The sequence below is a fragment of the Elaeis guineensis genome, chromosome 11 (assembly GCF_000442705.2).
Source record: "Elaeis guineensis isolate ETL-2024a chromosome 11, EG11, whole genome shotgun sequence".
Classification (NCBI taxonomy): domain Eukaryota; kingdom Viridiplantae; phylum Streptophyta; class Magnoliopsida; order Arecales; family Arecaceae; genus Elaeis; species Elaeis guineensis.
The window spans coordinates 109,024,128-109,096,216 of record NC_026003.2 but is presented as its reverse complement, the minus strand read 5'-3'; the positions used below and the strand labels follow the sequence as shown (position 1 = coordinate 109,096,216).

Sequence of the window (72,089 nt, the reverse complement as noted above, 5' to 3'; positions counted from 1 at the left end):
AAGCGACAAATCCTCTTTGTCGAGTCTAAATAGTCCTAAGGACTTCACCACAACACAGGAGTTCATTAGAAGATGAAACATTTGTGATGAAAAAATATCAAAATAACTTTTATTTATTTATAATTCATGTACTAATACAAGAGGAGCACAACCGTCAACAAGCTGACGATTGGCTTTGGGACACTATTTCCAACAAATATGCCCTTCGATTTAACTTCAAAGCTTCAAATAATCAAGTTAAATATGAAGCTCTTCTAGCCGGCTTGAAGATTACTAAAGAGCTTGATATTCATAACCTGAAGGTCTTTACCGACTCACAGTTGATTATCGGACAAATTAAGGATGAGTTTGAAGTTCAAGACCCCGTTATGATGAAGTATCTTCAGAAAGTAAAAGATCTGACATCAACTTTAAAATATTTTGAGATCTCTCACATTTCAAGAATAGAGATTGCTCGAGCTGATGCACTTTTTTGATTTGCGACCACTTCATTCAACTCGCTGGATCGCATGTTCATCGAATGTCTCGAACAGTCGAGCATTGACAAAATCAAAGAAGTGCTACAAGTCAATAATGAGCTAAGCTGGATGGATCCGATCATCCAATATCTGACTGATGAAACTCTACCTGCAGATCCTTCAGAAGTCAAATGACTAAGATGGATGGCCTCATAATATATTTTAATGAATGGACAACTCTATAAAAGGTCATTCTCTCTTCTCTTACTGAAATGTTTGAGACCAGCAGATGCCAACTATGCACTCCGAGAAGTTCATGAAGGAATTTGTGAAAATCACTTGGGAGACAAATCTTTGGTTTATAAAGTTTTACGACAAGGATATTATTAGCTCACTATGAAGAAAGATACAGCTGAATTTGTCCGAAGTTGTGAACCATGCTAGAAGTATGCTAATATACAACATCAATCGACCAGTTAGCTGACATCAATTGTTGCACTATGACCCTTCGCATAATAGAGAATCGACATACTCAATCCTTTCCCTCCAGCATCTGATTAGAGAAAATTCATTGTAGTTGCCATCGATTATTTCATCAATTAAGTAAAAGCTGAACCTTTAGCATAAATCACCGAAAGTAAGATGGAAGACTTCGTTCAAAAGTCAATCATATGCAGATTCGGTCTCCCATACACCATCATCATCGACAATAGTCGATAATTCGACAATTAAAACTTCAAAAAATTTTGTGTGAAAATTTTATATTACACAAACTTACATCAATCGGCCATCCACAATCCAACGGTGAGGTGGAGGTAACCAATCAAACAATCCTACATGATCTCAAGATCAGACTGAATGAAGCTAAAGGCCTCTGGGTAAAAGAGTTATATCCAATCCTGTGGGTATATCGGACAACTCCTCGAATACTGATGAGAGAATCACCATTCAACTTGACTTATGGGACAGAAGCGATGGTTTCACTTGAGATTGAATTACCATCAGCAAGAGTAGAATAGTATAATGAGCCGAGCAATTCAGAATATCGAAGAGTCAATTTAGATTTACTTCTAGAAATCCGACAGCAAGCTCAAATTCAGATGGCAGCATATTAGCAGAGAGTGGTCCGATATTATAATTCAAAAGTCAAGTCGAAGATCTTCCATCTAAGAGATCTGATCCTAAGAAAGACAAAAATTTTAAAGCCTCTGGATCAAAAAAAAATTATCTCCAAATTGAGAAAGATCCTACAAAATAATCGAGATATTTCGACCGGATGTATATCGGATAGAAACTCTTAATGAAGCAACTATTTATCGAACTTGAAATGTCGATAATTTGAAGATGTACTATCAATAAAATTATTTACATGTACAATGTTCAGAATGAAATATTGGAATTCAGAATCGTGAAAGCTTCAATCGACTACATCTACAAAATGATATTGGATCGATAAACAATCGATCAATTTTTATCGACTATATCTCAATTTTTCACTGTAAAAACTGACTTACGAACTATATCTCGATTTTTTACTACAAAAACTGACTTTCATCGAATGACTATTCAAGCCAACTTAGCTTTAGCTAAGCGAAACATTATGCCGACTCGACCCCGATCGAGTAAAAAATATACCGACTTGACTACGATCAGTCGAAGGATATTCGACTTACCACCATCTATCAAATATCTAAATATACCGACTTGACTATGGTCAGTTGAAGGATATTCGGCTTATCACCATCTATCAAATATCTAAATACCTAAAAGGTATACAAGATATGTCAACTGACATCTGACTAACGGATAAACCTACTACAGTTATTACTGGACATCCAACTCACGATGGATAATCGCTTGTCCGATTGTGCTTCCACGATATTGACAGAACAAGTGCAAAGAAAAGATTCCACACTTGAAAAGTTTCTTTCATTCATTGAAGAAAGAAAATTATAAAGTTGAACCCAAAGTCCGATTACATAATGGAACTTGATTACAAAAAGAAAAAAAAATGTTACACCGGTCATCAATCGGTTTCTTCATCTCCTTGCTCTAGCACAGCCTCGATGGTTGGAGCAGGTTCTGGTGCAGTCGATGTATTTCCTTCAATCGGCGCAGCGGTCTCCTCAGCATCCTCTTCTCCTTAATAAGAAGGGACGATGCTGCTCAGGTCTAAATCCAGATACAACCTCCCGACTGCATCTCTGCTGTCCTCGAATTCGATGCAGTAGGAGGCGAATCCGTTCTCGAGAATTTCATCCTTAAATTTTTGTGAATCCTTAAAATTCTCGACAGTCAGACTCAGGGTGCTTCTCGCCAACTCAGCTTCAGCCTTCGCAGAGGCCGATTCAGCATCAGCCAGTGCCAACCTCTCCATGGTGGCCTGATACCTTCCGCGCTCCACTTCCAGCTCTTCAATGCATCCGTCTCTTTCTCTCCGAAGCCAACTAATGGAATACTTCTTGCTCCTGATCTGAGACTCGAGAAACATGATGTTCTGATGAGCCGACTCAAGTTTGGCTCTAAAAGACTGTAGGTTGGCCATCATACGGGAGATCTCTTCTTGGAGCATCTTCTTCCGTTCAGTTACCGTCTGACGCTGTTCAATGACAGCAGTCTTTTCAGCATTGGCGGTCGCCACCTTGTCTATCCATGCCTGACGAAGATCGGTGATCTTTCGATATCTGCTCTTTAGAGTGTGCATATCGTGCATCCACTGAAAGAAAAAGACAAGTCAAGTCAGATCAAAAAAAAAAAGAGAAAGGAATGTCAGAAACTTACCCCAAGCATCTTCGGGTAAAATGAGGAAAATATTTCGGACACCATCCGTTTCTCCTGTTCTCCCTATCAATCAAGAGAAGCACAGCCTCAATGAGTCATCTGGCCAATGATGGATTGGCCAAGACCGACTCACCGATGGATATTCTAATGTCGAAGAGGATAGGGAGGCCCGTAGATGACCCATCATCGACGGAAGTAGCTGGCGCCTTTCTCCAATCCCCAGTCAGCGATCGTGTGCTTGAGACCACCATGAAGTTAGTGCTCGACTGCACCTGAGACACTCCATTGGAGGAATAGCTGGTACAGTAGCAGATTGTTCAAGTTCGACCACGACTTTGATTCGGCCCGAACCCCCATTGATGGGCTGCTGATGGTTCTGCCGTGACATCTTCGTCTTTTGTCGTCCTGACTTCAGCAAACGTCACTTCAGTTGGAGAAAGCATTGTCAGAGCCGACAACGCTATAATTGGCTCAGGAACTATCACCGACGGAATGTCGGGTTCCCTTGCCGGTACTGACTGGGGGTGAACCCAACTTTTTCTTGGTGGTCGGGAGAATCTAGCATTGGTTGCTGCCATCTTCTTGGCAGCATGTAAGCGAATGTCGGCAGCCAAAACACATCCCTCGTCACATAGCTACAATAAAAATAAAGATCAGTACAAAATTCAGAAACAAACAAAGAAAAAGGTGAAATAACCGACTATGTTATATCTAAAGAAGTTATCGAACTAAGTTCGACATCATAGAGAGCCTGTTTGGTCATCAACTCTCACTACGGTGGAACTTCTATATCTTTTAGTCGGAAGAAGTCTTCTCGATTGACAGTATCCACCCGACCATTCTCATTGGGATCAGTTCTCGGATCGTCCCAGCGTGAAGAAAAGTCCCAAGGAAATGAAGAAGAAGCAAAAAAAAATTGGTTCTTCCATCCATGAATGGACGATGGAAGATCGGAGATGAAAGAAAGATCCTTCCTCGGGTTGAAAAATCACCAACCCTTAGCCTTGGGGTGAGGACGAAGAACACAGAAAGTCTGAAAAAAGAACGGCAAGGATCAGTCAGGATAAGATGACATAACAAAGCAAAACTGATAATCCGTCGGATGAAGTTCGGAGCCAGCTGAGCAGGACAAAGACCATAATAGTCAAGAAGATTTTGGACGAACTCCGAAATTAAAAATTGAAGATTGGCCCATAGGTCCTCGACATAAAACGCAATCTGATCCGGAGGAGGAGAATTCATCCGATCATCCGGACTAAGAGCGACAAGCTGATATTGCTCCCGGATATAGTATTATTCCCGGAGCCATTCGACATTGAGCTCAGACAAGGAGGAGACTTCCGTCTCTGGACCCGAAGGAGAATCATCGATCGGATTCTCCGATCCACTATTTTGAGAACATGAAGCTTTTTTGCTTGTACTTGCCATTGAAAATGAGAACCAAAAAGAAAAAGAAAATCCTAAGAGAAGGGAATGAGAACTCGACCTGGAGCTAAAGATGATGCAAGGAACAAGAGAACTTGGAAAGCTCCTAACATTGGGGTAGAACCTTTTGTTGCAGAGGAGAATGATGAATGCAAAAGTAAAAAATCCAAATGAAAGTTACTTTATATATATATATGACTCTTCAACAGTCCGGATGAAGTCATTCAAATCAGAACCTCTCCAGATGTCGATACATGGCTATATTAAGACCGATCATTGATCGGACGGCTCGACGCACCTACTCCCAAATCACGCCACCTCATCATTATCTGCGTTAACAACATAGAGTCAATGACAATTGGACATGTGGCCCAAGTCTACTAGTTAGAATCAAATCATCTGGATTCTCCAGATGTCGAATTATCTTCCCAAAACAACATCCCAATGATGATCTCACAGATATCGAAACAACAAAATGGCTGGAGATATTTTGTATTTCAAAAAATCATTAATACCTGTAGTCAAATCGGAGCTCGAGATAATACGTGACAACTCTGTTCGTCCAACATGATAGATCACGTGACAATATGCATGTCGGACTACTTTAGATTTGGGAGTGGGAGGTAACTGTTGGGGCAATTCAGCCGACCCCCTGATTCCGACTTATGATAGGCCTGATAAGTATGATTTACCGACTATCAATCGGTTAGTCGACTAACAGTTGGCTTTCCGCAAATTTGATGGGCTCCAACTATGACGACTCGATTCATTTAGATCGATGACCATCGATATATCAGAGTTACCGACCGATGGTCATTCAGACGACTACTGACATACGATCGACGCACTATGATTATCGATATATAGTCGGCTTATCTGAAACTGCCAGTGCAGGAAGTGCATAATGGTCAGAATATGATCAGTGGCGGATATAATCATTCACTCCACGATCACATAATGTCGAATAAGCGGAACTCACGTGTCTAACTGTTACAGACGGTTACCAACCATTCATTTATAAAAGGAGGTAAATAAACACCATTTGGTAAGGCAATTCTGAGCTGATACTCTGCCATTCTAAATACTTATCTACTGTTCACCATTCCGCACTGACTTAAGTATCGAAGGATCCCGTCGGATATAATTTCGGTCAATATGGACTTCGTTTTGCAGGTGTTCTTCACCGACGACAGATGCAAAAGGATTGGCCGCAACATATACCATATTGAATCATATATTGATGCTATAATAAGATAATACTAATACAAAATCCAGTACCAAAAGCATAGAATCTCGATGAGAAGTGCTTGTTTAATGTAAATCACGGAAGTGCCAAGTGTTACACTGACTTCACCGAACAAAATCTTAAATTTGCACATCTATAACTATGCATGCTGAGACTCTTCTTCCCGCATCTACATAGATCATTGGTAACTCAATTTTAATTTATTTTTTGTTCATATTAAATTATTAACTGTTAGGGGAAAGTTTTGTGGATAGTGAGTAGATACTCTAACTGGTATGAATTTTTGATCCACCTTATTTTTGGTATATATATTTTCTAGTTGTGTCACGTTTCGGCAAGTATTCACCTGTAATTCCTGCTACTGCTGTTTGTATTACAATTTGCAACCAGCCTGTGACCTCGTTGATGAGTCATTTTCTTGAAATCCACATGTATTCCTCTGTTCTACCACAAGAAAAATTTATATATATACATATATATTTTTAAAACCTTCATCGATATGAAATAATTTCATGGTAGTTCAAAGAGGAATGCTTTGTTTTTGCATGCTTTCTGACAGCAATAATTATGTCCTATTTGCTACAATGTTGGTTTAATACTGATTTGCTTTTCTCTTTGTATTTACTTAGGATTTGTTTGGATGATTGGATCTAAAATCCAATAAAATTTATGAGCTAAACCAGTATAATCATCAAAAATATTAAATTATATTTATAGACTAGGCTAGTTTTTGTCTATAACTATCTTGAGATAGTGTTTGGTGCATTACTGGACCATCTTGGAATATAATGTAGATTGTCTTAAAGATAGATTACCACCATTAAATTACTTTTAATGTTGATTGTGTTTAGTACACGTAGGTAATATTGTAGTAAAATTATTGAAAATCTTGATATCAAGTAAGGAAGATGGTGGGCCTCATATGATTGGAGTGATACAGGAGCTTGTACGTACGTAACATTGTTGAAGAGAATGTAGGCAGCAATAACGGGACAAAGCGTGTATTGGAAGAGCCGTTCTCAAATTCGAGCCATCTTCACATCATATCGACATCTCCTGACTCTATACATCTCCCATGAGGTGACAAAATGTGGTTTGGTACTATTTTGAGGGTATCATAGGACGAAGGTACTTGCTAAAAGATTTTCATTTTTGAGTTGAATGTGTATCAATTTTATCGTACATATCGAGTCTAAAGAATGTGCTAAAATGAATAAATTCCATATTCTAGTGTGTGTGTGTGTTTTAAAGTTGTATCACTTTAGAGATTCTTTTTTTTTTTTTGAAAAAATATTGATTTTTATCTTTTTGTTAAGTACAAAATTATCCAATGCTGAACATAAGCACTGGTTTTTCTTTTTGTCCCTCTGACAGCATCTTTCTTATTATCCATTCTACACTTGCTATGCCTGTTTTTAATGGTTTTTCTCGTTTCTGGTGTAATTAAGGTCATGGTTCATATTATCGATGTAATAAAAAGGTTAAGATTTGTTCCATAGGATCTACCTAATTGCATGTGCGACATGGGGGCCTCAATTGCACAACTTGCAGCCGCGAAGCGTCATTGGCAAATCCTTTATCCTTTATCCTTTTCCTGCCTTCTCCCTTCCATGATCTGACGTATAACCGCCTACGCTCACTTTCCTTGCCAATGAAAAATTCTGGGGGTGCCATGGAGCGTAAGACTTAGAATAGGGCCTTATACTTGGCAAAAATCCGTTTGCGTGTGTGAGTGTGTGTGTGTGTCTCTCTCTCTCTCTCTATATATATATATACTAGCACAAGATATTATAATATAATACGCCTTATCAAAATATATTATATAGTATTACTATCACAAAATATTACTATTTTAGCACCATAATAAAATAATTTTATATATTATAATATATAATATCCAAATATATATATGCTATAATAAAATTAATAATTATTATTATGCAATAATACTATACATATTATAATAATATTAATATTTTGTTATATTAATATCAAATTTTTATTATAATATTATATTAATAAAATAATTTTAGTATTAAACTCATACTAGAGCATGATATGCGCGCACACATATACATACATATAAACATGTATACACATGTACATATACATACACACATATGTATTTGTGTACACGACGTAGGTTGAGCCCAAATTGGTTAGGTTGGCCTAAATTTGAGTTTGACTTACTGGCTCATATTTTTAAATTAGCCCGGTTCGTCAGGCTAAAAATCCAAACTCAAATCCATTTGAGATATTTTGAACTTTAGTAAGCTGGACAAGTCCTTTGACCCACCGATCTAGTCAAATCCTATTCATGCTAACCATAGCTAATCTATTTATATTCATGTTGGAAAATATACATCCACTCCCAACACCTTTATTTCATAGAAATCCATACCTACTTACTAATCCATATAAATTTTTGCTTATCAATCATAAAAATGATTAAAAAAATAAGATATATTATAGAAATTCATAAATAAATTTTTTTTTTTACTTAATCATAATAAACTTATATATTTAAGATATATGATAGTCATAAATTAGTTAAAAATAAAACTTCATAAAAAATAAACCTACATTCCAAAATCCTATGATCATCATATTCTCTCTTTATGGGACTATGATACCTTTTTTTCTCTTTTAATTAATCAAACAAACATATGAAAAAAAATTAATCACGATTGATTATGTTTATATACCAATTGGTCATCAATGGGTCACTCCAAGTGAAGCATATCCAGGGGCTAAACCCAAACATACCGATTTATAATTGGACACATTTCAGGTTGTTCTAGAATTAACTCGATGTTTTATGAAAAAACTATCTGAATCTATATATTGTGGGTCGGTTCATGTGGGTTAGCCATTGCTAGTTAGATTTTGCTACTTCTACTTCAATTTTTTATAGTGCAAGATGAGTACGATAGAGGATCTAGATTCATCGATCAAACCCCAACCTACCACCATCTTTGTAGGATTGCTCATCTTTCATTCTCATAGTGTCCAATTCAAGTTCTAGGTAGCGTAGTGCATGTAACCATCTGCATGCCGTAAAACCTCATCAAAAGACACCTGAAGCATGCATGACAAGCTTATTTTTAAGATTGGTATTGTCGTGGTATTACTCTACCTCGGTTTTTATCCTCAGACTTCATCTTTGAACATCGTCCTCAATCTATATTCGACAAGGTCGTCAGGCTCATACCGATTCTATGGTTGGATCCAAGCCGATGACTCGCGAAGTCCTAGAGATATTAAACCATTACATAAGAAATATGGATCGGTGCCATTTCTCTTAAATTCTAGATGGTTATAGCGAAACTCCAAACGATTACTAAAAAATGTGGCATGCATATGAATGCCATTTATTTTTACTAAAGAACAAGGTATGTAAGTTAATATCACTTATTATCCACCACCCATGAGAGCATCATGGACCATAATTCTCCATGATAGTTACTGGTTATTAAGATAATGTATTTTTCTCCTATAAAAGGGAAACATAGAGGATTCTTGGATAAATTTTTCTAAAAAAAATTAAAAAGTACTCTCTTGCTAATTCTCTCTCACTGTTTCTAAAGTTTCGACTAACTTAAGCATTAGAAGATCCTCCATTGGAGTATCTTGGATGACCGAATTTTCTTTTTAAGGCCTGAAAATATTCAGTCATCTTTAGATTTTTGCCGACTACTAAGCTCCACTTTAGACGAGTGCCGACCTCAGTTACTCCTAAGATCGAAGCTTTGCGATAATAAATTGGCGCTAGAGGAAGGCTTACCGACCCAAAGAAAGGGATGGCAAGAATAAGAGTATGCAACAACTCTGCCATGTCTTGTCGACAATCTTTTTGGCAAAGTTTGGGAAGTGTCGCACAGGCACACACTTCTCAAGAGCCTATGCAACGTCCTGTGATGATGGACCCATAGTAGTTTGAAGCCTTAGTTCGACAGATCTAAGTGTTAACCAACACCATGCAGCATCTTCAACAGACCATAGAGCAGCAATAACCTTAACAACCTGCTCCTCAACTTATGCCCTCTCGACACAACCACCAGAACCACCCTCAGGTCAATGCTCTCCAAAGTGCATGCCGACCTATCCCTTTCGAGTGACAATCACCATCCCACCAAGTTCCAGACATGAGAAATGACACTGGCATTCCCCGACCTCCTTCGACAGAGATTCAACATTGGGCTACTCTTCGCATCCTAAAAAATCTCGTCAGGAGGAAGACCTTGAACAAAAGGTCCAACAGATTGAATGCCGATTGGACGAAGTGCAGATGAGAAGCTAGAGGGACAATGACGTTCTCAATTTTAATTCTCAATCACCTTTTTCTCGCTCCATTCTCCAGGAACTAATTTTGGGTCGGTTCAAATTACCATATGTAGAGTCATAAGATGGCTTTATAGATCTTTAGATCATCTGGAGACTATAAGGCCCTCATGATGCTCCAAAGTGCTTCAGACACCCTCCTCTATCTTGTTTTTCCAGCTATCCTAAAAAAGGCAGTATGAGTATGGTACTCTGGACTTGAACCGAAGTCTATTTTTTCTTTCGAGCAGCTCAAAAGATTTTTTGTTGCCACATTTCAGCAACAATCAAGTTTAGCCTAGGAACTTAGGTAGGCTCTTTTCGATCCATGTTGGAGGTGCGTAATTTCAATGAATCAGTGGCGATGTCGTTGCTGAAGTGAGGCCTCCGCAATGAGCACCTCATCTTATCCTTCAATCAAATATTTTTGAGGGACTATGCGGATCTCTTAGCATGGGCTTGAAAATACACGCAAGCTGAAGAAGCCCAAACTGGATGCAAGCAAGTTGAGGGAGGGCGAGCTCCTAATAAAAAGCATGGGTGGAAGGACACGCGCTTGATCCGAGCTGAAGGAGAGTCTTCCCTATTGATGCATGTGTGGTGCTCCCAAGCCTTGGGAGACCACGAGAGGAACCATGGGCTTGTTTCCAAGATTCTAAGACTGGTTTGGTCTTAGGGCTAGGATCGGTTTGGTCCTAAGGTGGAGGTTCAGCCTCCATGGGCTCGAGGCCCGGGAGATTTGGGTCTTGAGGGGGGCTAATCCAGGTTTGGACCAGATTTGGATCCATGAGAGTGAGAGCACATCATGTACTTGAGTTTGGGTTGAGTGCTTTCAGGTATTGGATTAGCTTAGGAAGTTTTTTGGGCTAGGGTTTAGGTCATGTATACTAATATATATATGTAACTTGTAAACCCTAATTTATGTGGAATGAATTGAACCCTTTTATCCTACATCTCTTCCTCTCTCTGATTTTCCAACCGCCAAGAAGCCCTAAGGGGGTGCACCTCCTAGAAAGAGAAAGGAGGAGCGCTCCCTCATCACATCTCTCGATACATGCAGGACAAGGCAGCGCATGCTAGCAAGAAGTGAGACTCCCATCTGCCTGAGAGTCTCTCTCCTAGCAAGATCTCATGTCCAGGTCATCCATGGTAGAGGGAGAAGGGGGTGGGAGATATTTCTCAAGGAGAAAAATTAGGGAGGCACGTCCAGGAGGAAAGAAATCAGGGTTGCATGCAGATAAGCTGCAGATTTCTGTGCTGGGAGTCTCTATTGGACAGGGAGTTTCTCTTCATCTGGATCTCGATTTTTACTGGGAGTAAAATAGTAAGGAGGGCATGAAAAGAAGACCTTACTGTCCTAATGGTTTACCTAGATGAGATCTAGAAAGATGGAAGATCAGGTGTATAAGAAAGATGCATAGGCTGATATACTGCCAAGGAGTCCTAGTCCAACAAGGACTCTCCTCAAACCAATGGTTTCAGTCCATATCTGTGAGCCCTGAGGTACAACATTTCTAGCCCAGGTCCCAAGAGTATTAGGGGTAGAAGATCAGATCTGGAGGTACATCCCAAGTCCTGAAAAGTTAGGGGGCGCGGACTAGATCGCTGCTATAGGGTTCTTATTGCGTAGCAGCCTAAGACATGGCATTTACTGCCCTTAGAGAGTTTGGATCACCATGAACTCTTGTAGAGGGCTTTGTCGCAGATTTTCTCAGGTCCATATAGGTGCACAATGGTCTCAACAATTGGTATTAGAGCTTGGTGGAGTGTGGAAGCAAAGGAGGAGTCGGACAGGAGAAAGCTGAAATCTGCACCCTAGACCAAAGTACTCTCGGATCTACCTTCAATTTTTTGTTATGGTTTGGCCAACCAAGAGTAGCAGGATGAAGGTGGAGGTGGAGAGGTGTGATGAGAAGGGGAGCTTCTCATTTTAGATGGTACGAGTGCATGATTTGGTGGTCCAACTTTGGTTGGATCCGGTCTTAGAGGAAAGGCTGGGGTGTATGACAACAGGCGATGGAGTTCGCTAGTTAGGAGGGCAGCAAGGGGGGCTATTTGGTAGATGAAGAGAATTTAGCATGTATGGCACACTGGAGGAGAGGTTCTCCAAGAAATAATGATCGAGGTGGAGCTGAAAAAGCGACTATACAGTCTTTGGATGCAGAAAGACAGGGAAGTAGACAGGGTGCATTTAGTGGTTCGACCAGAGCATGAATTTGCGAAGTCTTGGGATGATGGAGAGGGTTCATTCCAGGAGTGTTGCTGTTGGTTCAAAGGAGGAGGAGGTCCTCTGATAGTTTTGGAGGGATTCGCAGAGTGTGAAGGGTCCAAAACGGGAGCAACAGTTATGGAGGTTCAATAGGAGGTCCATTGGGTAGTGCTAGGTGGCTGATCTTGGATTAAATTTTATCTTCTGCAGGGGCACCAGGAGAAGTCACGATTCAGGTGGAGCACTGATCAGAGATGCCTCTATATATGGAGGATGATTTGGCATAGGTTTAGAGTCAAGGGGTATAGGGATAGGTATCTGATTCCAGCACCAATGGTGGTGATGCATTACATGGATTTATGCGGGATTGCAGACATCGTGGATCGAGACTTTGAAGAGATCATGTTAGATGGATTTGTTTGCAACAAGAGAGGATCCGGATATCTATGAGGAAGCTGTGATGAGCATCGAATTAACATAGGTGGGTCTAAGCCCATGACAGGGTTTGAGCTATAGTTCCTCCAGGTGATGCTGAAATGACGGTTGCTGCAGGAACAAAAGAGGATAAAGTGCTAGGATGGAATTTTTTAGGTTCGGTCGTTGGGTTTAGAAGAGTTGGATGAATTCTTGAGTTTCAGAGGTACCCGTGGGGTGTGGAGGTATCCGAAATGGCTTCGAAGGTGCCCGTGAGGTGCGAAGTATTTGAAGGGATAGCGACATGATCGAGATGCAGCAGCAGGCTCAGTAGTGTAGCATTGAGTGGTTGGCCTCGGGTGACTCGATTATAGAGTCATCTTCTGCGACATCAGTGGACTTCAGGTTTAGATGGAGCATCGGATAGAGGTGGCTTCATAGATGGAGAAAAATTTGGCATGAGTTCACAGCGGAGTGCTCTGAGAAGACTGTGTCAGGGTTTACAGTGAGTGCCGGTTGAGAAATGCTGTAGATTTTTCTAGAAAACTCTAGGGCAAGTGATGCAACTACTTAGTAAAAGAAAGTCTACAATTTTTAGGATGGTATTGAGGAGCAAGTCAAGGTCTTCAACTGTGGAGGCGGTCAATCCAAAGATCTCCAAGGGTGGACAGCAGTTGAAGAGGATTGGCAGTGGCGATGTTTGCACAAGGGGCTGTCTGGGCACACAGTGATAGTGGGAGCATGCAGGAGAACATTATCGGATTTGTCAAGGTTTGGGGGCATCAAAGTAGAGATTGTTGATGCATGTATGGTACTCCCAAGCCTTGAGAGACCATGAGAGGAGCTATGGATTTGGCTCCAGAATTCTAGGACTGGTTTGGATCCTAAGGTTAGGATCGGTTTGGTCCTAGGATGGAAGTTCAGCCTCCACTGGCTCGAGATCCAAGAGATTTGGGTCTCGAGGGAGGCTTATCCAGATTTAGACCAGGTTTGGGTCTATGAGGGTGAGAGAACATCATGTACTCATATTTGGGTTGAGTGCTTTCACGTATTGGGTTAGCTTAGAGAGTTTTTGGGCTAGGGTTTAGGTCATGTATACTAATATATATACATGTAACTTGTAAATCCTAATTTGTGTGGAATGAATTGAACCCTTTTCTCCTACATCTCTCTCTCTCTCTCTCTCTCTGATTTTTCAGGTGCCAAAAAGCCCCCCTAGGGGGTGCACCTCCTAAAAAGAGAAAAGAGGCACGCACCCTCATCACATCTCTTGATACATGCGGGACAAGGCAGCGCACGTTGGCAAGAAGAGGGACTCCCATCTGTCTGGGAGTCTCTCTCCTAGTAGGATCTCCATGCCCAGGTCATCCACAGAAGAGAGAGAAGGGGACAAGAGAGATTTCTCACAGAGAGAAATTAGGGAGGTGCGTCCAAGAGGAAAGAAATTAGGGTTGCATGCAGACAGGCTGCAAATTTTCATGCTGAGAGTCTCTGTTGGATAGGGAGTTTCTCTTCACCTGGATCTTAATTTTTGCTGGGATTAAAACAGTAAGGAGGGCATGAAAAGAAGCCTTACCATCTTAATGGTTTGCCTAGATGACATCTAGAAAGGTGGAAGATCAGGTGCATAAGGAAGATGCATGCAGATTGAAATACTGCCAAGGAGTCCTGGTCTAATAAGGACTCTCCTCAAACCAATAGTTTTAGTCCAAATCTGTGAGCCCTGAGGTACCACGCCCCTAGTCCAGGTCTGAAGGATATTAGAGGTAAAAGATCAGATCTAGAGATGCATCTCAAATTTTGAGAAGTAAGGAGGACACGGACTAGGTCGCTGCTGTAGGGTTCTTATTGCGCAACTACCTAGGACATGACGTTTGCTATCCTTAGAGAATCTAGATAGCCATGGACTATTGTAAAGGACTTTGTTGCAGGTTTTTTCAGGTCCGCATAGGTGCACGGCGGTCCCGACAATCTCCCGACCTGTAAAAGCCTATCTATCGGAGAGTTTATCTCGGAGCTTCAACAACTATGCTCCCCTAACTACCCTCTGAGCCCCAATTTTGATGGAAATCAAAAGCCAGGGGTACCTTCATCGATCTCTATCGATGAAGTCTTCATCTATGAGGATGAATAAGCAAAAATACTACGACTTCTACTGGGATCATGGCCATGACACTGAGGGTCACCTCCAACCAAAGGATGAGATTGAAGCCCTCATCTGAAGAGGCTATCTCGATAAATATGTCCAAAAGAGATAGGATCGAGCTCTCGAAGAACCACCTTGGCACCAATCCGATGAGAAGAATAATAATAACCTACCTATAACTAGTGTAATCAACATGATCTCGGATCTCAGAGGCCGCAAGGGGATAGAAAATCAAGTTGAAGGCTCGAAGAAGTAGAAGACCGAGGGAATAATTTTTTTTTCTGATGATGATGTCCGAGGAGTTTGAAGTTCTCATGATGATGCTATCATCATATGATGATGCTATCATCATATCAATAATGATAGCTAATTATAATATAAAAAAAATCTTAGTTGATAATGAAAGCTTAGCATATATATTATTTTATAATATATTTCAATGAATGAAACTGCTAACTAATCGGCTAAAGAGGGTCAATACTCCTTTGGTTAGATTTTCGAGAGATTTCATAGCCGTTGAAGGAGAGATCACTCCACCAGTGATCGCTGGAGTAGAGCCTCGATAGAAAATTGTTCAACTTACTTTTCTCATTGTTCATGTACCTTTGGCTTACAATACATCCTCAGATAATCTGGACTGAACACACTCAGAGCAATCATTTTCACATATCATTTACTAATAAGATTCCTAAATCGAAATGGAATAGAAAAAAATCTGAGGAGACCAGATGCTCGCTCGGCAATGTTTCCTTGCAACCATAAAAGAGAAATGGCCAATGAATGCCCTGTCGATTGAGGACACAGAGAAGAATTGAAGAAATTTCAAGGAGAGCCAGCCAAGCAACTCGTCACAATCCCCTTAGAAAATAATCCAAATTGAAACATTCAGATCGGATCTTAGTTGACGCTTAACTACATAGATTAACTTGTGGCATTTCTACGAGCTAACGAGGATATTTTCTCCTAGTCAACATCAAACATGCTAGGTATCCTCTCTGACATAATTGTCCATAGGCTCAATATGAATCTGGAGCACCGACTAATCTGGCAAAAGAAGAGAAGCTTCGTCTCGGAGCGACAACGAGCTATACGGGAGGAAGTGGATAAGCTTATGATGGAGGGATTCATTCGAGAAGCTCACTATCCTGAGTGGATCTCTAACATCATCATGGTCAAAAAAGTCAATAACAAATAGAGGATCTGTATTGACATGTCGATCTCAACAAGGCATATCCAAAAGATAGCTTTCCACTCATGAGGATTGTTCAACTCATAGATGCCACTTCAGAAAATTAATTACTAAGCTTCATGAAAGCTTTCTCGATATACAATCAGATTCGAATGATACTTGAAGACAAGGAGAAGACCGCATTCATAATCAATAAAAATTTATACTGTTACAAAATGATGCTTTTCAGGTTAAAAAATATAGAAGCCATGCATCAATGCCTTGTCAGCAAGGTGTTCCAACATCGAATTGGCTACAATATAGAAGTTTATGTTGATGATATGCTCATCAAAAGTATCAAAGTAGATTGACATATTATCGATCTAGAGGAGGCATTTGATGAGCTAAGACAACATCAAATGAAGCTTAATTAGAACAGATGCATTTTCAAAGTCACCTCTAAAAAGTTTCTGCGATTCATGGTGACTCAGCGGGGAATAGAAACCAACCTGAAAAAGATTCGAGCATTGCTAGACATGAAGCACCTAAGTATCAAAAATGATGTTCAAAGCCTAGCAGGTAGGATAGTGGCTCTTAGTCGATTCATTTCTAGGTTAGCTGAGAAATGTCTCCTCTTTTTCAAGATCTTGAGGCAAATAAAGACTTTTGAATGGTCGGACGAGAGTCGAACCACATTCAAAGAGCTCAAGCAATACCTTGGTCCCCTCCACTCCTCTCCAAACCTATAGAAGGTGAGGAATTACTATGATACTTGGTTGTTTTACTTAATGCAATTAGCTCGATCTTGGTCCGAGAAGATGCAGCGACCCAGAAGCCAATCTACTATATGAGCAAAATTCTCTGATATGTAGAAACCATATATTCAAAAGCCAAGAAGATGCACTACATGCTGATTACCTCCTTGCGATGCCTCCGACCCTACTTCCAAGCACATTCGATGGTCATCTTAACTGATCAACCTATAAAGATAATTCTCTAAAGGCTAGACACCTCTGGATGTATGGTGAAGTAGAAAATCAAGCTTGAAGAGTTCGACATCGGCTTTCGGCCTCAATCCGCAATGAAAGATCAAGCTTTGGCCAATTTCCTCATGAGGTATATAATTCTCGCTGAGGAATCATCCTTGATGAGGTTTGAGGAGTCTGGAGAAGTTTTATAATAGGTTCTTCACATTGATGGAGCCTCAAATACATAAGGATATGGAGCCAGACTCATTCTAGCTGGTCCGAAAGGAGTCATTACAAAATACACTCTCCAATTTGACTTCAAAACTTTTAATAATGAGATTGAATATGAAGCCCTGATAGTCGGACTTTATCTTGTTAAAGGACTAGGAGTGAAGGATCTCAAGGTCTTCTCCGATTCATAACTTATCATCGGTCAGCTCTGAGGAGAGTACAAAGCCCAGATCTTATGATGGTAAAATATCTACAAAAGCTCAAAAAAATATCTGTGGCTTTTCAGACCTTGAAAGTCCAGCAAATACTAAGATCAAAAAATGCTCGAGCAGATGTCTTATCTCACCTTGCCACCTCAGGCTTGACCAACCATAATAAAAGGATTTTTATCGAGCATCTATGAGCACGAAGTATCAAAGAGCTTATAGTACTACATGTCAGACACGAGCTGAGCTGCATAGACCCCATCATCAACTATTTGATCAAAGGAGATCTGCCTACCGATCCCATTCAGGCTCATAAAGTCAAGCACCAAGCATCATGGTATATCCATTTGGAGGAAAAGCTTTACAAGAAGTCATTCTCACTCCCCTGCTACATTGCCTACGCCCATCTGAGGCAGATTATACTCTTCGGGAGGTGCACGAAGGAATTTGCGGCAATCACTTGGGAGAAAGATCATTGGTCTACAAAATCATTCGATAAGAATATTATTGGCCGACTTTACAATAAGAGCAGCTGAGCTTGTTAAAAGATGCGAGTAATGTTAGAAATATACCAACATCCAATACAGGCCGGTGACTGAGATCACGTTGATTGTTGCCCCCTTATCCCTTTTTTATGTGGGCAATTGACATCCTTGGACCATTCCTACAGGCAACCAATTAGAGAAAATTCTTAATTATGGCAATTGATTATTTTACCAATTAGATCAAAGTCGAGTCCTTGGCACAGATCACTGAAGCAAAGGCTCAAGACTTTATGTGGAATCAATCATTTGTCAATTCAGACTACCACGAGCCATCATCATCGATAATGGACATTAATTCAATAATAAAAAATTTAAAGATTTCTACTCAAAACTCCACATCGACCATAGACTTACGTTAGTAGGTCATCCATGACCCAACAGGGAAGTTGATGTGACAAATCATATGATTCTACAGGGACTAAAGACCAGGCTTGGCCAAGCAAAGAGAATGTGGGCAGAAGAGCTCTATAATGTTATGTGGGCATACTGAACAACTCCTTGGATACCAATCAGGGAGATACTCTTTAACCTTGCCTTCAGGGCCGAAGCAGTTATTCTAGTCGAAATCAAGATAGCATCGACCAAGATGGAAAACTACGATAAGCAAGAAAATTTAGATCGACTTCGAATGAATCTGAATTTACTGGAAGAAATAAGGAAGCAAGCTCGAATTAAAATGGCTTTATACCAACAACGGATAGCTCGTTACTACAATATCCAAGTCAAGACAAAAGTGCTCCAACCCGATGACCTTATCCTTCAATGAGCTGAATGCCCAAACCCATAAAGCAGGATAAATTAGCCCTAAATTGGGAAGGCCCTAAATTGGGAAGGACCATACAGGATTACTAAGGCCATCTAACCTAGGGCATATAGAATTGAAAACCTCGATGACACCCTTATTTCTCAGACTTGGAATGCTGAAAACCTTCAAATATACTATCAATAAGACCTGTAGTCATTCCTCTTTCCATTAATAAAGTTATTCTTTTTAAAGGTCATGCATGTTCCATGCAAAAAAGATCAAGTCTGGTGGGTCGGATCAAGATTGAGGCTCCATATCAGAAGCCTTGATCCTCGACCAAGCATCGAGCAGAAAATTGACCACGGGACATTCAGACATTAGTTTGAACCCTAATGACTTGGTTGGACAGGACTAATCTCTTGGAGATGTCTCGGCTCATGCCGAGCCCTCCAAATTTATATTCGGCAAAATGCTGATAATGAGGAGATATTTTGATTCAAGTCAGGACCTCCATGAAATTAAACCTCGAAAGCTTACCAACAAGACACAATTTGATCGGACATCGGGTGACGCTTTTGACTTGCCAAAATTTTCTGCTAAGAATCAACTTCGAATTAATCAACCTCGGCCAATGGACTACTTCGGGTTCATATTAGCACCAAAGATCTTTTCTTCAACATCAATTCAAAAAGTCAAAAAAAAAAACATCAAAATATGAAGAAGTTCATTTCATTACTTCAGAAGTTCATTACAAAAGATAAACAAAAATAAAATTACAAGGACTTCATACATCCTGGTGGCTTGGGTGCGGCGATTTGATCCGGATGATTAAATGCCAGACTTAAATGACTAGCGGCAATTTGATCCTGGTAGCCTGGGCATGGGATCTGAAAATAGTTTCTGGTCCGTTGTGTGCTGTGATGGGGCTGGGGGTGACGTACTCACTCGACTCGGGATCTCCCATCGAGCATGGTGAGGAGAGGATTGTGCTTATTGCTCTCCTCATCGAATATTCACCCAGTGGGGTGGGGGCTCTCATGATCATGCCTATAGGGGGTTGCTATGTCGGTCGCCCCTCTTCATCCCATTTCTCTTATAAAAAAAAAGAGACTTCATACATCCTTGGATGGGGCCTCGGTGATTGGCTCGGCCATGGCTTTGACTTCAGCTTCAGTAGTTGGTTGGATAGCAGTCGGCTTTGGAATGGACTCAATCACGGGAGTAGTGGGGACCTCGATGTTTGGGATGGGCTCGATGGTTTGATCTTCCTCCTCGGCCTTGTTCTCGCTAGCTTCAGGGTAAAGCCGATCGACATCGACTTCGAGAAACATTCGGATAACCTGAGTCTTGCAAGCCTCGCATCCATATCTATATGCGACCGTGGACCCCTCTGCAACCTCGGCCTTAAAGTCCAGTGAAACTCTGAACTCATCAATGGCCTTCATCTTTGCTTCAGCTATCATCTTTGACCTTTCGATGTCCACCCGTGCCTTAACCAGCTTCACCTTTGTTAGATGTGTGTCCTGAAAAGCCAATATAGCAAGATACATTGTAATAGTTTTAGAATATTTATTTGTACTTAAACATTGAATTATTGATAAAGGATGATTTTTCTTATCCATTCTTGTCTAATGTATCCAAAAATCATCCTAGAAAGGAATTAATAAATTAAAAGATACATATTCTCAAGACTTGAGACTTAGAGATATGTATGATTAATTTTTAAATTACTCTCGATTGATAGATCATCATAGAGATAGTGACTGATCCGGTTAGATCGATGCATGGATTGCTTTCTTAGGGATAGACGAGTCTCTAATTTACAATGTGGGGATACTGAGCGAGAGTGCGGATAGTTGTTAGAAAATATTGGTATCAAGCATGACCAAATGAGAGATCAAATAGATGTCTACTCACTCATCAGTAATCTTCTCGATGCTGTAGTAGTATAAGTAGTTCTTTAACCTACGGTGTCTCGATTGCTCACAGTAGGATTGCTATAGTTTGACTACATATAAACATAGTCTCCTAGCCATTTTGATTCTTATAGTGTATGTTGGCTATAATAGTTCATTATAAGAGTAGGATACACATTTAGATGGTATCTATCGACCTTAGTGGATAAGGAGTAGTCCTATGAGGTTTGAGAGACTGAGTCCTTAAGTCTGTAGCCACAGTAAGGTGATAGATGAAAAAAAATTTTCATTGATATCATGATTTAGACTTGAACTAATCGAATCTTTTATATGACAGATATTGAAGTTTGACGAGTTTTCATAACCTCCATCTTATCAGGACTCACAATAGAAAAATTGAATCACACAATAACTACACCTAGAGATTCTAATTATTCTATTCTATTGGATTACCACCACATACTGCTAAGCATCACTATAGATTGTGAGAGTTTACTTGGATCATTTTAGATCGATAATTCTTGATGGATGAGAATTGAAAATGTTCCAACCCATTGAAAGATGTTTTGATGATACTATGTAGAGATCATGGTATATCTTACTATCAGACAGAATAAAATTTATGGGATCATACACAAAAAAAATTTGATCAGATCAAATGATTGGATCATGATCAAATTATCAATATAATTGATAATTTGGATCAATTTGTAAAAGTTATAAATATTGGATCAGCTAATAATTAGCAAGGAGGACCTAATTACAATTGTTGCAATCCAATTTGATGAGATTAAGTTGGAAAACAAGTCTTAAATAATTAAATCATATTTTATTTATTTGAATGTAACTTAATTAAGTCTAATTAGGTATCTGGATTTTAAATTTGAGTCCTAAGTGAATTAGGACCAAGTCTAGGATGAATTGGATTCAAATTAGATTCAAATCGGATTCGAATCAGATTCAAATCAAACTCAGATTGAGCCCAAATTAAGTCTGATTGGATAAAGATGCAAGAGTTTCAATCTTATTGAGACTCTCTTTCCTCTCTCATGATAGAAAGGAGGGGTGCGCATGGGGATGTGTGCCCCCTTCTTTGGCGTGCGACAAAAAGAAAAGAAGGTGCCAAAGGTTGGTGCCTCTCTTCCCTAGAATTCTCTCTCTCCTTATCTGATTGGGTTGGATTGGTTCAAATTTAAGCTCAAGCTCTTATCAGATAAGAGTTTAAAATAACTGAACTCTATCCCATCCCTTGGCCGCCATCTACAAAAGGATGGGTTCTCTTAGGCATGTAGGAAAAATCAAGCTAGGGTTTCCACCTTGTGCCGCCCCCTTCTCCTTCCACCATCCACATGCCCAAAGTCCCCATCTGGTCGGCAACATAGAGAGAGAAATTAAAGAGAGAGAGAGAGAGATCAGAAAAGGGAGAGAAAAAAGCGGAGGAGTTCTCCTAATCTCTCTTGGTGTTCTTCCAGTGCTATGCATAGTTCCTACAGATCTTCTTCTACAACGGTCGAAGAAAGAGATCAGATCCAAACCAATGAAGTAGAGATCTGAAAGAGAGCTAGCATCTTAATGGTCTCTGATGCTTTCAATCTACTTCGGTCCCTATGGATACCTGTAGAGGCCAGACACATGTGCGACTTTCTACAGAACCTACAGACATCCTCAGATCTGATCTGAAGAAGAATTTTTACGATTCAGATAGGTGATCTGATCATCAGTTTTATAGATTATTTATTCATGAAATCATATGCATGTTCTCTTATTTTTCATCACATGAACTAGATTTATGGGTGTTAGATTAGATTTATGCATGCGTAGATTAAAAGTAGTTTTAATCTAACTTCCGCTGCATATTCAAAATAGTTTTGAAAAATTTTGCATGCATGACACCTTGAAACCCCAACAACCTTATCTTTGGTAACTTTGACCACTGCCTTGTCGAGTTCTAACGCTACCTCGAGCTTGGTGATCTTCAATTGTCATATCTCGGCAACACTATGTTCCACTGCCAAGAAACCTTTAAGCTGTCCGATCCTCTCCTGTGCCGCTAAGAGATCGGATTTTGCTTGAGACGCCTCCTCCTTGGCCTTCTTCTTGGCCTCCTTGGCTACTTCCTTGGTCTCTTCTATAGCCTTCTTTTGAACCTCAGTAGTCTGAAGCTCTCCTTCAAGCTTCCGCTTGACTCGATTGAAACCAACTAGTTCTTCATCGAAGACAGTGATATCATGAACCAATTGCAAAAAAGAGTAAGTCAAAAACCTTAAAAATTTATAGAGCAAAAAATCAAAGTGAGTTAGAGAGCTCACCCTGAGGAGACCGTAGTACGAGGTGGTCAGGACCTTATCCAAAGGTTGGGACTTCTTCTCCATCCAATCTAATAGAAGTAGCAACATCTTCATCAACTCCTGAGTGAGTTGATGATCGTAGAGAGCTGAGTCATCTCTTCAAACCCTTCTTGACAAAGTGATGAAGTCCTTTTCGGTCCCGAAAGAGGAGGGCCCCACTTCGAACTGGATTGATGGAGCCAGCACCATCGAGGAAAGAGGCAGTGACCCTGATCGAATTAGGGATAGGATCCGACAAAGAGGAGATAGAGTCAAAGCTTGGACTGACTCCAGAGTAGCATGAAGAACTGCCCTCAATGGTAGCATGATGATGACTTTTGGCATGTCATCAACCTCCATGGGATCAACACTGGAGGTCTCGGTTGATTGGGCAGGAGCTAGTGGGGCTATAGGAGCCGATGTAGTAGGGGTTGGGGTAGTCATTGGCCTAATCTTTTTCCTTGCTAAAGACCCTCCCTCCGAAGAGCTCGACCTCTTCTTCAAAGCCAATTTGATAGACTCCAAAGTTGTACTCATCGCTACAAAACCAAAGAAAAAGAGGTAGTACAAGACACTATATCTAAACTGATGAGAATAACTTAGCAGAAGAAGCAACCGCACCCTGAGGAAGCATCGGGCTAACACCGATGTCATAGAGTGGCTGTTTAGTCACCAGTTCCTTCAACTTTGGTGCTTGGACATCAAGCAGTTTATTATAACCCTCTTCATTCTCGAGAAAAATCGACTTTTTTTTATTTAGAGAAAGCCGAGGATTGTCCTAGACCTAGTTGAAACCCTAGGGAAGATCCGAAGAAACAAAAAAAATGGTTTTTCCAATCGTGGACCTAGAAAGAAAGCCCGATGATGAATTTGTAGCCATACCGAGGAGAAAAATACCACCACTCTTTTTAATGGGAGTGTTTCTTCAAACCGAATAATACTCTAATGAACAAAGTCCTCGGACGGATGTCGAGACATTCACACAGAATGATGAAAATAACGATCATCCGAATGGAGTTTGGAGTGATCTGAATAGGAAGGACTTGGTAGAGGTCTAAGATATTACTAGCGAATGGATGGAAGAAAAGATGAAGACCAACTCGGAGAGTCTCCTCGTACAAGGCAACTCGACCCTTCGGAGCGTTGGAGACACGACCATCTCAGCTTGGAACTTCTAGCTGGAAAGATAATGTGATGGAATACGAGGACCGAAGCCTTCTAAGGTCGACTTTGGTGATGGATGACTCTTCATTATCGGGGCTCCAACAGTCTCCGAACCCCTGCATAGGACTATTGATCTGCGAGGTTCAGAAGTTTGGTGCTTAGACAAGGGGCCGGCCTTGGTAGCAGCCCAAGGAACTTCCTTGGACCCGACTTGAGGAGGAGATGGCCAGGAACTCCGGCCGCTTCGATTGTTCTCACCCCTAACCTCAGTATCGAAAGACATTATGGGGTGAAATGGAAAAACATAGAGATCGAACAAGGATCAAAATAATGAAAAATTGGAAGGTAAATAAGAACCAATCGAAAAAGGGGCTCCAAGAGAAAAATGCTTGTCAGAGCCGGAGAAGATGATGGCATAGGCGATGGCAGAGAAAATCCTCTGATGGATCTGGTGACGGGACTATGGCAAAAATCAACTGACAAAAGAGTAGAAAAGGAAAAGTAATAGGCCTATTTATATTATAGCTTAACGATCGAGATTATGACCCCACGACCGTTGGATGCTACCATGTGGTGCAGATCAGAGTCGTTCAAAATGTGCCTCTTCATCGCACCACCATCAGATCCAGCCACATAAGCCAATTCATGAGAAACACTATCGGGCTAATTGACGTTCGATATATGGCAACTCGCGATAGGCCAGTCTGTAACCACTGAATCACATCTTTTCAAATCAAAATAATGTTCTATCTCAAGCTGCCCATTCCTCATAATTATGACGGGATTCACAAAGCACCGCATCCCTCATAATTAGGATGAGATTCGCGAAGTGACGCATCAATTCGGCTCCAAAATTTGTGAAGTGACATGATGGTTCATCTAAAATCTGTGCACCTTGGACTATCCATCAGAATAGATAAAAATCAAAGACTTGTCCCAAAGACTGCTACTTTCTTCACCCAAGGCAGCCATCTCAAACTCGGAAGTGGGGGGCCAAATATTATGGGATTACTCCACCTCGACTTCTATCCTCAGACTTCATCTTCGGACTTTATCCTCGATCCATTTTCGAGGAGGTCATCGGGCTCATACCGATCGTATGGCTAGATCTAAGCCATCAACTCCCGAAGTTCTGAAGATGTTAAATCGTTACATGAGAAACGTGAGCCGGTGCCACCTCTCTTAAATTCTAGATGGTTATAGTGAAAGTCCGGACGGTTACGACAGAATGTGGCAGGCAAGTTAATACCACTTATTGCCCATCATCCATGATAATATCATGGATCATAATTCTTCGTGGAAGTTACTAGTTATCAAGATAACATATTTTTCCTCCTCTATAGAAGAGAAATACAGAAGTTCCTTGGATAAGTTTTTTTTTGAAAAAACTAAAAAATACTCTCTTGCTAATTCTCTCTTATTATTTTTAAAATTTTAATTAATTTAAATATCGAAAGATTTTTATTAAAGAATCTTCGATGATCGAAATTTTTTTTTTAAACTTATAAGCATCCAGTCATCTTCAATTTTCATCGGCTATCGGGCCCCGTTTAGAACAAATGCCGACTTCAGCTATTTCTCCGCGGATCGGGTTCATATGGCAGAGGTATATTAAAAGGAAGACCGATTTTATGTGCCAACCCGATGCAATATTCAAAATAATCGTGTAACAGTGCCGGGAAAGCCTCTTCCCCCAAATCATCGTGTCGTGACACCCTAATCCTATCTAGCCATTTTGACCAATAGGACTCGACGACAGGTCCCAGAGCCCATCAATCCAACAGACATCTACGTTTTGGGGACCGTATCAGCTACTCTCTGCACGGCAATTGACGGCAATTCTCTCCCCGATAACATATCCCCATTAATTAATTTTTAGGACAGACGGTAGGCTTTATGAGGGCCCATCAGGCATTAAATTTTTCATGGTAATGAATGCTAGTGATGTTCTCTTACCATGTGGTATAAAGCAGTTGGTCTAATATGGGGAAAGTTTAATTTTGATTTGCGAAGCCACCGCTAATAGGCTCTAGAACCTTTTTAGTGCACGTAAGAGTCACCTCAGAACATATTTAAACTCTTAATTATAATCTTTTAGAATTAAAGTAACAATACATGTTATAGTTGTTATTGATCTATAATTATAAAAATAAACAAAGATATAGTTAGTTTTATTTGGACTTGCTAGCCGTAATTTACCATTTATAACCTTATTTATTTGCAACCATCCCTTCCATTTGAAATTGCTATGTCTCCGGACAAATTAAGCATCTCATGTTTATTGTTGATATTATTGATGTTATGCTATTTTACCTTCTACTTTTACAATTTTCAGGTGAGATGTTTAGGTGAGATTTAGCTAGATGACACATAGATAACTTTATCATGATACTTATACCTCATGTATTGTACTCATTTTAAAACAAGATGTCTATAATGTTGAAGTCAAAATGTAAGGTTTGAAAGGGGTATTAGCATCCAATCATGTTAGTCAAGTCACGTACAATCTATTTCTAATACAATTATTGGTGGTAGCGGTGTCAATCTTAATTTGAATTTTTTTTTTATCCAACTTGAATTTAGCTTATCAAATTTACATATTAAGTATGATTCCATTAATATTGACATTAGGGCAAGACCCCTAAACCTATTGGGTCTTGAGATATTACATATTATTTTCAAAATAATTTAAATAATGAATAATGAATTGGGGTTGATCGGTTATTTCTATAGTTATACGTCTTTGTCTAACAACTAGATGTTAGCATGTAATATTTTTCTATGAATATTTATTTTTTATAATTATATATTTTTATTTATTATATTATTATCTAATATATTTAGTTTTTAATTATAATATAATTTATTATAAAAAAATAATTTTTGCATACAATAAAAAGCTTTAAGATAAATAAACGTAAGCCAATGAAACAAGCAAGTGGGTCAGTTGCTCGTTGCAGGTCAATTTGGGCCAAGAATCTATCCCTTTTTTTCTGGATGGTGCAGGAGTAAGGATGCCGGATTAGATTGATGTCAAAGTCATGACACCATATTATATGAATTTGATAAAACTTAAATATGATATGATCCATAGATTACCATCTGTAGTTATCAATGAATTGGAATTTAATAATGATTTGTGATTACCGATCATTACTTGCTAAAATTCGTAAGTCTAAATATTTATCCTCATATTTTCATGGATATTTCAGATAACACAACCATTAAAACCTACTAAATCGATGGCTCATAATAAAATTAAAGCAAATTTTTTGAGGCACTAGTCATATATATTTATAAAAAAATATTTATACCCACTTATGTTTGATTGGCTACTAAATAATCCACTCTCCATGAGTGGCATGAAATTTAATCTTGGATACCAAATCTTCCGCGCCATGTGGAAAATAATATTTTAATTTGCATTTAACCAGCTCCCGTAGCATTATTCTAAAATTAAAATACTAAAGCAAGATTTAAATTTTAAATAAGAGCAAAGATTTCCATGTATCATACCACTATAATAAATAATAGTCAGACACTAATTTGTTATTTGAATGGTCAGTACTAAAGTATACAACGGTTCATCGTTGATACTATTATAACTACTCTATTTGAAACCATTTGCTGAGAAGGCAGCAGGAGAATCTTTTATGCACATTGAATTAGTACGGTTCAACTGGGCCAGCATCCAAACAGCAATAAATATCTTTGTATTTAATGTTATTAATCAGTAATCAGCAGAGTTAGAAAAGCAATGGAGACACATATTAAAATTTCTATCTTTTCTGAGACACCCGATAAAATAAATAATCTAATTCAGGAGCATACTTCTCATACGTACGTCTCCTATTAAAATATAAGTAAGAAAGTAATCCAGGATCACATTTCACATTCAGACCAAAAAAAAGTAAAAAAGAAAAAAAATCAGCATACCTAAAACACAAGAGTGTATATATCAATTCAATCCATCGCAGATTCCTGTAATAATGGCATCAGTTTCCCCAAATTGTACGATCCAGAATCAGATGCACCTGAACGATCCATGTAGCGCGATCAGAACCACCGACCATGGAAGTAAACTGAGCGACCGGTCCACCTCCCGGCAGTTGAACTGCTACTTCTCCCGCATGTGCACACGTGCGAAGTAAAACCGCCCTAAAGGCATAAACCTAACCGGCTTGCGGCTATACTCTCTTCGGCCCCCACTCTTAAAAGAATCTCTCCTCCGTCCCCTCTTTCCCTTCTCTTCGTCGTCGTCTCTCGCACCATGTAGTAGGACGCCCCCTCCGACCGCGCCGCGTCCTGTCCGAACACCGAAGAGTCAAAGAGAACAAAGGAATATAAAGAAGAGATAGAGAAAGAGAGAGAGAGTAGCGCTGATACACCGCCGAATCTCTCAACAGAACAAAAGCATCCCCTGCTCTCTCTCATTTGCGTGATTTGTACGGTATATCACCGCCTCTCACTCCCCCCCTCTCTCTCTTGTCTTGAAGTGGTTGGATCATAAAATTCTAGTGCTATTGGTGGTGGTTGTGGTGCTGAGGGAGTGAAGATGGGGGGCGAGCCCACATTGCCCGGGCCGGCGGGCGCTGGGAACGCCCTGGCCAACGGCGGCGGCGGCGGCGGCGATCCGGCATCCTACTGGTTCGATGCCTGCGAGGACGACAGCCTCGCCGGCATCGACTTCTCCGATTTCGACCCTTCGATGCTGCCATCCTTCGATCAGATGGGAAGCGAGGATGGTTTCCTTGGAGAGATAGATCGGATTCTCGAGAGCGTTAATGGCGATCCGAGTGCTCCGTCGCCTGCCGAGACGAAAATGGGCCAGAAGGAGGACTCAGTTACCGCCGAAGGCGGAGGGGGGGTGCCGGCACCGGTGGAGAACGGGTCCAAGAGCGGTAGGAGTGAGGAGCGAGTCGGAGCGGGGGAGGAGAAGAAGGGTGTGGATGGCGTGGCACCGAAGAGAGATGGAGGTGTGGTGAATGGCGACTGGAGGCACGGCAAGAGAGCCCGTTTTGGCGATCGGATGGTGGAGAGGGGGCGGTACAGGGATCCGGTGTGTCGGCGGCGGCCTCGTGATTGGGAGGATGGTGATCGGAGGAGGAGAGAGGGGGACTGGAGTAGGAAGAGGGAGCGGGATGGCTCTGAAAGGAGGGATAACAGAGATAGGGATTGGAGGGAGAGGGAGAGCAGAGGGTATTGGGAGAGGGACAAATCGGGGAAAGTGGTGTTCCGGGTGGGGCCATGGGAGGCGGAGTCGAACAGAGAGGCGAAGAAGGCCAAGCAGGATGGCTTGGAGGAGGCGAAGCGGAGCCCTGAGAAGAGACAGGAAGATAACAAGGAGAAGCCCGCAGAGGAGCTGGCAAGGCAGTACCAGCTTGATGTCCTGGAGCAGGCCAAAAGGAAGAACACGATAGCTTTTCTGGAAACCGGGGCAGGGAAGACGCTGATCGCAGTACTCCTCATCAAAAGCGTCTACACCGAGATGCTCAAAGAGAACAAAAAAATGCTGGCAATTTTCTTGGTGCCAAAGGTTCCCCTTGTTTACCAGGTGATGAAAGACTAACCTTTTTCATTTGTTTTGGAAGTAAGGAAAATGTCATAAAGGATTTTGAGCTTTAGTTTTTGAGATGATGCTGATGCTAATTAAGATTGTCATTACAGCAAGCAGAAGTTATTCGAGAGAGGACCAGGTATAGAGTTGGGCATTATTGTGGTGAGATGGGCCAAGATTTCTGGGATGCTCGGAGGTGGCAGCGTGAATTTGAATCCAAACAGGCAAGGCTGTCATCTTTGTCTACAATGTTGTTCTGTTAAAAAAAGTAGTTGCTGTCTTTTAGATAAAATTTTGTTATTCTGCATGAAATCCATTTAACCATTCACTAACACCTGAGCTTTGGGCAGTTTCCAGATGCTACCATGAAGTTTTTCAATAGAACGATTTGATAAACCATGGAATAGGGACTATCCTGTACTTCTGTTGCCATACTGCTCTTTTCCGTTACCTGCTTAATATTTTAGACTGCAAATCATCGTGTCTGTGGGGAACTTTGATCTCAACACAACTTTCTGCTTAATGTTACGATATTTGATTTCTCAGTCACGGAGTAATTGGTTGATTTTTTATAAAAAAAATTATCATTCAAGGACTTTTCTTTGTAAAGTAATTAGAGAGAGTTTTTTTTTTTTTTGCCTATATACACTTTATATCTTGTGGCACTGTTGCCTATTTCTCCATGCTGGTGCCAGCTGGTACTTGAGATGGTACCTCAGAGGCTTTGTATTATGCTAGCCCTTCACCCATATGGGTACAGTGTAGAATCTTAACTTCCTGGTTTGATCATCTCATGGTAGGATATGATTTCAACACTTGGTATGTAGAGGAAATGTACTTTTGTGGTCCTTCTGTAGTGTCATGTGCTTGCTGATGGCTTTTGTGAGCTGAGAGTGAAGTAGTGGGAAGCATACCATCAATCAGCACAAATTCATGCATAGGTGATGTAGGGAGTACTTGTGAGAGAATAAATAATAAGAGGATGAAAACTTCTCAAAGATCCAAAATGATGGGAGACTGTTTCTATCTCTCAAGAATATCCGGAAGGCATTCTTGATCTCTTATCCGTTTCTTTGCTCTCTTATTTCTCCTGCCTTTTCTCTTGTTTGATAAGAGAAAATAAGTTGTTCTCTAGGGTGGGCTAGTCCCCTAGTTTTGGCCAGCCTCCTAGCTAGTGTTACTCTGATTACAATCTCAAGAGACAAATGAGAGAGAGATGAACAGAAATTGGAGAGAGAGAGAGGTTTCTCAAGTTGACATGGGTTTATCTTTTGTCTTATCTTAATAGGTTACTTGAACCAGAGTTTAGCTACTTTGGACCAATAATAAAATAGAAAAGGTGTATAGTCATTATTAGGTCTGAATAAGGAAGGATGAAAAGAAAAGTCTAGTGCACAAGTTTTAATTCTACCATTCCAGCTTCCTTTATCCCTAATTATCATTGAGATATTATTATCTAGCTCAAAACCTTTAAATTTATTGGCTGCTAGGTAGTGGTATCAGATTATAGACCAGCAGAAACCAAATCAGTGCATGCTGATCTCTTGGACTGTCTTTATTGCCCTACATTTGGGGCCATACAACATTGGTAGCTTTATTGTTATTTTGTAAAATTTTCGTTAAAGCACCAAATGTGCATAGATCACATGATACTCTAGAAACACCTCTTTGTTTCATCCAACAAGATCTAATTTTATTAAATATATTCTCATATATCTATCCATTATTTTGTGTAATAGATTCAAGATAATAAAGCCTATCACTTCTTAGTGTCTCTTGTTCATGTTCATTTCTGTTTTCACTAAAATTGCATCCAATAGCACTAAAAATATTAATACAAATACATCAGCTATTTCTTCCAAGATTTGGATTTTTACCTTCTCATGGTCAAACTCTTGCAACATCTAACCCTGAAAAAAGGGTATAGGGTCGCATACTGCACAGATGTTTGACATAATGGTAGCACAAACTTGGAATAGTCTGTCTCCAAATTGGTTGACATTCAAGGTGGTGAACTTGCAAAACTGCTCTTTGATGGAGCCTTCTTAATATAGATGGATTTCAAAGTCAATTAAAGGTTTTTTTTTAGATAAAAAAGTGCAAAAAATGAAGCACCTAAAAACTTTGGAAAAAAGGATTGTAAATATATTAGTCATTATGCAGGTCACGTCACAATATATGTTGTAATGGTATAAAATGCCTTGTGTCCAGAAATTCAAAGGAAATCAACTGGTTTCATGCTGAGGATTCTGATAATCTCTTAATAGCTGCCAAGCCAGAAGGAAATCATTTTTACTTGAGACTGTTCAAGTGGGATCCTTTTAAGTGATAGACACCAAAGATCCTTTTAATTGATGCCTCTTAATTGTTCTGCTTTGGTGTTTAGGTTTTCGCAAACAAAATAGGACTTTTTTTTTTCCTTTTCTGTGGGGGTTGCTGGCGTGTGGGGAGGCAGGGGGTTCGCTTTGAGCTAATGTATTCTTCACGATGGAAAGTCATGTTATTTCAGATCAGTATCAATTACACTTTGATACACACACATCGGAGGGCAGCTATCGTACCATGCACACCTACGAGTTGGAAAGGGTTTGTGAGATTTTATATCTAGATCAGCCATCAGTGATTGTCCACATGTAATGATGGAAACTGTGAACAGTTTTATATTTAGATGTAAGCAGCTTGTGATCATTTAATGCATAAATAATGCAGCTGAATGTGCATATCATTTATATGTGAGGCTTACATGGGACTGCACAACAATTTCATATAGGCTGATGTCAATTGTTTATACTTAAGTGCATTTTCAGCTGTGGATACATGTTTGTAATCCGAGAAAAGAAAAGATATGAAAGATTCAAAATGTCAATTGCATGATCTGTATATATCTTGCATATTGTTTGTTGAGTAGCAAATACATTATTTCATTGGAGATATGGGATTTCATTTCCTTCCATTGTTTCTTCGGTTATAGTTTGTAAAACCTCCAAATGTTTCCATATTTTTTTTCCTGCCATTCCTTTGTTGAGCTTGCACATGCAATGTTTGAATGCCTTTTACTGAAATTGTTCATAATTGGTATTTAATGTGCAATGCGGACTATAATGAGGCAAGTGACTTTGTTTTTACATCTTCATTTAAGTGCCATAAAAATAATTAAATAATTTAAAATTCTGATGTCAAATAGACCATACTGTTAGCACCAGAATCTTCATGTTATATTAAAATTGAGTACTTCCATTGCAGGTACTGGTTATGACAGCTCAAATTTTGTTGAACATTCTCAGGCACAGCATAATTAAGATGGAAGCTATTCATCTTCTAATTTTGGATGAGTGCCATCATGCTGTAAAGAAACACCCATATTCTTTAGTTATGTCAGAATTCTATCATACTACTCTGAAGGATAAAAGGCCATCTGTCTTCGGTATGACAGCTTCTCCTGTCAACTTAAAGGGTATGATCTTTTTCTGGTTTGTTTTTTATATTTCAATTTTCTCTGTTTATCTTCTTCATTGTCAAGTATTTCTTCCTATCTGTCATTGCATCTCTATATATCCCATTACGTCTGACCTTTTTGAAATGTCACTAATTTTTCCATGCAGGTGTTTCTAGTCAGGAGGACTGTGCTATCAAGATTCGGAATCTTGAAAGCAAATTAGATTCCATCGTCTGTACAGTAAAAGATCGAAGGGAGCTGGAGAAGCATGTCCCAATGCCCTTGGAAATAGTGGTGCAATATGATAAAGCAGCTACCTTGTGGTCCCTTCATGAACAAATAAAACAGATGGAAGTTGCAGTTGAAGAAGCTGCACATTCCAGTTCTCGGAGAAGCAAGTGGCAGTTTATGGGAGCCAGGGATGCTGGATCAAAAGAAGAATTGCGCCTAGTCTATGGTGTTTCGGAAAGAACAGAGAGTGATGGTGCTGCCAATTTAATTCAGAAGTTGAGGGCTATAAATTATGCTTTAGGTGAACTGGGACAGTGGTGTGCATATAAGGTATTTTATTTGCAAAATAACCTACTACTTGTGCTTGCATATAATTTTAATGCAATCATGTTTAGCAGCTGGTTTTCCTTCTTTTCCCAGGTTGCCCTTTCCTTTTTGACGGCCTTGCAGAATGATGAAAGGGCAAACTACCAGCTTGATGTCAAGTTTCAAGAATCATATCTTAAGAAGGTTGTTGCTTTATTGCTATGCCAGTTGACTGAGGGAGCTGCCACCGACAGTGATACAAAAAGTGCAGATGCGCATAATAATGATGCTCAAAGCACAGATGAGATTGAGGAGGGAGAGTTGCCAAACAGTCATGGTCAGTACTGCCATATGCTTATATAAAGTTTAAGGCATACAGTTTGCCTAATTCCTTGGATTTAACTCTGCTGATTTTTTCTATTCAGTTAGAAAAGTTAATTTTTTAATGGTGGCTCTTGATCTTGTGACTTGTTGCAGAAAAAATATTATAGAAACGTTTAGTTTACTGCTCATACATCCATGGTATTGCCATGCATTGTATGTGTCTGTTTCGAGGATGTGCTTTATTCTAATTGAAAGTGTATAATATATTGTTGTTGCTTCCATCAGACAAATATTGTGTTAACTCCAACATTAACTCCAAAAATTTATGGTATCAGATTCTGTGTTCAAACTTCACCTTGAGTCTTTTATCAAATCCAAAACTTCTGTGTGCAATTCAGCACCACTGATCATTCTTGATAAATTGACTGCCTGTACAGTCTGCAGAGCGTACTGGAGAGCTTTTTAAGATTCCACCATCCATCATCAACCAACCTGTGTAATTGTTGGCAGAAGTGGACCAAGCTGTAGGATTTACTTTGCAAGTAAAATATTCTTTGCCTGTTCAGTAGGATGCCACAATCTGATCTGACCTCATACATTTCATTCTGCAGAGCCTTTATCTGATTTTGAGTTGCCTTTGTCTTTGAACTATGCATTACTGCCAAGCTTGTTGGTTACAGTCATTTGATCTTTTGTAACATCCTTCCTCACCATCTTGTGGATTTGTAAAGCAGTTCTACAGCATATGAGTTGCATGATGGTCAGTTTACGTTGTTAACAGCCCCTTCTTTCCACCAATCTGCTCCAGTTTACCTGTTTTATTCCAAATCACTGAAGGATAACTCATCTGCCATATTTATGATGAGCAATGTGGATTGATTATGCGCATCATGGTTGGTCTATCAGTTTTGTGATGAGCACTTGGTTTATCACTACCATCCACTTTTACTTGTAAGAGGGTCATGGAAGATCTCGTTGTAAAGTATAATGTTCTGCGTACTTTTACTCCTTGCTGATGTTTACATTTTATACCAGGTTCTCTATGCTTTGTGACACATAACAGATTATAATTGCCGACATCTGGTTGAAACACAAATTGGGGGAAAAAAGAATCTGTAATATAGCTACCGGACATAGTTTTGGGTCTTGGATGCATTTTTTTTTTCTTTTTCCGGAGCTCCTTTTAGTTAGGTTTGGTATGAAAATTCAGTAAATCAGATTTGATTGTTTGTAAGTTCCATTGTCATATTTTGCTTAAATAGTATTACTTGTTAACTTTTATTTCATATTCTTCCATCAGAGTTGGGACAGGTTCAATTTTCTTTCTTTTGAAATACTTATGGTTTACAATGATTAAAAATCTGACTTTGTTCGTATTATGATATACTATCTGTTGCACAGCTGTCTCTGGTGGCGAGCATGTAGATGTTATAATAGGAGCTGCTGTCGCAGATGGGAAAGTTACTCCTAAAGTGCAGGCATTGATTAAAATACTTCTGAAGTACCAACACACAGAGGATTTCCGTGCGATCATTTTTGTGGAGCGAGTTGTTGCTGCATTGGTTCTTCCCAAGGTCAATATTTATTTTCCATGCATTTATAGAATCTTTACAAAGGGAAAAAATAGAAAACTGAGATATTGCCTGACTTTTTTGATATAATTTACTGCACATATACAGGTGTTCTCGGAGCTTCCATCTCTCAGTTTTATCAAGTGCGCAAGCTTGATTGGACACAACAATAACCAGGAAATGCGCTCATGCCAAATGCAGGACACAATTGCGAAATTTCGCGATGGCCGAGTATGCTTGTCTTCCAGTATTTTATCTTAATCCCCCCTCCCCACCCCCAAAAAAAAAAACAAAAAAAAGTGCAAAATAAAACACCTAAAATTTAGTTGATGCAGAACATTCTTTCTTAGAAGCTGGATATGAGTTGATATGGTTATGTATCTGATTTGCAGGTCACTTTATTAGTAGCTACAAGTGTTGCTGAGGAAGGACTTGATATTCGGCAGTGCAATGTTGTCATTCGCTTTGACCTTGCAAAAACTGTTTTGGCCTATATCCAGTCTAGAGGTCGTGCAAGGAAGCCTGGATCTGACTACATATTGATGCTTGAGAGGTGCATAACATGGATTAAATCAAAGATACAATGACTTTTTTCTTATACGCACCTTGAGATTAGGTTAGGGCAGATTTTCTGAACCTTTATTAACTTTACGCCAGGGGGAATGTGTCACATGAAACATTTTTGAGGAATGCTCGCAATAGTGAAGAAACATTGAGAAAAGAAGCCATAGAACGAACTGATCTCAGTCATCTTAAGGGTACTCCAAGGTTAGCTACAGCCGATACATCAACCGGTTCCATGTACCAGGTGGAATCAACTGGTGCTGTTGTGAGCTTGAATTCTGCTGTTGGACTCATCCATTTTTATTGTTCTCAACTACCAAGCGACAGGTTCTAATTGTTTCTGTAGGATCCACTGATTTAGATTTTCTTCAATATATTTAGAGTTATAGCTTTTTTAATTATCAAACCTCTTGCATTTTCTTAAATTAGATATTCAATACTTCGTCCGGAGTTTATCATGGAACGGCATGAGAGGCCAGGTGGCTCGACTGAGTATTCCTGCAAGCTTCAGCTTCCTTGCAATGCTCCATTTGAAAAGCTTGAAGGTCCCATTTGCAGTTCCATGCGCCTTGCACAACAGGTCTTGCTTGGTGTAATTTATTTAATATATGGTTGTGTTATAATATATATAGGTTATATTCATATAAAGATATGAACTGTCATCATTTTCTATTGTGCAGGCTGTTTGTTTGGCTGCTTGTAAGAAATTACATGAGATGGGGGCCTTCACCGACATGCTTTTGCCGGACAAAGGAAGTGGGGATGAAAGTGAAAAAGTTGAGCAGAATGACGAGGGAGATCCTCTTCCTGGAACAGCACGACATAGAGAGTTCTATCCTGAAGGTGTAGCAGACATTCTCAGGGTGAGTTCCTTTTCCAATTTATAATGCTTTTTCATGGTAACTGTTGTGGCTCTGGCAGATATTAGCCATGAAGTATCATCTAAATCATTACTTTAGGAGGATTATTTGTTTATCAGACCAATAGATTTATACAAAGAAATATTTGTTTAGTAGAAATTACTTTGATTAAGTACCGTTGTGGACAGATATTTCCAAATATTGAGCAGAAAAATATGTTTCCATGACATTTTCTATAAGGCCATATATGACCAATATTTTTGTTATAAGAATGCGGTACACCTTTTTTTTTTTTAATTTGTTTATTTTCAAGAGCAAATTGTGTGGAAAGGATAATGTTTGACAACAAGGGGCATTTTTCTGATTGGTGCCTTTTGGCATTGAGAAATGCACTTTCAAGGTCTAATTAGGATGGGTTAGTCTTGACTTAGAGGTGCTTGAACAAGCAAGTATCTAATTGGGTAGAAGGTCTACCAAGACTAGCATTTTAAGGTCCATATTAAGAATAATTAAAAATTAGGATCAGTGTTGAATAGAATACAAATCCATTCTCACCCATTGTTTCAACGTGGAACTTTGTTCCATGGACATGTGGGATTACAATGGGCCTATTTTAGAAATTACAATAGAGTTTGAAGGAGTTTATTTTACTGATAGGTTGAAGAATGGACACATGTTTCTTTTGCTTATTTAATCAATTTAAACCTTCTATGCAGAAGTAATCAGCATTATTTGTGGAAAGCATTTATCACAACCATCTTCTCTTAGATTTGATAATGCCAACCTTTTATATTGCATAAATTTACTATTAATGTGGAATGGAGAAAAACCACCAAAACTTTTTGGCTGAGGATGAGATCAAACAGAGGTGGAGAAGTTATTTTGATAAGTTATTCAATGGAAGTTGTTGGGTATAAAATACCCCCCGGTCGAAGTTTGTAAAAGACCGACCCTTCCAGGACTTTTTCGGCTTCCGACCTTATGTGGCGTCTCTCTGAACCCCCTCGACCGTCTGAGCTTCCATAATATTGTCCGGACTTCTCCGACAATGAGCTTCTCCACCACCTACCGGGCCGCCCCAAAGGCTCTCCGGGCTTCATTATCAGCCGATCTTCTACAGCAATCAACTATTCTTCGAATCTCTTTCGGACTTCTGCCAGTCACGATCGACTTTACTCCGGACTCCTTTCGGGCTCCGTCGACGTCCGAGCTTCCCCAACAACAGGGCTTCTGTAGTAGCCAGGTTCCATCCAAGTTTTCACAGCGGTCGACTGCCTTTTGGATTTTATCCAGGCTCCTACGGGAGCCGGATCCCGGACGAATTTCTACCACAAGCAGTCTGCTCCGAACTTCTACCGCAGGCAGTCTACCCCGGATATCTGTTGTAAGCGAATTCCGTTCGAGCCTCTACTGTAAACAAATTTCTTTCGAACTTCTATTACAGGTAGACTTCAGCCGAGCTTCTTCGTGGCCGGATCCCAGACGAGCTTCTACAAGGGGACAGGATCCACCGGCAGGTCGTTACTCCGAGCTCCCACGACAACCGATCTTCGATCGAGCTTCTACAATAAGCGGTCCCCTTTCAGCCTTCCACAGTGTCCTTTAGACTCCTCCGACGGACGAACTTTCACAATGTCTTTTGGACTCTTCTATCGGTCAACCTTCTACAACACCTTCAAAATTTCACTATCGGCCGACCTTCCGCCAGATCCTTCATGAAACCGGATTTCTCCGGCGGATAACCTTCAGACGAGCTTCTACATCAGGCGAATCCCAGACGGACTTCTCTAGCAATCGAACCCCTACCGGATTGCACCAACAGAAAGTCTCCATCCGAGCTTCTACAGCAGATGACTCCCGTCTGTAGCACCAGCGCCTGAGACATCCGACAACGGTAGACTCGTCAGCAGCCTCGAAAATATTCGAGCTTCTCTCAGATCGACGGGACAGAGAGCCACTCCGCTCCATCAGATATCCCAGTCGAGCTTCAGCCGACAGGTCCGAACTCTCTAGCAAGTCACGATAATGGCCACTACCCTACTCCACTCTCCGCAACGGATTTCACGTGACTCCACCACTCTTTGGCAAGTCACGACGAAGGACACCACTCCACTCTCCGGGCTCTACCACTCTCTGGCAAGTTGCGACAACGGACACCACTCCACTCTCCTTAACAAACTCCACGTGGCCCTAAACGACCCCTGACGCCACTACTCTTCGTAACAAACTCCGCGCGGCTCAGAACAGTCCACTACCAGGCGGTTACAAACGTCGCTGTCAATCGGTTACGCTCTCCGTCTATAAAAAGGGGATCCCCAGATACGTTCTTCTTTAAGCTCTGAACTTTACCTCAAAACTCTGCTAAAATTTTTCCTCGAGCACTCCATTTCTGTTGAAGCAGAGTACTGACTTGAGCGTCGGAGGGTCTTGCCGGAGCACCTCCAACTCCGGTTTAGACTTCCCTTGCAGGTCCCGGTGGCGGTCGCGGTCATCCCGACTCCAGCTTCTTCGGCTTCGGCGGAATTCTGCACCAATAGAATTGGCGTTAGAGGAAGGGTTGTGTCTTCGCAGTATCCTTGTTCTTAAAGGAGTGCTCAACGGGACTGACTCCGGTCATCTTCTCTGGCACCCTCTTCTCCTTCTCCCTTCAGATCTCCACCTGATGCCTCCCCGAAAGGCATCTACCAGGCGATCCACGGTCTCCGCGGCCAGATCTCAGTGAGCTCCGCAAGATCCGGCCTCGTCTTCAGCTTCCCAAGCTCTTCCTCCGGCAACGACAGTCGGCATTGAGCAGTTCGACCTGCTGGTTCAGTAGGTCAGAGGCCTCACCGAAGCAGTGCAGGTCATGCAGCAGCAGCCACGACAGCCGCAGGCATCAGTGCGGCTGGAAAGAGCATCGTCGGAGTTCCAGAATCCGGCAATCGGGCGGGCCACTTGGGCAAGTTGCCCTGTCTTCCTCGGGAAAGGGAAGCAGAAGGTGGAGAGCTTACCATCCGACCACGATTCCACTCCCGGAGAGCCCCTACCACCGTTCCATCAGAAGATCCTCGAGACCCGCAGTCGAGAGGACCTCCTGGATCGAAGACTCCAGGAGATGAACCGGCGGATCGAAGAGCTCCGTCACGCTCTCCCTGCTTATGGTGAGGATATCTGTACTGATCCTTTTTTCTCTCAAATGATCATGCAGGAACCGATCCCGCCAAACTTCAAGCTCCCCCAATTCGAGAGCTACGACGGGACTTCGGATCCGGTCGACCACCTGGAGGCTTTTCGGACAATGATGCTGCTCCATGGCGTGCCAGACGCCATCCTATGCCGAGCTTTTCCGTCAACCTTGAAGGGAGCAGCGAGAAACTGGTACTCAGCACTGAAGTCGGGTACTATCTTCTCCTTTGACCAGATGAGCCATCAGTTCGTTGCTCATTTCGTCAGCAGCCGGTGTCTCCGGAGAGGTTCGGAGTCCCTCATTAACATCAAGCAAAAGGAGGAAGAATCCATTCGAGCTTACATCAACCGTTTCAACGTCGCCGCGTTGGAGGTCCGGAACTTAGACCAATCGATTGCGATGGCCGCCCTGAAGGGCGGCCTTCAAAAGAATGATTTCCTATTTTTCTTGGAAAAGAAGTATCCCAGGGACTTCGTCGATTTGCTGGCTCGGGCCGAAGGATATGCCCGCGCAGAAGAAGCCTTCAAGATGAAGGACAAGGAGACTGCGAAGGAGCGGCAGGCGGGAGGTTCCGGCAAGCCCGTAGTTGAAAAAGGGCTGAGTGAAGCTCGGCCACATTCTCGAACTCCCTCCGGACAAGCGTGTCCAGACTCCTCGAGTCCGTAGGCAGAGAAGCTCGGACTGCAGAGTTCGGTGGGGCTCTCCCCCAGGAAGATTTCACAGCTATATTCCTCTCAACGCATCGAAAACCCAAGTGCTGATGGAGATCAGGGAGCAGCTATCGAGGCCGGAAAGGATGCGTACACACCCCGAGAAGTGCAACCCTAACAAGTTCTGCCTCTACCACCGTGATCATGACCACGACACGGAGGAGTGCATTTAGCTCCGAGATGAGATCGAGGAGTTCATCAGGCGAGGTCGGCTCGACAGATTCATCCGACGCCGACCTGAGGGTAGGGAAGATCGATCAAGGGCCCTGCCACAACCGGAGCCGCCAAGGAGGGAGGACCAACCTGAAGATCAGCCTCCAATTGGGATCATCAACTCCATCTCTGAAGGACCCCGACGGGGGGCAGACCTTCCACGACCATGAGATTCGAAAAATCTACGAATGTACTACCAATAACTTTGCCTCAAATAAAAGTTTTTTCATATTTGTATATCTTCTTTTTGGCTTTAGCTCATAACGACAGGGAGCAGTTCCTTTCGACAATCGAAATTAAGCATATTAGGAACAGGAGGAGAACTTCGTCCTAACATGAGTAGAGTCAAAGGTCTGGTTATTTAAGACCGGATGGGGGGAGAGGCCTTTACAATGGCCTTTATGTGCCCCCACAGCTTTGTTAGGAACAGGAGGAGAACCTCGTCCTAACATGAGCAAAGTCGAAGGCCCGGTTATTTAAGACCGGACGGGGAGAGAGGTCCTTACAACGGCCCTTATGTGCCCCCACAGCCTTGTTAGGAATAAGAGGAGAACCTCGTCCTAACATGAGCAAAGTTGAAGGCCCGGTTATTTAAGTCCGGATGGGGGAAGATGCCCTTACAACGGCCCTTATGTGCCCCTACAGCCTTGTCGGGAACAGGAGGAGAACCTCGTCCTAACATGAGCAAAGTTGAAGGCCCGATTATTTAAGACCAGATGGGGAGAGAGGTTCTTACAACGGCCCTTATGTGCCCCCACAGCCTTGTTAGGAACAGGAGAACCTCGTCCTAACATGAGTTGAATTTGATTGTATTGGGAACAAGAGGAGAACCTCGTCTTGACACAAATAAAAATCCGGTTGATCAAGATCGGACGAGGAGGAAATCCTCCTCAACGGCTCCTTTACACTCTCACGACCTCGTTAAGAGCAGAGGAAAAACCCTCACTCGAACACAAAAAAAAAGAGATAGGGGAAGATGAAAAAGAAAAGCGACGAACTACACCAGCGATAAATGCAAAACAAACTATGTCAAAGACACAAGGGACCTCGCCTCAACGAGGAGGGATACTCCTATCAAAAAACCCTCAGTCACTAAAAGAGCACTCGACACAGGCCGAGAAGATATCGACTTCCTCAAAGTAACGAGAAGTTCGGATCTCCAAGCTCGAGCACCGGGAGGAAGCGTCAAACTCAAACGGCCTCGGAAAGAACTACGGTCGCGAACAAAAAAAGCAAATCAACACGGCAACGACCGAAAACCTTCAAACAACGTCGACGCAAACAAGACGGAAGACAAAAGGAGTTCGGTAAACAATAATTTAATACAAGAATGGACAAGGTAATGAAAAATTTTCGTTTTATTTCATTAGTGAAGTGTACATTACAAAGCCTTGAAGGCCAAAAAAGAGAAACAAAAAAAAAAAAGAAAGGAGCTCTAAGGAAGCCCAGCTTCTTCCGACTTCGAGCTCTCGGTTTCGGTCCTTATTAGGGATTGCCTTAAGTTTTCAACTTCTTCCTCTAGTTCATATTTCTTAGCAGCATATCCCGGTACATCTGGTGGAACCGTCGGCTCTCGCCCTCCGACTCCCGAAGCCTCTTCCTCAAGACCTCGGACTCCGCCTCGGCGTCTTTGACCGCCTGCTGCTCGTGGACAAGCTGAATCTTCAGCCGCTGCAGTTCGGCCTCCTTCCGCCAAGGACCGCAGACAGTTCTGTCATGGTTCCCTCAAGGAGCAGAGCTCGTCGGAACCTTGTGCAGAGGCAAGCTGGACTCTTTCGGACAACTGCCTCCGAAGGCGGGCAACTTCGTCGGTCACCGTCTGGAGCTTCCTTCGATAGCCTCTACTTGCCCGCTCCAGCCGACTCGGTAGGCATTGTAGTTCGCCTCTGCGTCCTGCAGCTGCTTCTGAAGGTCGGAGAATTTCTTTGACCAGTCTCGATCGCGGTCGGCTTGGACTGTGAGCCAGGACGAGCTTCCTTCCAGCTGGCCGATCTTCTCCCGTGCGGCCGCCAGCTCGACTTCAAGGGAGCTGATCTTGGAAGTCTGAGTCCAAGATCGGTCGTTGGCACGTTTCCGGAGTTCCTCAAGCTCCGTCACGAAGTCGGCCTTCCTCCAGGTATATTCCATGAGACCCTTCCTATGGAGGTTCTGAAAGCGAGTAGCCTCTGCAGTGACTTCCGAATGGCTCTTCCTCAGCCGGTGAAGTCATCTTCCAGCTTTTCGGACTTCTTCGTCAACTGACGAACTTCCTTCTGAGGTCTCGGATCATCGACTTCAGAGGAATCCCTTGTGGCAGGGGAAGAGCTTCGGCAGAGCACTGTCGTTGGGAGGCAAAGGCGCCACAACTCAAATTAGTACAAGAAGACAAAAGAGAAGGAAAAGAATTCAGAAAAAAAAAGGGGACCCTCTGTAAAGAAGAATCTGATTTCATTGATTAAATGATTTTCAAGTACAAGAGAACGAAAAAGAAAAGAGTCACCACAAAGGAAAAATACAAAGCTAAAGGTTTCGGACCTTTGGGACAGAAGTGGAGGGGCTCAGCGTCCTCGGAAGATCGGCAGCGGCGGCCGCAGCGATCGACGAGGTCCCGACTGGAGGAGGACCGGCAGCGGCTTCGGATGGTCCGGCTTCATCGTCGGACGTCTCATCCAGGAAACCAAGATCCAGTTCGGGAAACCTTCCAGCCACCTTCTCTTGGCAGAGTTCGAAACCCTTAATGAAGGCGTCTTGGCCGAACTAAACCTGTAGATCCTCCATCTCGGAGGAGGCCTTGAACTCCTCCACTGCTCGGGCCTCTGCCTTCGAGATCAGGGACGGGATCCACGCTTTCATCTCAAAAACCTGCGCCTTCAACTCGGAAGCCTGCGCCTTCAACTCGGAAGCCTGCGCCTTCAGTTCGGAGATCTCGGCCTCAGCCTTCTTTCTCTCCTTCTCCAAGGCGGTCCTCAGATCGGACGAGGTTTGTCCCTCCTTTTCCAGCGCTTCCTGGAGGCTTAGGACCTCGGCGATCTTCTCCTCGAGGCGGGCGGCCCCAGCCAGGTGACCTTCCTTCATCTGGGCGGCCTCCTTCATGGCATCGTTCATTGCCTCGATGTTGGCGATGAGCTGGTGTCCCACCTGCAAGAGCGGCCAGGGAGTCAATATAAAAGCCGAAAGGTAAGCAGAGTAAAGAGACAAGAAGAAGGAATGAATTGATCTACCTCGAAGAAGGACCCCAGAGAGTCCCAGGCCCGCTGCTCAGGGTCGGCGTGGACGATCTTGCAGATGATCTCGGGCAGGATGCACCCGTCGATCAATTCCTTTATTAAATCCCTATTATGGAAGGGATTTTCCCCTAGATCTTCCTCGGATCCGCCTGCCTCCTCGACGGCAGCCTTGCGGTTGCGGCTCTTGCAGGCCAGAGTCTTCTTTCTCCTCCTCGCGCCCTCGGGTGCCCCCTCGGGACGAGCCTCTGGAGCGGGATCCACGGCCGGAGGACTCATCGAAAGGGCTCGGGGGGCTTCGAGCTCGGCGTCGGAAGGGACGTCGACGGCAACGACCACCTGAGCAGGCACTGGACCGAGCTTGTCCCTTCTGTTCTGGCTTTCTTCGCCGACCTCGGAGCCGAGGCGCCTTTTCTCTTGTGGGTCTTGAGGCCCTGGGCTAACCTCCGAGCCATGCCTGCATCCATGTCTGCAATGCAAGAAGATCAACACGGCTTAGAGATGGAATAAGAAAAAGAGGAAGCAAAAAAAAAAAGAAAAAGAAGAAGAAAAAAAAAGAGAAAAAAAAAGAAAAAGAAAAAAGGAGAGAGATAATGGCCGTACCGGCAGGGTTAAGAGGACTCAGGCCGACGTTGAACAAGAGTTGTTCCTTCAGAAGTTCGGAAAGGAGGGGGGCTTGATAGGCCTCGAGCTTTTTGGAGGCTTCGAGGTTGTTCCTTTCCAGACTAGAGGCCCGGCGGATGGAATCCTTCAGAGAGCCCCAAGGGGTAATCCTAGCTCCAAGGTCGGGCATCGGACATAGAAGAACCTCTCCTTCCAGTTGTGGATAGAAGAGGAGGCGCCTTTCAGCAACCCCTTTCTACCGAACTGGGGAGAGAAGTACCACCAGTCCTTTGCCGAGGGATGACGCTTGAAGGTGTAGAAGTTCCTAAACAAAGAAAGTCGGCCGAACTTCAGCTAAACTACAAAGAGAAAGAAATCCTATCAAAAACCTAAAGGAGTTCGGCGCTATTGAGACTAGAGAAATATTCAGAAAACGAAAGAGAGCGACGACAAAAGACGGAAGTGGAAGCTGAAGTCCGGCACGGAAGGCCTCCTGGTACAGACAGAAGCGGCCGGGAGGAGGGGCGCTAGCTCGGTCAGTTGGTCCGGGAAGCTCCAGCTCGTACTCCGGAGGAACTCCATACTGAATTCTTATCAGTAAGAGTTCATCCGGAGTCAAGGAGCTGGGGATGGTGTCCGGTGCAAAGACCAGACGAGGTTCGGTTCTAACCATGGGTTCGTCTACGCTACAAGCACTTTGAGAAACTAGGGCTGACGAACTCCTAGAACCACTAGAGGAGGAGATATCGGAAGATATTTTGAATCAAATGGAAGCCACAAGAAATCTCGAAAAAAAAAATTGGAAAAAACAGCAAACAAGCTCTCGAGGAAGCTAAACGAACGGAATACGAAGAAGAAAGAATAGAAAAACGGCAAGAAGTTCCGAAACTAACCTAGGTTGGCCTGGGGAGTGCAGGAAGACGGTAAGGACGATGGAAGATCCGGAGGATGCCTAAGGCCGAGAAGGATGCTAAAAGAGGCTGGAGCTCTCGGGGAAGAAGAGGGGACCGAGGGACTCTCTCAGGCAAAGTGAAACCCCTGAAGGAGGAGGACATGTTTAAATAGACAACAGGGTCCGGAGTGGTTATGATCGTGGATCTCCTTTGGCCAACCTACACTTGCCGCGTGTCCCACTCACTATGACAGGCTGCTGAAAATGGCTGGCAGCTGACAAAATCATTATTGCGCCGTACCTAGAGCCACGTCCCAGCGAAAATTTTGAAAAAATCTTTTCGGATCGCTTTGATTTGAAAAGACTCCGGCATCAGCACGCCAAGCGCCAAAATATCTTGCAACCACCGAGTGCGGAAATCGAGGGGAGCAACTTCGGCCGTGAGAATTTCTCTGTACTCCATTCGGAATCCGAACTCGGGAGTAGTAGGGGACTGGTGTTGGGTATAAAATATCCTCCGGTCGAAGTTTGTAAAAGACCAACCCTTCTAGGACTTTTTCGGCTTTCGACCTTGTGTGGCGTCTCTCTGAACCCCCTCGACCGTCCGAGCTTCCATAATATCCGTCCGGACTTCTCCGACAATGAGCTTCTCCACCCACCTACCGGGCCGCCCCAAAGGCTCTCCGGGCTTCACTATTAGCCGATCTTCTACAGTAATCAACTATTCTCCGAATCTCTTCCGGACTTCTCCCAGCCACGATCGACTTTACTCCGGACTCCTTTCGGGCTCCGTCGACGTCCGAGCTTCTCCAACAACAGGGCTTCTGCAGTAGTCAGGTTCCATCCAAGTTTTCACGGCGGTCGACTGCCTTCCGGATTTTATCCGGGGTCCTACGGGAGTTGGATTCCGGACGAACTTCTACCACAAGCAGCCTACGAGCTTCTACCGCAGGCAGTCTGCTCCGAACTTTTACCGCAGGCAGTTTGCTCCAAACTTCTACCGCGGGCGGTCTACCCCGGATATCTGTTGTAAGCGAATTCCGTTCGAGCCTCTACTGTTAACAAATTTCTTTCGAACTTTTATTACAGGTAGACTTCAGTTGAGCTTCTTCATGGCCGGATCCCAGACGAGCTTCTACAAGGGGACAGGATCCACCGGTCAGGTCGCTACTCTGAGCTCCCACGACAACCGATCTTCGACCGAGCTTCTACAATAAGCGATCCCCTTTCAGCCTTCCACAGTGTCCTCCAGACTCCTCCGACGGACGAACTTTCACAATACCTTTCGGACTCTTCTATCGGTCAACTTTCTACAACACCTTCAAAATTTCACTATCGGCCGACCTTCCGCCAGATCCTTCATGAAACCGGACTTCTCCGGCGGATAACCTTCAGACGAGCTTCCACATCAGATGAATCCCAGACGGACTTCTCTAGCAATCGAACCCCTACCGGACTTCACCAACAGAAAGTCTCCATCCGAGCTTCTACAGCAGATGACTCCCGCTTGTAGCGCCAGCGCCTGAGGCATCCGACAACGGTAGACTCGTCAGCAGCCTCGAAAATATCCGAGCTTCTTCCAGATCGACGGGACAGAGAGCCACTCTGCTCCATCAGATATCCCAGCCGAGCTTCAGCCGACAGGTCCGAACTCTCTGGCAAGTCACGACAATGGCCACTACCCTACTCCACTCTCCGCAACGGATTCCACGTGGCTCCACGACTTTGGCAAGTCGCAACGGCGGACACCACTCTACTCTCCGGGCTCTACCACTCTCTGGCAAATCACGACAACGGACATCACTCCACTCTCCTTAACAAACTCCACGTGGCCCTGAACGACCCCTGACGCCACTACTCTCCATTAACAAACTCCGCGCGGCTCAGAATAGCCCACTACCAGGCGGTTACAGACGTCGCTGTCAATCGGTTACGCTCTCCGTCTATAAAAAGGGGATCCCCAGATACGTTCTTCTCTAAGCTATGAACTCTATCTTAAAACTCTGTTAAAATTTTTTCTCGAGCACTCCATTTCTGTTGAAGCATAGTACTGACTTGAGCGTCGGAGGGTCTTGCCGGAGCACCCCCAACTCCGGTTTAGACTTTCCTTGCAGGTCCCGGCGACGGCCGCGGTCATCTCGACTCCAGCTTCTCCGGCTTCGGCGGAATTCTGCACCAACAGAAGTTATGTGGAAGATCTATGATGCCTTGGTAGTTCCTTTGAGGATGAAAATGTTAAGTATACAAGTTGAATTAGAGTATTTGAGGTAAAAGGGGGCTATGAAAATGATGAAAAGGGGAAAAGTGGTTAGACCTACCAGAATTTTTATTGAGGTTTAAAGGTGCTCTAAGTGATGTGGGAGTAATTTGGTTGACTAATTCATTTAATAAGATTTTAAGGACTAAGAAAATATCTAATAAATGAAGTTAGTTTATCAATTTATAAGAATAATATTGCTATTCGAAATTGTTCTAACTATCGTGGTATCAAATTCATGAGCTATATTATGAAATCTTGTGAAAGGGTGATGGAGCATAGATTGAGGTATGACACGAAAGTATTAGGAACCAATTTGGTTTTATGCTAGAAAGGTTGATTATGGAAGCTGTTTTTCTTCTTCAGAGATTTATGGAGAAATATAGAGAAAAGAGACAAGATCTTAGTTTGGTTTTTATTGATTTAGAAAAGGTATATGAAAATTCCTTATAGAAGTCTTTGTGGTGGATGTTCGAAAAATAAGTAGTGTTTATTAGATATTGTTATACGATTAAGGATATAAAATAGAGCGGTTACTAGTATGAGAATTATTGATGGTGATACTAGCAAGTTTCCATTCATAATAGTTTATGTCAAGGATTCGTTCTAAATTTTTATCTTTTTGCATGAGTTATGGATGAGCTTACTAGGCATATTCAGAATGATATTTTTTAGAGCATGCTATTTGTTAATGATATAGTTTTAGTCAAGGTTTGTGGACTCGGTACCGATGCCTGTGCTGGTTGGCCAGTGGTATGGCTTGGTATGAGTCTGTACTGGATCGGACTGGTGCGAATCGATAGGGCAGAGAAGGGAGAGAGAGAAGAAAGAGAGGAAGAGAGGGGGAAGAAAGAGAGGAAGAGATGGAAAGGGAGAGAAAGGGGGAGGGAGAGGAGCCGGAGGCCATCTGGGATCTTATTGAGTGTCGGTACGCTTGGAGGGAGGGAAGGAGAGAGAGTGGGAGACCTCACCAGCTCACTGGAGGCTCTCAGAGGCCTTCGGATGGGTGGCGACGCTATCGCGAGCTCTTCGATGGCCGCCAAGGCAGCGTGGAGGGAGCGGAGGGCCGTCGAGGGCTGCAGAGGACGGCGGATACGAAATAGGGGTTCGCCCTTGTTTCTATTTTTATTCTTGATTTTTAACGGTACCCATTTTTTTAAAAAAATTAAGATACTGAAATTAAAAAAAAAAAAAATTTGCGAAATTGCTAGTTGCCGACTTCATGCGTTAAAATCCAAAAAAAATTCAAAACAGAGGCGAACCCCTGTTTTGAAAACGAAGAAGGGGGTGAAGGCTCTCCTCCAGCTCGGTCGCCCTCAGGCCCCTCGACATGGGCTCACGCTTGTCCGTTCGGAGGCCTCCGACGGCCTTTGGAGGCCTGGCAAGGATCTCCCACTCTATCTCCTTCCCCCGTGCGTACAGACCTTGGCATGACGTCGGATCGCCTCCGACGGCGGTCGGAGGCTCTCTCTTCCTCGCCGTCGGAGGCTCTCTCTTCCTCTCCTTCCCTCCCCTCTTATTCTTCCTCTCTTTCTTCTCCCTCCCTCTGAGAACCATTTTGGACATCGGAACCGACTTGGTTCCCCGCCGGTCCGGCTCCATACGGGGTGTATCGGCCGATTCGGGCCGGTATAGAATTTCTTGGTTTTAGTGGATAAAACCAAGGTTGGATTAATCATAAGTTGGAATTACGGAGAAGTGCTCTAGAATTTAAGGGTTTTGCATTAAGTAGGACCAAGATGGAATACATGGAATGTAGATTTAGGCAAATTAGAAATAAAAATGGAGTGAAGTTAGAGGATGATTGATCATTTTTGGTGTTTGGGATTGATTATTTCTAAGAATGAGATATCAAAGAGGTGTTATCCATAGGATTAAAACATGTTGGATGAAATGGAGAAGTGCAAGTAGGATATTATGTGATCGTAGGATATCTGTCAAGTTGAAGAAAAAAATTTATAAGATAGCCGTATGACCAGTTTTGCTCTGTGATGTAGAATGCTGGGCAGTTAGAAACCAATATGTGCACAAGATGAGTGTAGTAAGAATGAAAATGCTGAGTTGAATTTGTTGCAATATGAGAAATGATAGAGTAGAAAATGAAGTCATTCATAAAAAGCATAGGTAGAGAGAAGGGTGATTTAGATGGTTTGGACATGTACAACGTAGGCTAAAGGATAGAGTGATTTGATACATATAGAAGGAAAGAGGGATAGAGATAGACGAAAAATTATTTGGGTTGAAGTAGTAAGGGCTCGATATCTCAATATCTATTAGAAAGTATGGCCATAAATCAGGCAGAATGTTGGAAAAGGATTCATGTAGTTGACTAACTGATCTGGATTACAGCTTAGTTCAGTTTACTTGAGAGTTGACGTTTCTTAGCAGTTAGCAATATACAAGCCATCTACTCTAGGATTGCCAAAGGTGGTTGCCTAGGTGCATGCTTAACTAGTCTTGTCTAGGCGTCTACAGGCTACAGCTTTCTTGCTTTCAGGATAGGTAGCTGTTTGAGTGGGTACGCTACCACATATGTGACACCTTTTGGTTTGAATAGATGCCTTAACTGTTGGAGTACCTACATTAGGTGTTCCCCTCCTTTTCCTACTTCCTCAAGAATGACTAAAGTGCCAATTTTATTGGACCTTCCTTGGCTTTTCATTATACATTCCTATGCTATCATAATCAATTCACCATCAACTTTGTCCTTAATTAGTGCAGTTCACATGGCTTCTTTGCCATTGTAACTTCTCTCTTTGTATTTACTATTTTTATTGCACATTCATCTCAGTTGTTCTTATTTCCACTACATCCAACTTGTTTTCTTTGATCCTCTTTGTTTCCGAATGTCCTGCTACATATAACATTGCATGCATTATAGTTGTTCTATTATTTTTTTGATAAGTTGTCAAGGTTTGTCTAAATCGCATAATATCCCCTAGGCACCTCACCACTTCAACCAATCAGCTGTAATTGATGTGTGTTTCCATCTCTCTCTCTCTCTCTCTCTCTCTCTCTATCTGTTGTTTTGTAATAATCCTAGATGATAAAATGTATCACTTCATCGTCACTTTTGTCTGCTAGTCTTGACTCTAGTCTCATCTTTATTTTTATTTTAGCAAAATCACACCCACAGATGTGTGCACACACGCACACAAACATACAGGTTTTTTTTGTCTTGCTTTTTCCTCCATAAATCTGTCTATGCATCTAATCTTTTTTCCCCACATCAGTCAACTCTATATCATTGGCAAATAATGAACACCATGGTTCATCTTAAAAATAGCAATGAGTTCATCTGTGATCAGCATAAAAAGATAGTTTGCTGATCCATGGTGTAAGCCCATTGTGATATTTCATGATGTGCTAATAGGAGCTAGTAATTCTGTCATTGTAGTATCGATCATTTTTGTTATTCTCCAATTATGTTGTTTGTCATGCGACATACAATCTGTTAATGTTAAACATTGTCATAGACTAATTGCTTATCCTTAGAAAACACTCTGCATATGATTCAAGATGAGCTATAAGGAGGTTATTGGGCTTTTAGGTGCACATATATGCTGTATCTATGTATATTAGTTGTACATGCTGCACACTTTTTATAGTTTGGTTGAGATGCCAGCTAATGCAATGGCCAGACCACCATCATATCATGTACTATAATGGACCATTTCTCCTTTACTGCACACTTGCCTTATTTTATCTTTTTAACCCTCAGTTGTTAATTAATATATGTATCTTTTGGCTATTGAGCAATCTTCTTAACTTTTTGAGCTTATTTATTGACATAGGGGGAATGGATTTTGTCTGGGAGAGATGGCTGCCAAAACTCTGAAATGTTTCACTTGTATATGTATGCTGTTAAATGTGTTAATGTTGGGACTTCGAAGGACCCATTCCTAACACAAGTTTCAGACTTTGCAGTACTTTTTGGCAGTGAGCTGGATGCAGAGGCATGGTTCAATCACTGTTCTAGCTTATGTAGATGCACTTAAAATTGTATCTTACATCTCTCACATTTTTAATTTGATTTATAGGTTTTATCGACGACGATGGATCTCTTTGTTGCTAGAACAATGATAACAAAGGCATCTCTCGTCTTCCAGGGACCCATAAGGATTACAGAAACTCAGGTTGATTATTTGTTCAGCTATGCAGGAGAGCTTATGTTATAACCTTGGGATTTGTTTCTGATTGAACCGTTAATTCTTGTGTTCATGCAGCTGGTTTTAGTGAAGAGCTTTCATGTCAGACTTATGAGTATTGTGCTTGATGTTGATGTTGATCCCTCAACTACTCCATGGGATCCTGCAAAAGCATATCTCTTTGTCCCTGTGGTGGCTGAGGAGTTTCTTGATCCTGTTAAAAAGATTGACTGGGATCTGGTTGAGAAGATAGTAGATACTGACGCATGGAAAAATCCTCTTCAGAGGGCAAGGCCAGATGTATATCTTGGTACTAATGAACGAACACTTGGTGGGGACCGAAGGGAGTATGGATTTGGAAAATTACGTCATGGCATGGCTTTTGGTCAGAAAGCCCACCCTACATATGGAATTAGAGGGGCTGTGGCGCAATTTGATGTTGTGAAAGCTTCTGGATTGGTTCCTCATCGAGATACCATCGTGTGCATGGATGGTGTTTATTGGAGCCAAGGGAAATTGGTTATGGCAGATTCTTGTATTGACATTAAAGATCTTGTTGGGAAGATCGTAACTGCTGCACACTCAGGAAAAAGATTCTATGTTGATTCTGTGCAGTATGATATGAATGCAGAGAATTCATTCCCAAGGAAAGAGGGCTATCTAGGACCTTTAGAGTACAGCTCATATGCTGATTACTACAGGCAGAAGTAAGACTAAATATTTCATTTTTGGTTGCAAAAACAATCTTTTCAAAGCTTTATTTTCTCACTACTATATTGTGGCTTTCTAATCATGTCCGTGGCAGAAATGGACATCTAAGAATACACCTGAATTGTTGTGCTTGAAGTAATGAAAGGCTTTTCTTTCTTTTGAGGAATCAGTTAGCTACTGTCTAATGTGAAATATGAGGGCTTTGTCTAACCACTTCCATCATATTTTTTGTTGACGGTAGCTTGCTGTTTCTTTGAGCAGAAGGAAGTGCTTTTCATTTGTCATGCACAACAATGGGGTGTATTTTTTTTGTCCATTTCTGCTCATCTTTTGGCACTTAATAGGTATGGAGTCGAGTTGATTCACAAGAAACAACCTCTTATACGAGGACGTGGTGTTTCATATTGCAAGAATCTCCTTTCCCCTAGATTTGAACATTCTGAAGGTATACTATTGTTTTGCTTCTTTTCTTTCACCTTTAGATATTATTAGTGCCCATGATAACTCTGTTTTTGTAGCACGGGAAGGTGAATCTGAAGAGAATCTGGACAAAACATACTATGTATTTTTGCCTCCTGAACTCTGCCTTGTTCATCCACTTCCTGGAACCCTTGTTCGTGGTGCTCAGAGGTTGCCTTCAATAATGAGAAGGGTGGAGAGCATGCTGCTTGCTGTTCAGCTCAAGGATATGATCAATTATCCTGTTCCTGCTGCCAGGGTACTCTATTTTTGCCCATGCCATTTGTTCCTGGAAATAATATCGCTGCCATTTTACTTGACATAGTATTCAATCTTCTCACAGATATTGGAAGCTTTGACTGCTGCCTCGTGTCAGGAGACCTTCTGCTATGAAAGAGCAGAGCTGTTGGGTGATGCATACCTGAAATGGGTTGTTAGTAGATTTCTTTTCCTTAAATATCCTCAAAAGCATGAGGGTCAGCTTACCAGAATGAGGCAACAGATGGTGAGTAACATGGTGCTATACCAATATGCACTAAATAAACGACTTCAGTTCTATATCCAAGCCGATCGCTTTGCTCCATCCAGATGGGCTGCTCCTGGAGTTCTTCCAGTCTTTGATGAAGATACAAAGGAATCAGAATCCTCCATATTTGGTGAGGAATGTCCTGCTGCAGAGACTGAGCGACAAAAGGATTTCTATGATGATGATTATGAAGAGAACATACGGGAGGATGGTGAGATTGAGGGTGATTCCAGCTGCTATAGGGTTCTCTCTAGCAAAACCCTAGCAGATGTTGTTGAAGCGTTGATTGGGGTGTATTATGTTGAAGGTGGGAAGAATGCCGCAAACCACCTAATGAGATGGATTGGGATTCAGGTGGAGTTTGACCCTCAAGAGCTTCCATGTCCCAAGCCACACAACATACCAGAAAGCATAATGAGGAGTGTTGACTTTGATGCATTAGAAGCTGCATTGAATATTCAGTTTAAAGATAGAGGCCTGCTGGTGGAAGCCATTACACATGCTTCGAGGCCTTCATCTGGTGTTTCTTGTTATCAGCGACTTGAATTTGTTGGAGATGCTGTGTTGGATCATCTGATCACAAGGCACCTGTTCTTCACGTACACCGACTTGCCTCCTGGACGCCTGACCGACTTGCGAGCTGCTGCTGTGAATAATGAGAACTTTGCTCGTGTTGCTGTCAAGCACAAGCTGCATGTGCATCTTCGTCATGGATCAAGTGCCCTAGAGGCACAGGTTTGTCTATTTTTCTTTCCCTTTTTTCTGTTGATAGTTTTTGGCTAATGCAGACGTACAAAGGCATTAATTCATGAAATTGCTTGAATATTCCACCCCATAGTTCTTGGCCTCAGAATAACATTTTAATTTTTTATAGATACGGGACTTCGTGAAGGATGTTCACGATGAACTGTCAAAACCAGGCTTCAACTCATTTGGCCTTGGAGACTGCAAGGCTCCCAAGGTTCTTGGAGACATTGTTGAATCTATTGCAGGTGCTATTTTTCTTGACAATGGGCTCGACACTTCCATAGTCTGGGGGGTAATTCTTTATTCCTCTTTTTTTTTTTAAAAAAAAAAATACTTATGTGTTTGTGTATGTGTGCACATGTAACTATGTAAGTATATGCGTATGCATCTGCATGCATGCCTGTGTGCAGAAGATGAGTGATGAATGGTTGGACTGTGTCAGATACCAATGTTCTTTTTTTTTTTTTCTCTCCAAAAAAATGAAAAAGAAAAAAAAAAGCCTTGGTCTCCATCCCATATATTTCATCCATAACATTTTTGCCCTGGTGGGTCTCTCTCTCATTTATTAAATGTCCGGAACCTTGGGTTACTAATTAGTAGAATACCGGAAAATCCGAAACTTTTTTGAATGATATTCAAGAGAAAAACGTTCTAGAAAGATTCTTTTTTCCATCCTTTTCACCTGCAATTTAATTGTCTTTTTTTATCATCCATTTTCCAGGTCTTCCAGCCATTGCTACATCCAATGGTCACCCCAGAAACTCTCCCAATGCATCCAGTGAGGGAACTCCAAGAGCGTTGTCAACAACAGGCAGAGGGCTTAGAGTACAAAGCCACACGTACAGGCAACATAGCTACAGTTGAAGTCTTCATCGATGGGGTTCAGATGGGAGTAGCTCAGAACCCACAAAAGAAGATGGCACAAAAATTGGCTGCAAGAAATGCGCTTGTGATCTTGAAGGAAAAGGAAAAGGAAAAGGAGAATGCATCAAAGAAGGATACAGAGAAAAATGGAGAAAAGAAGAATGGTGTTCAGATCTTCACGAGGCAAACCCTTAATGACATCTGCTTAAGAAGGCAGTGGCCAATGCCCCAATATCGATGCGTTTATGAAGGTGGCCCTGCTCATGCCAAAAGATTTGTCTATGCAGTCCGTGTAAATACGTCAGATCGTGGCTGGACTGATGAGTGCATTGGGGAGCCTATGCCAAGCGTGAAGAAGGCAAAGGACTCTGCTGCTGTTCTCCTCCTTGAGCTTCTCAACCGGTGTTATCCTGATAGTAAATAAATGCATTTATTGTTTATTTAAGTGCCATTCCTGGTGGATTTTTATACAGTGCTGAGTTGTATGAACATGCCTTGATATTTATTTAAGGTTAATATGTCATGGTTCATTTCTTCATGATAGATTTTTCTTGGATCATCTCATCTCCACTGGAGCTTTAAATGAAGGAAATGTAGATATTTGATCGTCATGCATGGTAGGTTTGTCTTGGACTCATGCTGCATCTTGCGCTTCATTGCGGTGAAATGAAATTTATTCAGTTTGTGATACTGTTTCCAAGAATATGGTGATATAGATACGTTATTATCATGCATGGAAGGTTTGTTTTAGATTCATGCTGCATCTTGGCGAAATGAAATTTATTCAGTTTGTGATGCTGTTTCCAAGAATATGGCTGGTGTCAGTTTTTGGCATGTTTACTTCATAGCTGTTGTTATTTAGTATTTTTAACTGTTGAAGCCGTTTCATATCATTTCTTGGAGTATGTACCGGGAATGATGCATTTACGTATGTCAACAGATCTGAAGGCAGCTAATCATTGCTGTAGTATAGGGCTAGCGGCCTTTGATAAACTGTCATAAGATTTATGTATGAAGGTCTCAGGCTGGAAGATTCTGACGCCATCTAATGAAAGCGGGCCACCTTTTAGGCATCGACTATAGCTTTAAGCCTGAGTATTGGCATTTGATGTTGAATTCTGCGCTTGAGCTTCCGGGTGTCTTGGAATGCATGCAGCCACATTCTGGGAGGGAAAGCAGGTGTCATTTTGTGCATGTAGGCTCATGACAAGCCCTACATGGTCTATGCTTTTATTATGACAGGCCGTATCAGGACCCTCAGTATGTATTTTCATCAGAAATAATATGCAGGAATAGCTTGGGACTGGTTAAAATTGTGAATTGTCACAGCTGTCATATGATCGTCAGTTTTTGCACCACTGAGTGGCTTCAGGATGAGCATGATTAATGGTACACACTTCTGGGCATATTGGGAGGCAAAAGAGGACAAACAAACGAAGGTTATCAATTTGATGGTGGCTCTAAGGTCGGAACAAGAGCATTGCTTACGCCCATTTAGCGGATGAGGATCGAGGATCACCAGGCCATATGTGGATGGGAAGCTGAGTGAGGCCACTGACCTATAAATCTCGAGAAATTCTTTATGCATCACGGGCGGTATAGAAAATTCGATGTGGAGCACATCGTTTTGTTTAATTAATCTACGTAGTTACCATTTTTCAACGTACATTTAATATTTACAGATTATTTTTTTTATTTAAAAATTTTGTACGATGAAAATACCTCCGTCTTTTGTTATAACATCCTTTCACAAAAATTATAATGTTCCTTTGAAAAAAATTATGACATCTGTCTTAGAAAGAAAAGGGGTATCATAATTTTTGTGAAGAAATATCATAATTTTTATAAAAAGATATCATAATTCTGTGAAGAAGGAATGTCATAATTTTTATAAAGGGATGTCATAGTACTGTGAAGGATTGTCATAATTTTTTCGAAAGAAAAATGATATCTTAATTTTTATTTTTGTGAAGAAATATCATAAATTTTAAAAAAAATATCATAATTTTTAAGAAAGATATTTTTATCATTTAAAATTTTAAATAAAAAAATAAATTACAGATATTAAATATACATTGAAAAACAATAGCTACGTGATCTAATAAGATGAAATGGTACACTCCACATCAAATTTTTTACACTGTAGACGGTGCATAAAGAATTTCTCATAAATCTCAGAATCATACTTATTCTTGAAACTTTCATGACCAAAGATGGAAGGGGGAGAGAGTTGCGATGGAGAAGACATGATACGGTTGAACGGCAAGCTAGAAGGGTTTTTTTTTTTTTTAACCCCCTTTTTTTTCCTTTTGTTTTAGTAAATAAGGGAGGGAGATGCAGCCATTACCTCGAGGCTAGCTACTCAAGATTTGAACCCAAAACCCAGAATCTCCGGTTTAAGATGCAGCGGTACGACCACTGGGGTAATGCTTGGTTACTAGAGATAAAACTCTTGGAATGGCATGCAAGAGGGGGCACATGTGGTTGCACTTGTTTGCCACACCAGAGGTTAATACCCCAGGTTAATACATCGGACTTTACTTAAAGTCACCACTGTAAGAACATCCCAAATAAAGATATTTACAAATGTTTGCTCCAAAGATTTGCTATTATAACCGCTGCTGACTGAGAAATCTGAAGAGAATTTAGGTGCTGCAGGAGACATTAAGATATTAAGCTTTCGGGTGCATATATAAAGATAATAAAATTGGGACACTGGTTCAAATCAAGAATGGAATCAGCCCTGGAGCAAGTACTACATAATTTTAACTCCTTTCTCCATATTATAAGTGGGAAATGGTTTCATAAGGATAATTCAGATTATTCCCTACTTCATTTCTTAAGGTATATTGCTAAATCACTACCTTCCATGCAGCAAAGGTGCTAGTAGACAGTGATGCAATAAAACACAATCCATCAAGTATGATATAAGCTGAAAACAATGTGATAATGGAAATGTTTTCATGGACACGTAATAAGGACACCACCTCACAACTTGAAAAATTTCATTTCCAAGCCAACTGAATGTGATGCTACGCAAGTGTTCATAATATCCAACACAATACGGGTAAAAATGCGGCAAACTCTAACAAGAAATGAGTCTAAACAGATATTACTGATTAGGCAGTGAGCTCCATTATAGCACTGACAATATCCCCATTGTGGGTCTTGAGAGCTTTAACAGCCTTCCCTCTAGTCACACCAGCCTGTGTCATAACAAGATCAATGTCACGAGGCTCCACTCCAGTCTCATCAATTTCTTCCTCATCCTCATCAGCAGGTGCAGCAGCAGACACATCTGGCTTTGCCATAACATTGCTGAGGTCTGGCATCCTGAACTGCTGGGCAGCTTGTGTTTGCAGCCGGGAGCTTGGATCCTCTATTTTTGCCTCACCAAATATGATATATGTCTCAGAGTTTGGGCTCTTGAAGACATCAGGTTTCGATATAATGAACAAGATCTAAGGACAAAAAGCAAAACAAGTGATTGTTGTGGGATACAAATGGCAATGTCTACAGGGGCAAGCGTTGATGATAATGTCTTTTCTCATGTTCTTCTCGTGGTAAATATTGCTTATGAGTTCTTCTGTGTGGTCCTTAAGTAATTCTTTTCAGAATTCCAATGTATTCTATGTGACATTGATGAGAACTATGTTTCACTAAATTGTGTAAAATACTATTAACTTTGAAGCTCCTCAAAGAAGCATCTAATCAAATGTATACTAAAATTTCCTCACCTACTAAAGGTTAATTTGATGGTCCGTGTGAGAATTTTTTTCTTCACCTGATGTCCAAAAACAGGCAGCATATGATCAGATGCTACAAGCTTCTCATCCACTGTACAACTGATTATTAATTTGGTACAAGTCATCAAGCATGAACGCGTGCATGTGTCTGAATGTTTATCAATGCCGATGAATGTGAACATGTGTTTTATAGCAAAAGGCCATTTTAAATTTTATTAGACTGGAAGGAGTTGATTTTTACTTACATTTTTGGTTCTCTTAATGGTAACCCTGCTGACACCTGTAACAGTTTTCATCCCAAGCTTCAGCATTGCCTTGCGGCTCTTTTTCTCACTCCTGCTCTGCTTGGAGCCTTCATTTGCACCTGCTCCTTGCTCACCTGTGTGGAGATCAAAGGAACAGATTAATTCCAGAGAAAAGCAACAAAAGGATATCATATACTGTGAACCTGTGGATTATTACTAATCAGATCATATTATGAACTTTCAGTCACAAAACATGTCCTTGTAAGCAAAGAATTGCTAGCATCTTATCTGGTAAAGAAAACTGACAAAAGAATTCTGCAAGCTCAAAATGTCGACAAGATAATTAATTAACAGACCTTCAATAATAGTATAATACCGATAATGAAGTTCATCATTCTTCCGATGATGACAGAACACAAAACAAAGAAGGAACTGTCAAGCATAACAGCTGGCAAACCTACCACCAGAGGCTACTATTTGAACATGTTATTGGAAAGATTACACAATGTTTGAACAGCAACCTGAGATGAATTTTTGATGAATTAATGAAATAGCATAGGCTCCTGGGCAAGCTTGGGGATCAAAAGCAAATCATTTCAAAAGATGAAACCAATTTCCAATATCCAGCCACACTTTCATTAAGACATGTTAATACTTGATCAACTTCTTCAGGTCAGTTCAAATATTGAGGTTCAGCCACGGAAATGAAAAAATTTTCTTATTCCCTGTCACTGAGGCAGCACCAAATACAACAACATGCTTCAAACTTCTAAGGTGCTTAAGTAAATATGTCTTCAAGGCATCTAAAGGAACAATATGAAAGGAGCCAATGCAATTGAAAACTCCTGCAAAGTCCATATAAAGACTCCAAAGTAAACTAAACTCGTTGAATCTAAGAGAATTGTTGGGTGGATATCTGGCCAGGACACCACCTCCTAAAATCTTTTCGATACTGCGCAATGCAGCAGGAAGAAAGAAGAAATAAAATAAAAACAATCAAAATACATAGATCAGCCACAAAAGGACTCGCCTCCACAAGACATGCAAACTTCACTATGAAAAAAAAATTTTACAAGAGGAGATCTCACCCTCAACCCTCGTACACCCAATTTCTCCTTCATAGAAAGTTCTCCTTCACAAAAGCTCTCTCTCTTGGAAGACTCCCTTGAACCCCTGAAGTGACCGCTGTCCGCTGTCCAGGAGCCCTGCTCTTTCTCTCAGCGTCTCAGCCCTTCTCTCTCTTCCACGAGTTTTCACGATCCTTTACAGTCTAAAACCGAGCCACACCGGCCTTCTGTTCGCTGTCAGTCTTTTTAAAGGGCTAAAACCTGAGTTTGATTAGGTTTAGGAGTCCTAATCAAGCCCAATTAATGCCACAGACCGTCAGATCGAGACCCAGATCAACCCACGCCATCCGATCTCGCTCCAGTCCACGGAATAATGCCGTGGATTGTGAGAAACGTGTGGGAAACGCCCACGCGGTCCACGCCGTCCGCCATGGACCTCCCGATCCACGGTGGATCGGGATTTGAGCTCCCAGCATGGCGCGCTGGGCTAGGCCGGCCTGTGCGTGGGATTGGGCCGCGCCCGCTCGAGCACGCCTGGGCCTGGGCCGCGCCCCGTGCGCCCAGGCCTGTGCCGGCCCACGCGCCCGTGCGCTCAAGCTGGGCCGGGCCTGCTCGCTAGGCCGCGCCCATCCCGTGTGCTGGCCGCGCCTGGACCGCACACTGCCGCGCGCGATGCCGCCGCTGCTCCGCCGGCCCGTTGCCGGCCGCTGGCGATCCTCCGCTGCATCGAATTCCGTGCTGACTTCAAAAGCTCGTGTCTCGTCCGTCCGAGCTCTGTTTGAGATGATCTTGATCTCGTTGGACTCCGTTTTTCATCGCGGACCTCGCTGTGGGCTCAATGTGGATCAAATTTTGAGACGTCAAATCCCAACAATCTCCATCTTGACTCGATATTTGACCTCTTCCTAACTTTGAGAGTTTTTAGATCTCCTCGCCCCCATACCTTAGGACAATCGCCTGCTGATCATGGATGGGCAAACATGGGAGTCGAGCCAGGCCGCTCGATCCTATCTCCGTCATATGCTGTGCTCCTTCTGATCTAAGACCTACTCGTGGCATCATCCTGCAGCAATAGGAATCTCACCTTGCGATGTTGGCTCTCGTCCTTCTGAGTTTCCTGTCCCGTGTCCGATCCACCTCCATCTGGAGCTCCACCTCGCTCTGAGCTCCACCTCGCTCCTGAAGCTTCACCTCGCACTGGACTCCCTGCCAGATAATAATATCCTCTGCTCCCCTTCTTTCCCTCCAGCATAATCTTATTGCCACGTAGCACCCTCAAGATTCCTACAGCTACCGTTCCATAGTCTTTCGATCCAGTCTGCTAAGTAAGATAAGATTTCGTCTGAAATCGAATATGTATCGGACCTCCCCCAATCTCCTTACTGCACCATCATGTATCCTCCAGCTGACCGTCTCAATGCCTCTGATCGCACAGCTCGATCCATCCGGCAGATATACAGTGCCCTCACTGTTCTCCAGAGAGTCAAACTGCTCTTCTCTGTAACATACATGATGGATGCATGCAGAATCTAATATCCATTACTGGAAAGAAGTAGATACCTTGTCAGATATCTCCAGGACATCTCCATCTGAATTGTTGCCGGCCGTCGCCACAGCAGCCATCGTCCGATTTTTGAGTTGAGGGCAATCTCTGACTAGATGCCCCAACTCCTTACACTGGTAATACCTGATTTTGCTCAAGTTCCTCCTGGACTTGGATCGTCCTCGTCGCGATATTCTGTCGCTCCGTCTACCGCCTCCTGCTCCTCCAGAAGCCACTAAAGCTGAGCTACCGCCATCTAAGCTCGAAGCTGGATTCTCCCTCCTGAGAACTTCATTCTGGAGTATCGCCGCGGTGATCTCGTCCATCTTGATGGTGCTCTTCTCCATTAGAAGAGCAGTCACCAAGGACTCATATGAAAGGAGAAGCGACGCTAGCAAAACCAGCGCCCTGATCTTCTCCTCAATATTCTCACTAACGCTGAGAAGATCAGTGAGGATCTTCTGGAAGTGACTTAGATGCTCCTGTACACTATCCTTCAGTCATCCACAGCTGGTAAAACTATCTCCAAAGAAAAAGAGTGTTGGTGAGAGACTTCGCCATGTACAACTTCTCGAGCTTCGACCACAGCATCGTGGAGGAAGTCTCGCTAAGTACATGGATCACCATCTCATCCGCTAAGTACATGCGGATGGTACTCACCGTCTGCATCTATAGCCGTCTTCAATCCCGCACCTCTATGATGGTTGGCTTCTCCTTACACAAGAGAGCATCGATCAACCCCTATTGGATGAGCACGTCCTTCATCCTTGCCTGCCATAAAGAGAAATTGCTCTTCCCATCAAACTTATTGATCTCTATCTTGATTGATCCTGTCTTCTCCATCTTCAGTCTTGCTCACCACTGCTGCAATCTACGTCCTTGTACCGTCTCGCTCTGATATCACTTTTTGGGTGGATGTCTGGTCAGGACACCACTTCCTAAGACCTTTTCGGTACTGCGCGATGTAGCAGAAAAAAAGAAGAAATAAAACAAAAATAATCAAAATACGTGGATCAGCCACAAAAGGGCTCACCTCCACGGGGCATGCAAACTTCACTATGAAAAAAAAATTTTACAAGAGGAGATCTCACCCTCAACTCTCGTACACCCAATTTTTCCTTCACAGAAAGTTTTCCCTCACAAAAGCTTTCTCTCTTGGAAGACCCCCTGAACCTCTGAAGTGATCGCTGTCTGCTGTCCAGGAGCCTTGCTCCTTCTCTCAGCATCTTAGCCCTTCTCTCTCTTCCACAGGTTTTCACGGGTCCTTTGCGGCGTAAAACTGAGCCACACCGGCCTTCTATTCGCTATCAGCCCTTTTAAAAGGCTAAAATCTGAGTTTGATTAGGTTTAGGAGTCCTAATCAAGCCCAATTAAGATCACAGACCGTCGGATCGAGATCCAGATCAACCCACGCCATCCGATCGCACTCCGATCTACGAAATAGTGCCGTAGACCGCGAGAAACGTATGGAAAATGCCCACGCAGTCCACGCCGTCCGCCATGGACCTCTCGGTCCAGGGTGGACCAGGATCTGGGCTCCCAACACGACGCACTGGGCTGGCCCGCGTGTGGGCCCAAACCGCGCCCGCACGGCAGCACCTGGGCTTGGGCCGCGCCCCGCGCGCCCAGGCCTGGGCCGGCCGTGCGCCCTGCGCCCGATCCCGAGCCGGGCCCACTCGCTGGGCCGCGCCCTGTGCACGCCCAACCTGTGTGCTGCCGCGCCTGGGCTGTGCACCGCCACGTGCGGCGCTGCCGCCGCTCCGCCGACCAACTGCCGACTGCCGGCGGACCTCCGCCGCCTCAGATTTCGTGCCGACTTCAAAAGCTCATGTCTCGTCCGTCCAAATTCCGTTTGAGGTGATCTTGATCTCGTTGGACTCCATTTTTTCGTCACGGACCTCGCTGTGGGTTCAATATGGATCGAATCTCAAGGTGTCAAATCCCAACAAGGATCATGCTGCCAATGAATTTAAAAAATCTCATACTTACACCAAAAGAAATAATATGTTCAACATCACCAAAGACATCTTCCAAAATTAATGGCTATCTCCCAGCATCTAAGATGGTCTCTCGTTCTAGTTGTGCTACGAATAAGATTACTTCCTAAAAAACCTTAGATTCCCCTTCAGAATGTTTTGGAAGTTACCCTACCACAATTTTCTGGGATGTGCTTGGTGACACTTAAGTTTGCAAATCACACAGCAAATACCGTATGGTGCAAATTAGTGTACGGCAAAATTCGTTCCCGAATCAATCTCCTCAATTTTTATTAACCCAAGGCTCTTTATTCTTTATTATTTATTATTTGATTCTTTTTTCTTTCTATTTTTTTTTCGTATATCAGCGAAGTATTCAAAGTCATTTATGCATAACATAAAATTGCCAAGGAATAAACCTTTATAATAGTTACCAGCTTTTCCCTGTATTCCTTTCCATTTTGTTTTCTTCTTCTAAACCTTCTTCCTACTATTTGGTGCTTTTAATTAGTTATAGGCACCCTTAGGCCATGAACTGTCTTGCACCTGAAGATGGAACAGAACTTCAAACCAGAATATGTCCAGTGTGAAATAAAGTAGAAGTATAGGCCTATTCAACTATTAGCTAAGCTTGCATGGGACTTATGCAATAGATCCACAAGTTTCTCAATGATCATGTTAACAACTGAAACCGCAAACGGTTAAAAACAGGAACTTATTTGGTCTAGTAGAAACCAAAATTGAAACCAAGTTTCCACACCATGTTTTGCATTATAATCCTGCATATAGAAGACTTCACTCTCAATTCATGCTTACAAGATGAGAGTTTACATCAATGAGGATTGACGAGAAAGAGATAACAGGAGAAAATGTTATGACTCATTTAAGGCTCAAATCCAAGTCTAACAAGGGTTGGTATATACGAAGGCCCAAAATCTTAAAAATGTCGCTCAATCAACGAGTTCAAAAAAGAGGGTTTGTAATGGCAATGAAAACTCATCCAACAAGAGATTCCTGAATGTCCTTAAAGCAAGGTTATGTGTAAGTTCCCATGTAGGGGAGGACGTGTAAAAGATTGCCTCTGAACTTTCTATACTGGGTCAATCTGTTTAAAAAACATTCTCCTTTTTCGATTTTCTATCAAGAAGGCCTCTAGTTGATCCTTCAGCAAGTGAAACCTTATAAGGTAGCAACTAAAGTGTTCTTCTGAGGCTTCATGCCTAGAGAAACTTATAACATGAATTCAAGTATTTGTGCCATTTCTTTTATAGATATTAAGGAAATCTTATGTCCAAAATGTTTTTTTTCATAATTTCATAAGGGTTTGGTTCTTTGCAGTGGAAGCAGCCTCTCTCTCTCTCTCTCTCTCTCTCTCTCTCTCTCTCTCTCCCCCTCCCCTAGAAGTAGTTTCCCAAGAGTTTTGGTCATGTACTTTTTGTTTCCTATACATATCTCTATAAGTTAGGTTCTTGGTAAGTGCTGACTGCATAGCAATCACACAAAAAAACAGAAATGCATTTTAAATGGATTTATGTACAATAGATCTACATCTACATCTATATCCATATCAATATCTATATCTATATTAGAAGAAAATTCAATATCTTCCAAGGTATAAGAAAATTCAATATGCATATAACGAATCAACCAACATCTTTATCTATATTACTCCTAAAAGTAAATAGAATAAGTTTTTGGTCATCCCTGATGAAATGTCTAAAGTGCTCTATGTAATTTGATGAATGTCTTCTAACTCTTCTCATTAAATAATATAAACACTTATCTTCACTTATCTTACTAAAAAGGCCTCTATACAGAATCTACTGACAATTATGCACGCCTTGCCAAAATAAAGATACTAATTTGTAAAATCATCCACTGATTTTCTATTAATTGATCATAGTTTTCCTGATAAATATAGGGATTATCACTGTTAATTAATAGCCATAACCATACATATTCATCTAGATGATGTTAAACCTACAAAAAGAAAAGGAAGGCATCTTGGCTTCCCTTGTAACTCTGGCTCTCCTTTGATTGCTGAGTCCAAGATTCTCCTGAGCATTTATATCAAACCAAGCCTCACCAAGCCTCTACAGCTAAAGCTATCTCCTTCCCCTTTCTCTTCTCTAGAAGAACCCTTCGCCTCCCAACATTTTTTTCTCTACTTATTAGGAGATCATGGAGGCCAGCAAGAACAAAGAAACATGACTAATGTATCTGTCTCTTTACCTCTACCCTTTTTTCTTTGCTTCAATTGTATTAGGGGAAGATAATATAAGTTTATAGTATTTGGTGGGATTTTGCATAATTCTTTTGTTGTAATTTTGGCCTTTAAGCTTTTGATTCCTTTCATGTTGAGTGTTTGAGTATGTATCTGTGTCAAAATTTTGTCCTTGTTACACTAGGATGTTTACCATGTTCCGCATTTTGGGTTGCTTGATGTCCATGATATTGGCATCAACTCTCAGAATTGGCCATATAAAATATGCTCCTAAATTTCATATTATAGAATTAAACAATAACTCAAGTTCCATCTGTAACCAATGTCTGTTTTCAATCTGCCTCTTTTTGACACCCTTCAGGCTCTTGAAAGAGTTTTACCTTTTTGATCTCTCACAATCTTAGCAATTCGACATGAACCAATTTTAAATGAAAGAAAAGTTAAAGAGGTCGACAACCACAAGAAGACAATGATCATTATCTATGAGAAGAAAAATGAATGTTATTGATTATTGCCCTCCATCATAGGTTCAATCAAGGGGATCAAGAAGCCACAATTCACAAAATTACTGAACAACCTTGACCAATTTTCTTTGCACATTGTGCACAAATTACAGAAAGGTTAGTTTTCCTGATGCCCTGAGCAATCCAAAGCCTAAGTTTTATAAAGTTCAATACTATGCCTCAATAATAGTTTGGATGTCCTAATAGCATTGATAATACCTGCCCAATATGTTGATAAGGAAAATATAATCACTCTTCGGGTTTAACTTTCTTCTGACCTAATGTGAGGCAAGCCAAGCCATGAGAGAGTCATCCGCGATCACATTATATACACATCTATTCCAGTAAGTCATCTTTACCGAGGCGACAGGATCAAACAACTGATGTGCATTACTAATAGCCTAACCTCAGAGTCCCTTACGAAGGACTCTCAACCTGGTTCTGAACAGAGACTTTCACACAACAGAAAACCCAAGATTGTGCTGCATTCTCATCCCTAATGCGCGTTAAGAAATACAGATAGAACCAAACACGAACCACAATTACAACATTCTAACCAGAAATTCAAACCCATGAGAAAAGGATTAATCCGCTGTCGTGACAGAAATGGAGCTTGAACCAGAAGATCGTCCGATATAGATATAAATCGGTTCTCTCATAGTTGCGATAGAAAGCATGCGTCCAAAATCCTAGGGTTTTAAGTCGAAAGGAGACAGAACAAATAACCAATCGAAAATGGAACAGTATATGAAGAGGAGGAGGAGGAAGAAAGGGGACCTTCGGCGTCATCATCGTCGTCGTCATCCTCATCATCGTCTTCGTCCTCCTTGATGTCTTCGACGACAGGGGCATCGTCCTGGAGAAACAAAGAAACCCGCCCATTTTATAGCTTTTAGTTCGATCACGAGAGAGACGGTGAGAAGGGAGAGGGATAGGGGCAGGAGGAGACCTGCTTCTGCTGCTGCTGTTCCTCCTTGAGGGATGAGGCGAGCTGCTCTTCTTCTCCCTGGACGACGGGGCCCGGCATCTCCTTCTCTCTTGTTGTCTTTGTGGGACGGGGACGGCGAGGAAGGCTTCAGAGGGGAGGCGGTTTCGGAAGGAGCGGCGATTGGCAAACCACGCGAGGGGGAGCCTTTATCTGTTGCCCCTCTTTGCCACGTGCTATGCACGTGACCACGTGCAGCGGAGCAAAATTAACGTGAAGCAAACCGTCAATACAATAAATTAATAATAGATAAATATTTAATATTATTTAATTTTTTAATAAATTTTTATGATGATAATATTTTTTTTGATAAAATAAAATAATAATATTATTATTTTCGGATGTCTTGTATGATTTCTGTAAGAATATATGAGAAGAATATATATGATTTATTGTATCTTTATATGATTTACTGATATCTTATATGACTTTCTGTGAATATATATGACATCCTGAATAATATATAATTTTTTGTAAATATATATGGCATCATGAACAATATATATAGCTTTCTGATATCTTATATGACTTTTTGTTAATATATATGATATCCTGAATAATATATATGACTTCTTGATGAATAAATATGATATCTTGAATAATATATATAATTTCTTGTGCTTTTATATGATATCTATTGGTTATTATAACCAACAGAAAATCATATAAGGTATCAGAAATCATAATAATAAACAGAATATCATATAAAGACACAAAAAGTCATATAAATTATTCAGGATGTCATCTATACTCATAGGAAGTCATATATATTATTCAGAATATCATATATATTGATAAAAAGTCATATAAGACTTCAGAAAGCTATATATATTATTCAGAATATCATATAAAGATAAAAAAATTATATATATTATTCAAGATGTCATATATATTAATAGGAAGTTATATAAGGCATTAGGAAGTCATGTATATTGTTTAGAATGTCATATAAAGATACACGAAATTATATATATTATTAGAATATTATATATATTCATAAGAAATCATATAAGGCATCATAAAACTATATATATTATTTAGGATGTCATATAAAATTACTGAAAGTCATATATATTGTTTAGGATGTCATATAAAGATAAAAATCATATATATTATTCAAATATCATATATACTTAAAAAAGTCATATATATTATTCAGGATGTCATATATATTCACATAAAGTCATATAAGGTATCATAAAGTTATATAAAGATATAAAAAATTATATATATTTTTCAGGATATCATGTATATTCACAGAAAGTCATACAAGATATTAGAAAATAATAATACTATTTTTTTTTATTTTATAGAGTGAAAGATTTTTTTTTGTCAGTAAAAATCTAACGAAAAAAAATTGAGTGGTATTAAATATCTATCCCATTATTAATTATGTTATCTGATCCAATATGATAGGATGGTGCATTCCATGTCAATATTACTGCATCGCATGTGGTGCACAAAAATTTTCTCTTATAGACATATAACTAGCCTAATTTGTCTGACCTGAAAGCCCTGACAAGGCCCACCAAGAATCAGATTGGGCAAGTCAAGCCGAGTCATTTTGCCATAGGTCTATGCTAAAGGCTAAGCCTTTGATACGACAAAGCATATTTAGCACGAAGTCTTGAGATTTATTTAAGGTTTAGTTAGTCTCCACCTCGCCTTTTAAAACCTATTTGAATTCGAGAATCACTCCTTGACATCCTTGTTAAGGTTATTTTTAGCTTCAGTTGGATATATCATGGATCAATTTAAACAAAATTTCCCCAAGATTGCTATTTGGGCATCTTCTAACCTCTTTTATTGTACAATAGTTAAGTATGCAATTTTACCTTTTAAAAGAGACCTATTTCAGCACCCTTTTTTATTTGTGCTACTAGTTATAACAAGTCAATGTAATGATTCTAATTATCATTGTCATTATGTTATATCTTGAATCCAGCACCCAGATCGGATACATGATAGTCGCATACTTCCGAGGATAAGTTCTAAAGAATATGCAAAGCTTACAAAATTTGTTACAGTCTTAACCGTTAGATGTATGTCCTAGAAGTCAGATTGACCAACACTTATAAAATTTTCTTAGATATAACTTATATTATTGACTTTTATATTAATAAAATTTAAATTTTTATCCATTCACATCTGAGTTTATTATCTCTGTGAATTATCCATTGAGTTAATAGGTATAATAACATATATTCTCAAGAGTTAAATTTTGAGACATATGTTATTATTAGTTAACTCATAATTTGCTCTCGATCATAGTATCATCACAAGATGGTAATTGATCCGAAAAGATTGGTGCATGATTATTTTTTCAGATAGATGAGTCTTGAATCTATGATGTGGAGACATCGAAGTAAAATGTAAGTGCTTGTTAGGAACAAGAGTACTGAGCGTGATCAATTTCGAGTAGTCATAAGGATATCTATCTTCTCATCAGTGACATACTCATAGCTGTAATAGTATATTTAGTTCTCTGACCTGAGGTGCATCGACTATTCATCTTGAGGGTGCTGTAGTTTGACTATACCATAACTCGATCTCTTAACCATATAGAGCTTTAAGGTATATGTTGACTACAGTATATTCATTGTAGGAATTAGATTGTATTAAGATAGAATTTATCAATCTTGATAGAAGAGTAGTCCTATGTAAATCATGAGATTGAGTTCTAAAGTTCATGATCATGACAGTATAAATGATGGAAACATGTTTCCATAAGATTTCACATTAGACTCAAATTGATTGATTTTAACATATGATAGGGTTGAGGTTTGACAAGTTATCCTTGACCTATATTTGTTGGGACTCATGATAGAAGAATCAAATTACACGATAACTGCATCTAGAGGTTTATCTCTTCAGTTCTACTAGCTTGTCACTACATATTACTAGTGGATTATGAGAGCTCACTAGGATCATTCTGAATCAATGATCTTTGATAGATATGAGTTAGAATTATTCCAAAGAGTTTCAATGGTACTATGATGGAGATCATAGTATATTTCACTATCAAACAGAATTGAACCTATGGGATGACATAATAAGAAATTTAATTTTAGATTGACCAATTAAACTTGTGAAGTCATAATTGAATTAGATTTGATGAAATCCTATTGGGTTTAAATGCACCATGCTAATACATGGTTAAACCCAATTCTTCTCTGGACATGATTTCTTATTGGATAAGATTTAGATCAAGTCAATTCAATCGCCTTATTCCTGATCTGAATCCATTTTAATTTGGATTTAGAAGGGCACTTAATTGGGCGCCCAAGAGGATTGAATCAAGCCAATTAGTTGGCTCATTTTTCTCTCATTGGCTTTCCTTCTTGGCACAGAATCTTTGAAAGAGAGAGTGGGGCACACACCACCTCTAGATGAGATCTTGAGGGGGCACATGCCCCTTCTTCTTTTGGCAAGTTCTAGGGATGCATGCCCTTTAGAAAGTGTGGGAGAATGAGAGGGGTGCATGCCCCTCTCTTTTTTTTTAGTGATGAGAAAGAGAGAGCACGTGCACTCTCTTTTTGCATGCATGAGAAGGACAGATGGGGCACCAAGGGTTGGTGCCCCCCTCTGCTTTCCATTTTGGGTGTGGGCTTTTCCTATCGGGCTTGATTTTCTTAGGAAGAAAATAGATTAAATGGAAGGAGTTATTATGTGATAATAACCAGCCATTTAATCCTAATTAGGTTTGAATTTGAATTCAAATTAAGGGGTCTATTTATTGGCAGCCTTTTAGGATTTGTAATTGAATGAAAAATCTAATTTTTATGATTTCTCTCCCTGTCCACGCCTCTCCCTATCCTCTCTATCCAATGCCCAAAGGATTGGGCATCCCCATCTCCACACACCTAAGGATCTTAGGCAAGTCCTGATTTGTGCCAAGAAAAGAAGAAAGGGAGATCTCAATCATCGAGATCGTAAGAAGAAGATCAAGTATTGATCTAGGATCCAGAAGGGCTGCAGATCGTCTTGGAGAAGACCGTTCTACCAAAAGAAGGATGATCCAACGTTCATCTCAACGGATACCTATAAAGATCGGATACGTGCATGGCTCAATAGTGAACCTCCTCAGATCCATGATAATCGGATTGCGGTGTTCATCTACCCGCATAAGATGATAATGAGATTATCACATCCTCTTTTGTATGCTGATTTTTGCTTTAATTTT

General features: G+C 41.4%; 2 protein-coding genes across 3 annotated transcripts; one reads left to right on the top strand and one right to left on the bottom strand.

Moving 5' to 3' along the window:
* The first annotated feature begins 28,558 nt into the window (after window positions 1-28,558).
* Window positions 28,559-56,155, top strand: LOC105054242 (endoribonuclease Dicer homolog 1). Of its 2 annotated transcripts, none has more exons than XM_010935723.4 (19): window positions 28,559-29,823; window positions 29,937-30,050; window positions 33,070-33,280; window positions 33,429-33,823; window positions 33,914-34,136; window positions 35,525-35,697; window positions 35,803-35,925; window positions 36,087-36,247; window positions 36,352-36,585; window positions 36,688-36,838; window positions 36,939-37,121; window positions 51,957-52,118; window positions 52,203-52,298; window positions 52,389-53,017; window positions 53,366-53,466; window positions 53,540-53,739; window positions 53,824-54,741; window positions 54,881-55,045; window positions 55,475-56,155. In XM_010935723.4, the coding sequence occupies exons 1-19, from the start codon at window positions 28,825-28,827 to the stop codon at window positions 56,039-56,041; spliced, it is 5,805 nt and encodes a 1,934-aa protein (XP_010934025.2). In that variant the 5' UTR covers window positions 28,559-28,824; the 3' UTR covers window positions 56,042-56,155. The 2 variants fall into 2 exon arrangements, with proteins under 2 accessions (XP_010934025.2, XP_073101938.1); XM_073245837.1 differs by having other exon boundaries at window positions 29,586-29,823; window positions 33,111-33,280.
* A 2,359-nt stretch (window positions 56,156-58,514) lies between these two features.
* Window positions 58,515-68,047, bottom strand: LOC105054243 (nascent polypeptide-associated complex subunit alpha-like protein 4). The gene is made up of 4 exons (XM_010935725.4): window positions 67,871-68,047; window positions 67,699-67,777; window positions 59,609-59,742; window positions 58,515-59,078 (listed from the first exon to the last, which is right to left on the bottom strand). Exons 1-4 carry the CDS (start codon window positions 67,946-67,948, stop codon window positions 58,737-58,739), a joined length of 633 nt encoding a protein of 210 aa, XP_010934027.1. The 5' UTR covers window positions 67,949-68,047; the 3' UTR covers window positions 58,515-58,736.
* Between the last annotated feature and the right edge of the window lie 4,042 nt (window positions 68,048-72,089).

What these genes read in the sequence shown, in the direction of transcription:
- LOC105054242 (XM_010935723.4), top strand. Translation starts at nt 28,825, where the DNA reads ATGGGGGGCGAGCCCACATTGCCCGGGCCGGCGGGCGCTGGGAACGCC. An exon ending in GTGTAGCAGACATTCTCAGG is followed by an intron (nt 37,122 to 51,956) that starts GTGAGTTCCTTT and finishes TTATTGACATAG; the next exon opens with GGGGAATGGATTTTGTCTGG. An exon ending in GCAGTGAGCTGGATGCAGAG is followed by an intron (nt 52,119 to 52,202) that starts GCATGGTTCAAT and finishes TTTGATTTATAG; the next exon opens with GTTTTATCGACGACGATGGA.
- LOC105054243 (XM_010935725.4), bottom strand. Translation starts at nt 67,948, where the DNA reads ATGCCGGGCCCCGTCGTCCAGGGAGAAGAAGAGCAGCTCGCCTCATCC. An exon ending in AACAGCAGCAGCAGAAGCAG is followed by an intron (nt 67,778 to 67,870) that starts GTCTCCTCCTGC and finishes TTGTTTCTCCAG; the next exon opens with GACGATGCCCCTGTCGTCGA. An exon ending in CGACGATGATGACGCCGAAG is followed by an intron (nt 59,743 to 67,698) that starts GTCCCCTTTCTT and finishes ATCTCCACACAG; the next exon opens with GTGAGCAAGGAGCAGGTGCA.